This window comes from Pteronotus mesoamericanus, unplaced genomic scaffold (genome assembly GCF_021234165.1).
Source record: "Pteronotus mesoamericanus isolate MK-2021 breed Mesoamerican mustached bat unplaced genomic scaffold, CSHL_Meso_final contig_22, whole genome shotgun sequence".
Lineage (NCBI taxonomy): Eukaryota > Metazoa > Chordata > Mammalia > Chiroptera > Mormoopidae > Pteronotus > Pteronotus mesoamericanus.
In genome coordinates this window covers 9690022-9761352 of record NW_026555090.1, presented here as the reverse complement: position 1 = coordinate 9761352, position 71331 = coordinate 9690022, and the positions used below count along the sequence as shown (strand labels likewise).

At 47.0% G+C, this 71331-nt stretch overlaps 1 protein-coding gene across 2 annotated transcripts; it reads right to left on the bottom strand.

The window, feature by feature from the left end:
• Positions 1-53756: 53756 nt before the first annotated feature.
• CCDC42 (coiled-coil domain containing 42) lies at positions 53757-64662 on the bottom strand. Of its 2 annotated transcripts, XM_054571093.1 has the most exons (7): positions 64580-64662; positions 64179-64284; positions 63763-63867; positions 62069-62266; positions 57844-58065; positions 57553-57711; positions 53757-53834 (listed from the first exon to the last, which is right to left on the bottom strand). In XM_054571093.1, the coding sequence occupies exons 1-7, from the start codon at positions 64660-64662 to the stop codon at positions 53757-53759; spliced, it is 951 nt and encodes a 316-aa protein (XP_054427068.1). The 2 variants fall into 2 exon arrangements, with proteins under 2 accessions (XP_054427068.1, XP_054427069.1); XM_054571094.1 differs by lacking the exon at positions 57844-58065.
• Between the last annotated feature and the right edge of the window lie 6669 nt (positions 64663-71331).

The following is a 71331-nucleotide window of genomic DNA, read 5'->3' as shown; positions in this document are numbered from 1 at the left end:
AGACTCGTGAACAATGGGACTAGGAGTCAAACCTTGGCTGTATGATCCGAACCCCTTGGGCAGTCCCTGTTCTGCTACTCAGAAAAGAACCTGTAAAGGTTTGTCATTTTGAATTAAATTGATAAGGAAGAAAGGAATGAGGGAGAGGGTAGCTGTATAGCACATGCTAGAAGGGTTTTTTGGTTTTTAAAAAAAAGGTTTTATTTGTTTTTAGAGAGAGGGAGAAGGAGAAAGAAAAAGAGGGAGAGAATCATAGATCGGTTGCCTCTGATACGCACCCCAGCTGGGACTGAACCTGCAACCCAGGCACATGCCCTGACTGGGAATCCAAACCATGACCTTTCGCTTTGCGGGAAGATGCTCAATCCACCGAGCCATGCCAGTCAGGGATGGAAGGGTCTCGAAGCCTTTAGGAGACAAAGAATAAGATTGAAGCTCTCCTAATAAGAAACGAAATGCGACCATAGCTTCTCTGTCCCTCTTCTGCAGCTTTTTCTCCTCAGTTTCCTTCTTGCAAAGGTTTTGGTCTCTTGCATCCTTTAGGTGGAAGGGCTTTGAAATGCTCTGAGGGCCAAGAAGAGTCTTTGAGATGAAGAATGGCCCCAGTCTGGTGGCTGCACTGGCCTTGTGGCTCAAGGACAATGAGAAATGCCCCCTCCCTAAGATTCTGTGGTAGCCTCCAGTCCCAGACCCTGACTGCCAGATGGGAACCCGAAATCAGACTCTGGGAAGACCTTCTGTGTCTGCCCGATGCGAAGCAACAGTCTGGGGCCCCATGGTGTTTCATGGAAAATTGTTGGTTGGTGTCTGGGCCCAGAAAATGCTGATCCTCACACTAAAAGGAAACGGCATGGCTGTCCCAGCGCCCAAGCTGCCTCCCTCCGTGGTCTGAGCATGCGGAGCTCTTGCAGTCTGCCTTAGACAAGAACGACAATGCAGCATCCTCGGCGTCCTGCGGTAGCTGGGAAAAGATCGCCCAGCACCTTGATGCCTATGTTTCAGGGAGAGACTTTCAGAGAATGGCCCAGCAAAGCTCAGCTTTAGTTATTCCTCTTCACTAGAATGTGTCAATTAGACCCCAAGCCAGGCTTTGGGGCCCCAGTTCCAGCAACCCCTTAGTAGGGTTCTTCTCTGGTGGGTTGGTAGCTTTTGCAGAATAGCTTTTGGTCAGTTGACATAGAGGCTGTTTCTGTAAATCAGAGTCTGAGAACAATTGGTCTCCTTAGGCAAACGACCAAAAAATTCAAGAGGAAAAGGAACTATTAAAACCAGTACTTATATAACACTTACATGGCTTTATAAAGAATTACTTTACACCCTGGCTGGTGTGGCTCAGTGGATGGAGTGCTGGCCTGCGAACCGAGGGGTGGCTGGTTCAATTTCTGGTCAGGGCACAGGCCTGGGTTGCAGGTTGTGTCCTTGATTGGGGTGTTTACGAGAGGCAACCAATCGATATCCTCTCCGTCTCTTTCTCCCTCCTTTTCCCTCTCTCAAAAAAAAAATAAAAAATAAAAAAAAGAATTACTTTAAGAGCATGAGAGCATCAGTGACACTGATGAGAAGAATAAACTAAATGCCTTTATAAAAAAAGAGTTACTTTAAGCACTTCACATAGGTAGATACTGCAGTAGACTGTATTATTGTTCCCAATGTTCTCTGCCTCTCCTTATGAGAGAATTCTATCTCCCCCACTATGTTGACATTAAGGTTAGCCAAGGAAATATAAACAGAAATGACACAAATCCTTAGAAAAAATCCTCTCCCAAGGATATGTTTCTATTGATGAGAGAGAAAGAAAGAGAGAGAGAAACATCGATCAGTTCCCTCCTCTCTGCGCCTCCGCCAGGGATCTAACCCACAACCTAGGTATGTGCCCTGACTGGGTATTGAACCTGCAAACTTTTGGTGTATGGGATGAAGCTCCAACCAACTGACCAACTGAGCCACCCTGCCAGGGTCATATCATTTTTAAGAAAAAGTCTTAAGGGCCATTATATGGGTCTACCATTAACCATTCTTTCCCTGCTGCCCTATCACCAGCAATGTTCCAGATAAGGGCTGCTCCCTCAGTCGGGGCCCAGGGGCAACAGCCAAAGTTTACCTGTAATGGACATGTGATATAAGCAAGAAATAAACCTTTGTTGTTGTAAGCCACTAAGCTTTTGGAGCTGTTTGTTACTGCAGCGCAGCTGAGCTTAAGCTGGCTATTATCATCATCCCCATTCCACAAATGAGGGAACAAAGGCACCCAGCGATTGGGCAACTTGCCTGAGGTCACACAACCAGGATTCAAATCCAGACTGTACTCCCTTAATAATGTCCTTGTTGTTTTCTTTCCAAACTCCTTTAGCTGGCAAGATCCCCACGTATGCTCTGTTTTTCTTCATTTCCCATGGAGGTAATTAAGAATAATCAGCAGATTATTTGGTCCTCAGTAAATAGAATGAACTACAGAGATAGACTCTGTACAATAAAACATAACTGGTTGTTGAGTGAGCCAGCCTCATTGGTATGCACAGCAGTTAACAACTTAATTTTTTCCATACTACAATCTTTCAGGAAATAGCAAACAACTTTATCATTAGAGATTTAAAAACTGAAATTAAATCTTGTCTCAGAACTCCAATGCCTCAACCGTTTGAAAGCTTCTCTCCTGCCCCCTCCACCGCCTCCGGCGGCTGATGCTGTGAGAGACCCCGGATGGGTTTTTTGGATCACTTCCGGGAGTCTGTCTGAATAGGTAGTCGGGAGTCTCTCTTTAGAATATGTGAGCATCTAACACGCTAGGTTCTCAGCTGAAACACAGACAACAGGAAAAGCTGCATGCTAATAATCAATATAATAACTTGGAGGCTAAAGTTATTGAGCCTTGTGTAAAAATGTCCCTATAAGGGTTTTGCACCTAAAACCAACATGAGTGTGTGCATGTGGGGGTGGGAGACGGGAGGTTCCCGCACCACCAGGCAGTTCTCTGCCACCAGCTGAGTGTCGCACCATTCAACTCGATTCTGACACTACCCATCCGGAGTGTTAGGTAGCTTCGGGTTCCGCAGGCGAGGGGCTCAGGCCCACAAAACTGCCCCTCCCCCTGAACTTCAGACACCAGTCACAAGCCCAGGTTGTCCCCTCTGTGTTTCCGGCAGGCCAGCTATCGACCCCCTCCTTGGGTTTGATTAATTTGCTAGAGCAGTTCACTGAACTCAGAGAAACGCTTTATTTACTAGACTCGTAGTTATTATAAAAGCGTATACCTCAGGAATAGCCAGAGAGAAGAGATACATAGGGCACGGTATGGGGAGAGGACACGAAGCTTCCATGTCCTCTCAGAGCTCGCCACTCGCCCCAAATCTCCACACGTTCACCAACCTGGAAGCTCTCTGCATGCCTTTTGGGTTTTTATGGAGCCTTCATTACATGGTCATGGCTGATGAAGTCATTGTCATTGGCAGTTGAGTCAACCTCTGGCTCCTCTCCGCACCCGGGGAGAGGTCAGGGAGGTGGGGCTGACAGATCCAGTCCTCTGACAGCGAGGCTGGCCCTCCTGGCAAGCAGCTCCCATGCCGAGGTCAACTCAAGAGCCGCCTCGCTGACACAACGAGGGGCACATGGACGGCTCTCCTCATTCGACATATTCTAAGGGTTTCGGAGCTCTGTGCCAGAAAAGGGATTAAAGACCAAACATGTATTTCTTTTTATGAATCACAGTATCACAGTCCCTAACCCTGATGCCTCACGTTGGACTTGTAACACAAGTATCCCAGGCTTTATCCGCCTACGAGCTCACGCTGCCCTTTAATGCCCGGAACCCATCAGCCCTGGGCCCCAGAAGAAATGCTCCCACGAGCCACAAATCTGCCCTGAGCTCCACTTCCGCCCCGACCTCCACTTCACCCCAATCAGTCCTGTGATTCTGGGTCCCTCGATGACTCTCTTCTCCCTCAAGGACCCCTCCACAGTCTAGAGTGTGGCTTTTCTGGCAATGGCTACACCTCCCATCAGGATGGCTTCACCCCAAGCATGGCACAGACCCCTCCCTCAAGTGCCTCAGCAAGGCTTATTTAATAATGAGTACCAAAAACTTGGAGGTTGGATCCCTGGCCGGTGTGGCTCAGTGGATTGAGTGCTGGCCTAAGAACCACAATGTTGCTGGTTCGATTCCTGTTCAGGGCACATGCCTGGGTTGTGGGCCAGGTCCCCGATTTGGGGAGTCTGATAGGCAACCAACTGATGTATCTCTCCTTCCCTTCCCTTCTCTCTGAAAATAAATAAATAAGATATTTAAAAAGAAAAAACTTTCAGGTAACAGAGAAGATAGTGTGGATGGTCTTCCCAGAGAATCCTTTCTTATGGTTGCCAGCTCTAGTAAATAAAAATAAAGGAATCTCAGTTCAATTTGACTTTCTGGTAAACAACAAAAGTATGTTTTGTGCACTATTAGCCAAGCATTATTTGGGATATACTTATGCTAAAATATTTTTTGTTGTTTATCTGAAACTCAAATTTAACTGGGCATCAGCATTTTACTGGGCGGCCCTACCCCTTCTAGTGCTTTTCTGTGGCCCATGGGGTGTCCCCCACTGCAGAATCCAAGTCACCCTCCCACTGCGGAAGAGCCCTGGAGAACCCTGCCTTCCCCGGCCTGGGCTTCCAACCCTCAAGGCTTCCTTGGAGAGTCTAAAGCTCCTTCCAAGTCCCTGTTTCAGGCCCCAGGGTGACTGCTCTTGGGAACATGCATTCCTTTCAGGGAAGCCCCGTCCAGACCCAGAATACTGTGGTCTCACCGTTATGGTCCATGGGCATCAGAACAATATCCTCAGCACATTTCACAGGCTGCACAGTGGTTCTAGGATTTGCCAGCCTGGGGAAAGGTCGGGGGAGTCCAGGTTGCCAGTCAGGCTGCCTTTAGGGGACCTGAATCAGCCTGCAGTGGCGACGCAGCTCCGGCCTCTCCCTGGAACCTTCGGATAATGGTTCCCAGTCTTGGACAAGGCCGCATCGCACATCCCCCCAGAAGAAACTATAGTTTTAGACAGGAACGTGATGTAGCTGTGCCCATGGAGAAGACACTAGTTTACATTATCGCGCAGAGATGTGAGCAGCCCCGTTCTATGACAGGGAAACATGGTTAATCTACCTTTACACAATCGAAGGCCCCTTAAAGGACTGTCCCCAAATCAAGGCAGTAAGCTGTCCTCAGGCTGGCATCCTAGCCTCCATGGAATCGAGAGCACTGCCTGTGCATTGGGAATGTTCGCTTTTCCAGACCTTGGCTATTGTCTGGAACACGAGGGTCAGCCCAAGTGCCCATCAGTACGTGAGTGGGTAAAAATGCTGTGGTACACTTACACAGTGGCATGCTACACAACAGTAAAAAGAAGGAAATCTTATGCTCTGCGACAGCATGGAGGGACCTGGAGACTGTTACGCTAAGTGAAATAAGCCAGTCAGAGAAAGACAATAACCATATGATCTCACGTATATGGGGAATCAAAGGAACAAAATAAACTGATGAACAAAATAGAAACAGAGGCATGGATACGTGGAACAGACGGCCAGCTGTCAGAGGGGAGGGGGCCGAGGGGGTGGAGGAGAGGATGTGAAGGGATCAGCCAAAGAACATGTGTGCATAACCTGTAGCTGCAGACACCAGTGTGGTGCTGGCCAGAGGGGAGGGGGTGGGCAAAGGGGCGCCAAGGGGGCATTTGTGACTCTGCCAACCGCAAAATTAAAGAAAAAGAATAATTAATTTAAAAATGTTTGTTTTTCCTACTCAGGACCATCAAACTTTCGTAAAATCTCAGAGTTCCGTTTTAGCCGAGACCTCACCCACCCCATGCATATCCCTAGTGATCTCTCCAATTAATAGATTTTAAATCTTTGAATGCCTTGCTAGGCTTATTTATACAAAACATGGTGATGCTCCAACTCTGTCGCTCTGCTGGCCCCGGATTCTTCCAAAGCAAAGAGTTTCCCAGATAACTGAGGCTTATCTCTAAAAAACCCAACTCTTTGTTTAGTTTAGCCATTTTGGTTGGAATCCATCAAAAATGTCACAGCACATTACTAAGTCTGCTTCTTTTTAGCTTATCTGTCTCCTTGGTCCTCAGGCTACCAGATGGTTTAACATCGCTGTGAACATGTCTGTCTGCAGCCACCTCCTCCCCCTGTTATACTCACAGCTGAGAAGGATGTGTTAAAAAAAGAAAAAAGGAGTAAATGGAATTTTGGGGTCTAAAGACTTTTCTCACAAATAAAGCTCTTGTCTTTAGTGTGGGATCCCCTGAAGGTTATTCCAGAGGCTCGGAGGGTTCGGCTTTGTTTTGTGGCTTAATTTTAGATTTTTCATCATTTTGAAAGGTTAAGATAGCTTCCCCTTCTGGATCACTGAGATGTTATTATCATGAAATCTGCAAGTTCCTTTTGAACCAGCTCTGGCAAAGCCATAAAAGTTAGAGCTGTTGCTAAGGGAACCAGGCAAAGCTTGCTTAATGTATAAACCTGGTTATTACATTTAAAATTCAAGTAGCCGCCAGAGATTCCTAATGGGAGAGGAAAGCCTCTGCTTTTGAAGAGGAAAGTGGAAAATGACTTCTTTCCCCTGGGAAAGGGTAGCTTCTGGGATTCACGCTTTGTGGCCTGGAGACAAACATCAGTGACTTCTCTTTCTCTGGTGTTTCTACTTGTGGAAGAAAAGGAGGAAAAGGGAAGAGGAAGTCCAAGCGGCCCTCTCTTCTGCACTAAGCTGTTCAGCTGATGGCGGTGGGGGAGACGGAACAAGCGGAGGAGGGGCACAACCGTGACCGCAGCTCTGCGGCCGCAAAGGGCAGCTCTGAGGAACAGGGAGCGGGCCAAGAATGTTTGCACCCTGAAACCTAAGGGTGAGGAAAGGGCAAAATACTGTCTTCGCCTATAAAAGGAAATAGGTTAAAAGAGTTAAAGTGTTGAGATTGAAGGACAAAGACATTCGATTGTCCCTAGTTACAAGCCAGTATGTTCCACCGCGCCCACCCTCCCCGCCCCCCCCCCCCGCCCCCCCCCCCCCCCCCCCCCCCCCCCCCCCGCCAGCCCTCTCGCTTCACTCTTCATCTTGATGTCACGTTACATGGGGAGCGGGACCACATTAGGTCATCTAGTTGTCATACTTAATAACTGTTGCAGAAAGTAAGGCTCTCAGAGATAGGTGCTCCTCAGACAGAAATGTGAGTTCTAACGCCTAACTTAGGATGTTTTCCCACTGCATCAGTTAAGGCAGAGATATATCCGGAAAGTTCAGGAATTTTCTCACTTCCCAGTGCTCCCTCAGAGCGACTAAGAACAGCGTTTTTAAACTGTGTTCCACAGAACACTAGCCCAAGAGTTGCTCCTGCAAGTCCACCTCTGGGTACATACCTGAAATAATTGAAAGCAAGGACTCAAACTCATGGCCATGGCCTTACTCACAACGATCAAAAGGTGGAAACAATCCAGTCTCCATTGATGGATGGACTGATAAGCAAAATGTCATATGCGTACAGTGGAGTAGTTAATATTCAGCCTTAAAAAGGAATGAATTCCTGATACATGCTAAACATGGATGCGCCCTAGGACATTATGCTAAGTGAAGTCAGCCAGTGACAAAAGTACAAATACTGTATGATTCCACTTATGAGAGTTAGCCAGGATGGTCAAATTCCCAGAGACAGGAAGTAAAGTGGTAGTTGCCAGGGACTGGGAGGGGGAAAGGAAGAGTTATTTAATGAGCACAAAGTTTCAGTTCGGGAAGATGAAAAAGTCCTGGCGATGGGTGGTGGCTATGGCTGCATAAAAGTGTGAATGTACTAATGCCACTAAGCGGTCAATTTTGTGTTAGTTATATTTTCACACACACACACACACACACACACACACACACACTCCACTAATTAGTGGCAGCAGCAAACAAACCAGTCTCAGGAGGTCTGAATACGAACTCCTCTACCCCGCCTTCACACACAGCCTCAGCCCTGGCCAGTCGCAGTGCACATTCAATAAAAGACTCAGAAAAGTCCTAAATCAAAAGCTGTTTAATTCGATTTAATCAAGCATTTCCTCAGCTGAATACAGACCCTTTTTATTTGCATGGAACATTATTAATAGCCCACATCCATGGTGCACACTTCTGGAAACGCTGACAAAGAACTTCATGCTGCTCAAAGTACTTCTCTCAATACCTCACTGGATGCTGCCAGCAAGCCTAAAGGACAGTCCCCGGAAGTTAGACTTCAGTTACAGCTATTGACTATTGAACACTTAGTGAGCTTATTAATTGTTCTTATTTACTGATGAAGAACCTGGAGCCCAGAAACGTCAAGTCCTGGCTCAAGACCACACACAGCGGCTCTGCGAAGATCTGTGCGGCGATGAGACGGGATCCCTGTTTGCGGAGCCCTCGTTGGACATGTGTCCCCCTGCCCCTGTGCTCCTCTCCTGCCACCCCTTCTGGGCACCCAGATGGGCGAGCAAGTCCACTGGAGACCCTCTGGGGCCCAGGGCTGTGAACAGCAGGTCAGGGGCACAGAGGGGGCAGGACTCGGGACAGGCAGGCTCTCGTCCCTGGGGTCCGCGACAGCGCAGGCCCGTGCCCCGGGCCCCTGAGCCTCCCCTCCTTTCCCCAAAGTAGGGCGGGAGTTGGGAGAGGTCCCATCCCCTGCAGCGGGACGTAAGCTTCCTGACGTAAGGCTCCTCGGAGTGCTGATTAAAACACAGATTCCAGGGACATAAGTCAGACAGAGAAAAACAGATACTGTATGATCTCACTTATATGGGGAACCTGAAAAACAAAAAACGAACTCAGAGAAACAGAGAGCAGGGGATTGGAGAGGGTGGGGAAAATGGGTGAAGGGAGTCAAGAGGTGTAAATTTCCAGCTATAAGATCAGTAAGTCCCGAAAATGCAATGTACAGCATGATGACTATAGTTCACAATACTGTACAGTATATTTTAAAGTTGCGAGGAGACTAGGTCCTAAAAGTTCTCACCACAAGGGAAAAAAATTTTTTGTAACAATATATGAAGATGGATGTTAACTAAACTTACTGTGGTGATCATTTTGCAATACACAAGTATGTCAAGTCATTACATTGTACACTTTATACAGTGTTGCTTGTCAATTATATAGCAATGAAACTATAAAAATAAGAAAATAAATTGTGCTTCAGTAGTAGTCTCATCTATTAAAAAAAATAAAATGAAATAAAGCACAGGCTCCCAAGCCCTTCCCCTGGAGATTCTGACTGAGTAGGTCCAGGCAGAACTTAGAAACATGTCAAACAAGCGTCCCAGGTAACCTGAGTTTGGAGGAGGTTTGAGTGCCCTTGGCCTCAACACTAAAAGAGGCCTCAACAGAACATCTCTAGTCTAGTCCCCACATCCACAGCCACTGCAGCTGAGGCTCAACAGAGATGAAGTGATTGTTCAAATTTGCATGGCTACTTTTTCTCATCGCCTTTATTTAAGACAGATACAAAATCCAAACACTCCTTTCCTCGAGGAAAGATGCAGGTCTGCCGGTTTTCCAATAACGATCTGTGCGCTCCCCTCTAAGCATCGCAGCAAGCCCTACCCCGGTCTAACTCTCCGTGCCCCGTGGAGACCAGGCTCCCCCCACCCTCCTCCTGCTCTTTGGGCAGGTCCAGCCACCCCAACAAATGTCCCAGCTGTCATCTCCCTGCGCCAGCCCGAACTCTGACGGCAGTGTTGACCCAAATTGCTTTCTGAACGTTGATGGAGACCAAATGGTGTTTGGCTTTGCTTGCCCACCCCGTTTCCTTTTGAGCACGAGACGATCTCAGGCTCTAACTATGCTGCAAGTGGGAGCCGCAGCCTCTGAGTCTGCCTGCTCAAGGAGCTGCCTCCACCCACCACCGGCTGCAGAGCCGGTCGCCCCAGCCCCGCAGGGGAGATGGATGACCCGCGGAGACAGGCCGGGCGCACACACAGCATTCCGTCGTCACTTGGCAGAGCCTTGTCAAAGAGCAGATGGAAAAGTCCGAGGACACAATTCCCCAGATTCCTTCTCTGTGTGCTCTACCCCATCTCAGCCTCGGCAAGTTGGTCTTTTCAAATGAGGTAAAACTCAGCTCCTGCCCACCTACGCACCCACTGGTGATCTTGACTTCAGGTCGCAGGCGTGGGGAGCTACGAGACTGACAGATCAGTGGGAGCTGTCCGCCTGCCTTCGCTGCAGAGGTTGCTGCTCCCGATCAGGAGGGCCCAGGGCCGCAGCTTCTCTGTTCGTGGGGTCTTGCGGGCCACCGGTTCCCTCCGAGGGGGTGTCAATGCTGCAGGGGGCCCTGGTGTCCTCGCCAGCAACGGGGCACTGCTTGGCGTCACAGACCTGGCTTCAGACCTGGCTTTCTGCCTGAGAGATGACAGCGGGGAACCTCTGTGGGGCTCGTTCGCGACCTATAAAGTGGGACAACAGCACCTCCTTCACCGGGCTGTGGTGGGGGTTAATGAGATGCCGTGTGCCTGGTGCTTGGCACACAGCTAAATGCTCTGTGGATGGCGGTGGCTCTCATCTCCTGAGGTCTCAGGGCACAGTCTCGCCTTGCCATGGCTCCCCTTTGTCACAAGGAATGCCACCAAGTACAAGCAGATGGGACCCGGACTGCCACTGTCATAGAGCCTGAATACTGGCCGCCTAGAGATATTTGATTCAATTAAATAAAAATTTACTACACACACACACACATACAATTATAATGGCTGTCTTATATGGGGGGGTCTTAATCTGTGGGTTTTTGTGTAAGATAAACACGAGAGAAACTAAGAATGTATAACTTGATCTATATTGCTAAATTGCTTTCTGGAAAGGTTGTATCAGCGTACACTTGTCTGCTTCCCTAACCCCATCCTCAACTATGCCTACAGTAGCGTTTTCTAAGGCATCACTGACTTTGATGAATTATCTCAGCTGTTCCGATCGGTGAATCTGTGATTACTGGGGAAGTAAAAGGGTTCTTTTTTCCCCCTATTCATCAGATATCTGTATCTCTTCTTTTGTGAATTTCTAATTCATGTCCTTTGCTTATTTTTCTAAGCCTTCTTCATTTTTTAATTAAATTACAATATTAATTTACAATTGATTTCCAGTTTATAATTTACAACCATATATCCAAAATATAACTCCTTTATCTGTCATTTACAAGGTAAATTTTGTCTGCCTTTACCTTTTTTTTGCCTTTATCTTTTCATTTATTTTGTTGTAATATGTGTATTCTAAAGTTTAACATTTTTAGGCCGTTAAACCATCTTTTTTAAAAAATTGAATTTATTGGAGTGGCATTGGTTAATCAAATTATATAAGTTTCAGGTGTACAATCCCATAATACACATCATCTGTATATTGTATTTTCTGTTCAACACCCAAAGTCAAGTCTTCCTCCATCGCCCTCTCTCCCCGCTTTACCGTCTCCCTCCCACCCCCTTCCCCTCTGACAGCTGTCAATCTGTTCTCTGTATCTACGGGTCAGAACCATCTTTTCTTTTATAATTTCACCTTTTGATAAAATACCAAAGAAGAACTTCTTGATCCCAAGGTTATATTTTTACGTATATTTTATTTGAGTCCTTTGTTACGCCCCGTCTTTACACATTTAGTCCACCTCGAACTGTGCCGTTCAGTGTGAGGGCTACCAGCTACACAGGGCGGCTTCCGTGCACCAGGCTAATTCCAGGTGCTTGATACCCACCTGTGGCCAGTGGCTGCCCTATTGGACTCACTGGTAGAGAACATTTCCATCATCACAGAAAGTTCTGTTGGGTAGCACTGGTCTAGAATTCATTTTGTGAGTGATGGGGAGGGGTAGGGAACCCAACTTTTTTTCAAAATAGTTCAGGTAGTTGTTCCAACAACAATATCTTTTAAATAATCTACTGCTTGTATCCTGATTTGAGATGCCACATTTACATTTGTAAGTCTAATAGTATATACTTAGAAGCATTTCTGTACTTCCTATTTTATTCCTTTATCTACCTTTCTAATTTTCACCAGGACCACACCATTCTAACCTTTGTAATCTTCTAATATATTTTTGTATTTCGAAGAGAGGTATTTTTTCTTTCCTTATTATTTAAAAAAAAATTCTTGGCAAATATCATACTTATTTTCCAGACAAACTTCCTTTACTGCCCATCAAACTCCAGGCTCCCACTAGACTCAGCCGCTTGTGCTTCTGCAACGTTGCTGCGCACTGCGTCCTCCTCTCGGGCCTTGCCTCGCACTGGGCCACTGGGAACTTGGGCTCTTTCTCTCAGCTCAAGGCTCCCTCACTCAAAGCCCTTTCCAATGCTCCTGGGAAGACGCAGGTGCTTTTCTCCTGCTGTCTTCTGTGCATTCCATGCTGGAACAGTTAACTTAGGATTTTGCACTTGTTTCCAAGTCTGTCTTCTCCCTGTGAAAAACAATGTGAAGGTGAGGACTGTGACCTTTCAACTTGAATTTCCATAGCCTGCCACAGTCCTTGGTGCAAGATCGACACGCAGCAAAAATGTATTGAATCAAAGAGCATAGCCCAGGCCATGCTGGAAAAGTTGCCGAGGCATGCCGTGGAAGGCCTTGGACACAGCCATCGGTGGCTTTGAGCTGGCTCGGCCCGGGGCCGAGCCGCTCTGTGTCCATTTAAATGGGCAGCGATTCAATAACTGAATTGAAGAGGAGAAACGACAGAAAGCCAGGGCACTCGTCAAAAGGCCATTATAGGAGTTCAGGGCAGACAGAGTAAAGGCCTGAGTTAGGCTGGCGGCAGAGGCTTGGAAAGGAGGGGACATTGTCGGGGGATAAAGCAGGGTTGAAATTGTCAGGAGACTGAGGACCAAAGGAGCCAACACTATGACCAGCAGCCTAACAGGCTCTTTCTGCAATTTATTCCCATGGAATTTTCAATACCTGTAAGTGTGCTGTGTCATTCACAAACATTACAATGAGATTTTACTATAAAGTCTAAATGAGTGCTTATAATGATAGCAACGATTGTTCCAGGACTAGCTGGGTTATCTCAGTCAAGTCACTTAACCTCTTTGTATCTGTAAAACGGGTATCATCATGGTACCTCCCTTAGAAGACTTGGGTGAGTTTATATTTAGAACGTGCTTAGAAAAAATACCTTGCACATAGTAAGCTCTTTGTAATTGTTGGATATTTAAAAAATTAGTATTCATACATTTCCATCCAGAGAAGCACACATATATCCCTGCACCTAAGGTAGCTCCCAACTTGTGACAAAAAGTGACCAATCATTCATTCAATGACTCATGAAGACGTATGTGGGGCAATTTGTCAAAGGCCTTTGGAAGGCTAAAATCTATACATAGATGTATGAACGCAGTTGGGTTCTCTGTTCATTTGTGTGACTGGTAAAGATTAGTCTGTCTTCTTTGAGAGGTGATGTAAGTGTAGCTAAGAAGTTCTCGGGGTGTGTAGAGTGGGATCAGGGACATGTAGAAAGGGTCATGTAGGTGGAGGGGGAGGGGCCACCCCAACGGGACCCACTCACGTCCCCAAAGCAGGACAGGATGCTATTTTCCCACATGGCTCCCATTGTCCATGGGGAGAATGAGAGTTGAGAGGGAGGAATGGAGGTTGACGCTGTCTTTCTGCCCCCAGAGAAGGGGGCATGAGGAGCTGTGATTCCCTCTGTAGCCAGAAACTAGTGCTGCCAGCAGATTTTTAAGTCAGAAGAGTTAGGTTAAAGTTATCTCATTCTGGATATTGCTCTGTGAACTCCTTGGAGTCTATGGCCCAGGGCAGCTATTAGCCATGTTGCCTTCATTTCACCCAATTTTATCATCAGTCCCGGCATCTTGCTCATGAAGAGAGATGTGCCAGTGTGTTTATTATAGCTCTTATCATCTTTAGAGAAAAAAGTGAACTATCCCCGGGATGTCTGTTACAGACTTTATCATCTTGCTCACAATGAAAGTGAACATAGCATAGCATTCATTCTTGATTCTGTCCTCTTACCCAGATACCAATGTCTTTTTTTTTTAAGGGAGGGGAAGAGAGGGGGAAAGAGAGAGAGAGAAACATCAATGTGTGGTTACCTTTTGTGCACCCCCAACTGGGGACCTGGCCTGCAACCCAGGCATGTGCCCTGACTAGGAATCGAACCGGTGACCCTTTAGTTCACAGGCCAGCACTCAATCCACTGAGCCACACTAGCCATTAGTCCTGCTTGTGACTGGAAGTTAAATGGAAATGCCCAAAGCCGAGTCTGTTGAGCTATCCTAGAACCCTCTCCATCCATTCTGCCCTTGCCTTTGGACTTGCCTGTGTCAGCCCTCCAGGACAGGATTCTGACGCGGTAAGGTCTTTGGTTAGCATTGCCATGTTTGTGAGGGGTCACACTAACAGTTAATGCCTTTGTGCTGGAACAAGGTCTCCACTGTGCCTCTCTGGGTGAAAACAAAATCCCTGAGACACAGAGCTGACTTCCAGAAAAGGCTCCCGTGCTAAGTCAGCCAACAGGCTCCAGCGCTAATCGGAACCAGATGTGAGTTCTTTCACTGAAATATATTGCAGGTCACAGATTTATTTTTTGAGAGCACCTATAATAACAATTAAAATCATAAAATGTGTTTTCCCTAGTTATTTTCTCCTAGTCAACCAAGCAATATAGTCTGATAAGCTGGGGTGCGCCTAGGCCAAAATCAACATATTTGCTTTGTAAGAAATCTGCAGAATGTGTCTGTCTGCGGAGGTGTGCTCTGCTCAGGCCAGGGACAGCTGCCAAAGTGCAAACAGTTTCCTAAAATATCCCGTGCACGCAGGGATGATAAGCGGACGCCATGGCTGAGAGACGGAAGGAGAAAAGCCTGCGGGAGAGGCATAGAATGAATGGCATTAAGCACAACTCATGTAACGTGGCAGACACTTCCTGTGTTTAAAAAACAGAGCGTACAAAGGGCTCAGCGACTGCCGACAACTTTCTCCATGCCAGCCTCGCTGCCAAAGTTCAAGTGCTGGGCAGAGGTCCACCTCTGGGGAGTAGACGAGCAGATTCCTGGGTTGTTCTTTCATTTAAAGTCTTCTATCAAGACACATCTATGCTTTTTTGAAGATGTTGTCAGGCATCCCTAGGAGCTGATTCTCTGTCCCCGAGTGGCCCCCTCCGACTGGGATTGCCAACTGTCCCCACTTGGGTCCCAACTTCAAGGAAAGTGGCCTGGCGTCTGACACGAACTGCCAGTGAGCAGGGGCCTCGCTGCCCAGGGCCGCTCCCTGGCCCTCGGGTTTGCTCCTTTACGGGTTGGCATGCATTTCCATTCCAATGCGTTCCTTATTTCCCAACACTTAGACTCCCAACCCCTCTGGTCCTCACCTTTTTTTCTGTGCTTTGTTGTTTTCGCATCCACTCTTATCTTCAATGGCCAGAGTCCATTCTCCCTGCTTCTGGTACCAGCCACCCATTTCCACGTGGGGAAATCGACCTCTCCTCTCCTCAGTCCTGTGTTCCCCTGGCGCTGATAAGCCCCCTAACACCTCACCAGCACCCTACCCTGGCGCCAAAGGTGGTGTAAGCCCTTCACCTGGCCAAAGGATCATGAATTCCGTGAGGTCTCATGATCAGTGGAAATTTTAGATTTTGAATCCTTTCTTTAAAGACATTAGGTTTTTAAACAGTTAATCCATTCACATGGTTCCAAAAAAGTAAAGTATAAGAAGCTAAGTAGTAAAGAAATAGGAAACTATGTGTCTAAGAGTTACAAAATGAATCCATTGAAAATTTGAGCTGGCTGGGGACAGTTACATTGTCTCAAAGGAACTCCCTGTGAAACACTCCTTCCTTACAAAGGGGAAAGCAATAACTCACAGAGGAGAATCCTGGCAGACACCACCTCAATCAGGTGAGTAACATTAACGTCATCAGCAATGGGACATATCAACAGCCTGTGCCGCCTGGTAGAAGGCAATGAGGTCATATATCGTGTCTGTGACGTTCCTGCCCAAGAATCAGAACCTGGAGCTAATCACGAGGCAACAACGGGCCACCACAAGCCGGAGGCATTCGCTGAGATGATCGTGGAGGCTGCGGAAGCGCCAAGGAACGGCTCCAGACTAGAGGACACGGAAGAGATGTGACAGCCGAGGCGACGCATGATTTAGAATTGGATCCTTCTGTTTATATCAAGGGCATTATTGGGACACTTGGTGAAACTTGAACGGTGGAAAGATATCGATGTTCATTTTTCTGTGTTTAAACTTGTATTGAGGGGATGTCAGGGGAGGGCCACATGGTAGAAAATCCACACTGAAGTCCTCAGGGACGATGGGTCATTGTACCAGCCACTTACTCTCAAATAGTTCAGAAAAAAATAGGTGGTCTTTACCATACTTGCAGCTTTCATATAAATTTGAGATGATCTTAAAATAGTCATTTTAGGGTATTTGAGAAAGACCCTGCCTCTAATTGCTGACCCCCGTCTGCCTCCCTCCCTCCCCACTAATAACCATACCTCCTAGTGTACTCTTCAGAGCTTTTCTTTCTAATGCACATGTAAGATCGAATAAGCTGATGCCTGCAACTGAAGAGGCACGCTTTAATAGAAGGGTCTCTGCATCACAGTCTAGAGGATCTTGAAACCTTGCCAAGGCTCCAGACACAGCTCTGGGTACCTTGTCCCTCATTCTCACAGCCCTTGGGGATTCGCAGCCTGGGGGTGTGGAGCTTCCTGCTCGGAGCTGGAGCTGACCTCATTCAGGTCGGTGACTTGTCCTCAGTCAGGTCTCTTTCTCTCCTCTCTCCTCAGAAGTCACATGGCTTTGCAGAAATAAAAGGGCTCCCTGCTCAAAGAGCTCATCTACCCAAGGCCACCAACCCTTGGAAAACATACACAGCTGACCCTCGAACAACACTGGTTCACACCGTGTGGGTCTACTTATACATGGATTTAAATTAAAAAAAAGATTTTATTTATTTATTTTTAGAGAGGGGAAGGGAGAGAGGGAGAGAAAACATCAATGTGTGGTTGCCTCTCACATTGTCTAGGGGTCTGGCCTGCAACCCAGACAGTGTCCTGACTGGGAATTGAACTGGCGACCCTTTTGTTTACAAGCTGGCACTCAATCCACTGAGCCACACTAGCCAGGGCTATACATGGATTTTTTAAAATAAAAATGCCTGTACTGTTTTTGATCTGTGGTTGGGAGTCCTCCGAAGTGAGAGCAGATTGTTTGCATGGTTCTTCTCCATTTTATATAAGGGCCTTAAGCATCTGCGGAGGGTCCTGGAACCAGTCCCCATGGATACTGAGGAACAAGGAAGTTTTGGGGGAGTCGGACATTAACCAGGGATTTTCAACTGTGGGTCAATGCCCGTAACGCCCACGCCCTTCAAAGGTCAACCGTGAAATGTTAAGAACCTCGTTTGGAGACATTAAAATTTTGCTTTGGGAGAGTGATACTTCAAAATGCTCAATTTATCCAAACTTTGATTAACATCAGGTTACTTTAAACACACAATCACCAATGTTTCCACTGTAAGTCAACCTAGAGAGAGGTGACAGTCACGGAGACTGGGAGGAGAAGGGTGGAGAGCGAAGCCCCCCGCAGCCTGGGAGGAGGGCCTGCTGGGCCTCCTGACCTGCTGGCCGACCGAGGGCGTGGACACGGCCGTGTCTCCTCCGCCACGGAGCTGCAGCGGCCCTTCCCGCAGCCTTTCGCGGGGCCGAGCTTCTTTCTTACCTCGTCCACGGCCAGTCCTCCGTTACTCTCAGTCCCAGAGCTAAGTGATTGTTCCCCAGGACGGGATTCCAAGCGCAGAGATCCTCTCCAGCTGGAGGCCTGCCCCTAAAGCAGACCCTCAGGGCACACACCTCCTGCTTCAAAGTCCCTCGCAGAGGCAGCCGCGATTTTTCGGTCGCGGTTCCTCCTGGGGCCCCGCGCACTGCCCACCGCCGCGCGCAGCGCCAACCCCTCCGTCCGTAGGCACTGCCGTCATTCCCCGGCTCGGGGTGGACTCGGCCTTCCAGGGACTCTCTCCTTAGGGCAGCAGGCCTCTTTCATTCAGCGCTTCATCCAACAGATGTGTCCGGGTCACCCTGTGCGGCCCAGCGCTGGCTAAAGGCCGAGGATGCCCCGCGGCAACAAGATGACCTCGTGCCGGTGCCCCGTCGTGGGGCCCGTGCAAGGGCCCGGGAGACAGCGTTTTAGGCTGTACATTTAATGTCTAGCTGCGTGGTGGCAAGTGCTGTGAAGTCAATGTCCAGGGTGCCGCGACCAAGTGCAGCAAGTCCGAGGGGCCTGGCTTCGTCTGAGGAAGAGACACCTGGCCGAGGGAAGAAGGACAGGTAGGGGCTTCCCCGGAGATGGGACGGTGGATGGAGAGGGAGGTGAGGGTGGAATCACCGGTCTGCGCTCAGCCGCAGGGAAGGTAAGCCGACTGGTGCACGTTTCTAACAGGTCCTTCTTAATAAAAGAGGGATTTTAAAACGAGCAGAAAATTTGGATAGACACTCACTCTCCCAAAGAAGCTATTTGGCCGGCAAATGACCACGTGAAAGGATGCTCAACACCATTAGACAAGAGGAGAATACAAGTTAAAATAACAAAATGCCTCGCTAGAATGGGTATAATGAAAAAGACGGGCAACATTAAGTGTAGACAAGGATGTGAAGAAACAGGAACCCTAGGTCAGTGCTGTGGGAATTGAAATGATGCAGCTGCTTTAGGTAACAGTTTGGCAGCTTTTTAAATTTTTTAACATAAGCTTACCACATGACTTAGCATTTCCGCTGTTAGGCATATACACAACAGAAATCAAAACACATGTCTACACAAAAATTTGTAGCAAGTGTTCAAAGCAACGTTTTTCATAATGGCCCCAAACTGGAAACAACTAAAGCATCCATCAACTGATGAATGGATAAACAAATGTAGTATATCCATAGAGTGGATACTATTCAGTAGTAATGTGAATATGATATCAGTGTGAAGTACAGACACATTTTACAGCATGAAAGAACCTCATAAATATTATGCTAAGTGAAGGAAGCCAGACTACCCAAAACCATACATTATATGATTATACTTACATGAAATTTCTAGAGAAGACAAAACTAGAGACAAGGCAGGCCGGTGGTTGCTTGTGGATGGGAGTAGGCGCAAGGATTGACTACAAATCGGCATAAAGGAAATCTCTGGGGCAATGGGAATATTCTGAAATTGGATTCTGGTGATGGTTGCAGAACTGTATAAATTACTGAAACTTGTCTAACTGTAACTTTAAAATAGGTGAATTTTATGATATGTAAACTATGCCTTAATAAAACTACTTAAAAAGAAAAAATGTTGTCCTGGCTAGTGTGGCTCCGTGGATTGAGCGCCGGCCTGAGAACCAAAGTGTCATCGGTTCGATTCCCAGTCAGGGCACAGGCCTGGGTTGTGGCCCAAGTCCCTAGTTAGGGGAGTACAAGAGGCAACCAGTAGTTGTATCTCTCACATATCGATGTTTCTCTCCCTCTCTTTCTCCTTCCCTTCCCATCTCTCTAAAAATAAAAAAGTGAAATCTTTAAAAAATTTATTTTAAAAAAAGAAAAATCATTCTGGGAGGCAGGGCAAGGGTAAAGATAGAAGACCGCTTAGAAATCTCAGAGTGCCTTCTCTTGTGCTTTGTTTCTTGGATTCTCACCTCCAGCAATCAAATCTCCTTTAAAAAAGAAACAGTAAACCACCTCTTCATAGTGAAAACCAGAGTAGCGTCACACTCAGACACACGCTCATTCAGCAGACACCGAAACGGGCACAAGAACACCAGCACAATTAACAAATGTGTTCAGGCGGTGTTGACATCACTGTTTGTCTAAGAACAATGGATGGGAACCTGCTTTATACGTGTTCCATAAAGAGTCAATTTTAGAATGTTTTCCCAAAACAAACAGGGTAAAAAACAGTTGGTCTTAAAGATACAGTGAAAATTCCATCTCTAGTGACAGAGAAGGTTCCCAGGTTTTAGATTACAGACTCCACTCTCACCCCCTCAAAGTTTCAAAATTCACAGGAGCTCTTCTCTAGCCCTCCTTACGCTGGTGTTCCTCACCCCGCCCAGCAGAGGGAAGATGTTGGTAGGCATTTGTTAAGGACCAAGTGATCGAATTTTAGAATGTTCCCATTTCCATCTTCCTCACTGTCTTTTCTTCCTCCCCATTCATTTTCCAATGCCCTTTCCATTTTTGGTATCATGCTTTTTTCTCCTGGGTCCTATTATTGTTGGGCTGCTCCATTGTTGGGGCCTGGGCCCGAAGTACAAATGGAGGCCTGGCCAGTTATAGTTCTATATATTTAGAAATTGCAAGCCTAAACATCACACTTAAATAAAATTTTCCATCACTTGCCTTCATAAAAACTTGGGAGGCCAACTCTGAAGTTAAAACTCTCATACTCCTTGGAATAAGATAGCTTAGAGAAAGCCCACCCACCCCCAGGCCCTGCTGCCCTCTGCCTTCTTCTTGCCCCCGGCTCCTTCCCGCACCAGGGGCACCTCAGTGCACAGCTGTAAACACACCAGCCCACAAATCCAGGCTTCACCCCGCTGCACTGCTCCCCCGGCCCCTCAAACAGCTTTACCTTGGCCACGCCTCGGGCCTCGGTGGTGTACTGTGCAGGAGGCAAAGCGCACCTCTGGGGGGGCGGAACCAGGGGAGAGGCCAGGGTAGGTCCTGGAATTGGGCTTGGGGCCACGGGGCAGGCAATTTTGGAGTCCTGGTACCAAAAAAAGTGGCCTAATGAGGAGGAGGAGGAACACAGGACATGTATTCTTGGCCCAGAGGAACACTTTGCCCCTCGGGAGAAGCGGGCCAGGAGGGCGCCAGGGCGGCTGGCCCTGCTGCCCAGGTCCAGGGGCAGCGCTGATTGTCCTGATAAGTTGTCTTAATTGATTTCCTGATATTCATCCACCCCTGTGATTCTGGAATAAACCCTGCTTAGTCATGGTTTTTATAAACTACCGGATTCCATTTGCTAATGTTCTATGTAGGAATTTTCCGTCCATATTCCTAAGCGACATTAATCTCATCCTCTTTATTTGTGCTAACATTGCTAAGTTTTGATATCAGGGTTGTGTTAGTTTTGTAAATCGAGTTGGGAAGCTTTCCATCTCTTTCTAGGTCCTCTAACAATTATTTTATTCATTTATGCCTGTGAGGCATTTGTAAAAACATTTTTTAAAAAAAAATCCAAACCATACAGTAAAAAGCAAATATTCCCCTTAAACTCTCCCTTCAAATCCTAGTCTCATGCCTAGAAATGACCATGTTATCCATTTGCTGTGCATTCTTCCAGAACTTTTCATTTCCATATATACATGTGCATATGTATAATTTGCTACTTTTCTTCTTCACATAAATGGGGTTAAATTCTTCATACTGAATTGCAAGATGTTGTGTATTTTTTAATTTTGGTTTGGTTTTACTCAGCAAATTTATGTCTTGGAGAACTCACCATGTTGGTACATACAGAACTATGTCATCCTTTTCAAATGCTACATCATAATAATGTGTAGTATGGATAGATTTATTTAAAACTATTTCCCATTTGAGGGACATTTAAGTGGGTTCCAAATTTTCTTCATTATTATGCTGAATTAAATCTTTTTTCATAGTCACTTAGTGCCTTCTGATTTTATTCTGTTTAGACGTTTGTTAGAGTGTTCATTTGTTCATTGTTCTGTCTGCCAGCACTACAATTTCAACTCCTCAGAGAGAAACTTTTGCCGCCCTGTTCCTTGTGCCTAAAACTTTGCCTGGTAAATGGTAGCCACTCAATAAATATTCGCCGAATAAATGGATGAATATGGATAAATGAAAGATCATCTTTGTACATGGCTCTTTCAATGCACATGCTGTGGAGCTCTCAGTCAAAGGGTGCAGGCATTTGAAATTTAAATAGATACAGTCAAACGGACCTCCAGTCTGACCAGTTTATACGTTCACAAGTGATGTAAAAGAGAATTTACTTTTTCACACTCTTGCCAAAATTCACCATTAACCAACACCTTTCTATCTGATTTATGAGTGAAAAAAATGTATCTTAGTGCTATTCTAATGTGCATATCTTTGGATACTGCTGCAGTTGACCATGTTTTTGTTTCTTGGCCTTGTGGAGGTCCCTATTTGTGAATTTCTTGTTTCCATCTTTTGCCCCATTTCCTACTTAGTTACTTATATTTTCCTTATTGATTTGTGGGAGATTTTTATTTATTTTGGAAAAAATTGTTAAATATGTGGCCATGATTTCTCCTAACGTGTTGATTTTGACTTAACTGTATGGTGTTATTGTAGTCTGCATGAAATATATTTTGATGAATCAAATTTATTCTTTTTCTTTATGCTGTTTTTTCATTTTGAATCTTAATATCTATTGACCCATCCCTGTGAATGAGAAATTTATCATAATCATAAAGGGTACCCTTTCAAATTGATACTCTTTAGATACTTGTTAGACTTTAAGAGGGCAGAAAAAAAGCTATTCTTAAAATTGCAGTGGAGCCCTGGCCGGCATGGCTCTGTTGGCTGGAGCATCATCCTATGTACCGAAAGGTTGCAGGTTGGATTCTTGGTCAAGGCGCATGCTTGGGTTGTGGTTTTGGTCCCTGGTCAGGAGTGTACAAGAGGAAACTGAATGGCATGTGTCTCTCTCCATCTCCCTCCCTCTTTCTCTAAAACCAGTGACTGTATCCTTGGGCGAGGATTAAAAGGAATAATAAAATAAAATTGTGATGGATTAAATCTTCTTTATATGCCGAAGAAGGGGTTTATCCCATGCACCGAACGTCACAACGAATTTTAACTTACTGACGTTATCGTTTATTGGAGTCTTTTTCTCATTCACAAGTAGACCCACAGGAATGAAAATAATCTGTAGTCCTAAGAGAAATCCCACTTCAAGGAAGGGGCCCTAGAATACAGAGAAAGGTGGGTGTCCCCAGGGACCCACAGCAGGGCAGGCTCCCGTTTTGGGTGCACAGCCTGACTCTCACAGCCTCCTTCATTCCCATCCTAACCTGTTATGTCCCGGTTATGTTTGCTTTATGGGGGGGGGGGGCAGGGAGTTAAAATACGGGCTACATCTTGGGCTTGATGTCTGTTGCGTTTTTATAATTAGAGGTTTGGTTCCCTGGTCTAAACTTTTAAACTAGTACACTGAGCCTCTTCTAGTTCTCTCTCAACAACACCAAGCCAATCTAAGTGAGGGCTCAGTGCTCCGTAAGTGTTTGTTGACTCCTTTTCTCCCTTCCTTCTCCTCCCTTTCCTCCTCTTGGATAATCGGTAGCCTTTTTGAGAAAAGCCCAGCTATCAGGGCCAGTGGTTCTCAGCTTGAAAGACGCACGTCAGAATCACTTGGGCAGCTTATAAAACCGGTTCCCTGGGCGCTAACCTAGATTTGCTGAATCAGAATCACCAGGGTTCTGACATGTTTAAAATTTCCCAGATGATATTGATGTGCAGCCAGGCTTGAGAATACCCAGGTCTTGATTTTTAACATATGACATCATCCTTGAAGATCCATTAAACCAATGAAGACAAAGTCAGCCAATGTGACTAATTCTATAGGACAAATGACCCAGTTTCGACACAAATAAATGACATGAAAAACGGAGCAGGAGAGTGGAAAGTGTTATAAATAAAAAGACTTGAAACATGTCAACCAAAAGCAGTGCATAGACTTTATTTGGGTCCTGATTTGAACAGGCTAAAAAATAGGCATTCTGAGACAATTTGAGAAAACTGAGTACAGATTATTTTATACTAAGGGATTATTATTAGTTTTGTTGAATGTAACTAGAAGAGAGGAAAAAACTTTCCTTTACCTTTCTAGGTTTTTCCAGGTGGTCTAATAATCAGATCGACATGAGACAGATTAACAAGAGAGAATAACCAAATTTAATTACATAGGTTTGTATGAGAACCCCACATATGTGTGAGGTTCAGAGACAGAAAGTTAGAATGAGGTGGATACAACATTCTGAGCTAAGGATGAAGTAAAGCACATTGGGAAGGAAGGACAGGAAGGTCGTTTGCGGGACGATAAGAAGAGCAGATGCTCAGTAACTAGATGTCTGCCCTGCCATATAGAATTCATCATGAAAGTTATTTCTGGTGATAACTCTTACTATGGGCAAGGCTGCTCATTTAAATTCTTTAAGACAGAGGTAAAATTTCGCATGAGCCCTCAGGGTCTCAATTGCTTTCAGCTCAAAATAATTCACATGCCAAGGCAGCACATTTTAGGGAGGACTATTTTGAATCCTTTCATAATATTATTTATTTATTTTTAATCCTCACCTGAGGACATGCTTATTGATTTCAGAGAGAGGGGAAGGGAAGGAGGGGGAGAGACCGAGTGTGAGAGAAAGAGAGAGAAAACATCGATGTGAGAAGGAAACGTTAACCAGTTGCCTCCCTTACATGCCTCTATGGGGGCTGAACCTGCAACCTTGGCACGTGCCCTGACTGGGAATTGAACCCGCCACCTTTCAGTTTACAGAACGATGCTCAACCCACTGAGCCACACCAGCCATGGCTGAAGCCTTTCATGATATTAGTGTGATGGTTGTGTTAAAAAACAAAGTCCTTATCTTTATCTTTAGTCCTTACCAGTTAGAGATAAATACTGATGTATTTAAGGGTGCAGTGATATACCTGACATTTGTTTTTCAATATTTCTGGGAAAAAATTGTGGGAGAAAACAATGAAGCAAGAATGGCAGAATGTTGCTAACTATTGAAATTGGGTGATAGGTAGAAGGGGTTCTTTATATTATTTTCTCTATTTTTGTATAAGTTTGAAAGTTTCAGTAAGGAAAACATTTTTAGAGAATGACACTACCTGTAAGGATTTGAAGAGCCGAGTTCCACCTTAGCCTTGGCCGCCCTTTAGTGGTTTCTTACGTCTTCGGGGGTGTCCTTAATCGGCTCAAGAAGCTCTAGACGAGCTTTTCCTATAGTTCCCTTGCCAGCTTCTCCCCCCTCAGAGGGAAGTGGATAACGAAAACCAGAGGGGTGCTTTGCTGCTGCTGTTTCACATCCTCTTTAATACAGTAAAACCCGCGTCGACACTGGAGCAAGGGGCCTCGTCGTCGGAGCCGCAGTGAGTGGCGTCCTCTCTGACCTTCACACCGGGCCTGCCTTGCCCCCTCCATCAACCCCATCGATGGTGCATCAGAAAGAGCAACAGAAGGAGGGAAAAATAAAAGGATCCCTTCCCCAATCATTCAACCTCCTTTATTTGCCCTCCCAGGAGTTCCTGGCCATATTTCGCTGCTGCTGGCCAGAAACAGAACTCTGATCATTGGTTCTCCAGTAGTTCCCGAGAATTTAAAGGGTCACGAGGATGGGATCAGGCGCTGGGGATCAGACAGGAAGACTGTGCGTGGGTCCCCGATGGGGCCGGCGTGCCGACGCACCAGCCCGGCTGCACTCCTCGGGGCCTCTCCTATGCGAGAGCGAAATAAACTTGTCTTGTTTAAGACGCCGTTCCTTATTTTTTTGTACTATAATACATGTTCTATGTTATATGACACAAAATACACATTTTGTTTTTTGAAAAGGATAATAAAACAAAATAGGGAGAAAAGAGCAACAGAGACGTGAATTCCAAATGCAACTGTAGAGCTGAGCTTCTCTTAGGGGAGGGAGAGGGATGGCCATCAAATCAAGCAGGTGAAACAGAGGCAAGGTTTGCCCCCTCCCCCTCAAAAAAATCAACAGAGAGGGAGAGAAGCAGGGAGCTGGAGTGTGGCCTTCGTGAAAGCAGAACCGTGGTGCACCTGGGAACTGGCTTCTCTATATTTCGCCTTATAGAGTTAGTTTTTCAAACTTGGTTCTCTTGGTTTTTAACTTGCGTTATGTGTGTGTTTAATTGAAACGATGAGAGGACGGAGATGCTAACTCTACATGCTCGGACTGCAGTGAGGCTGTCCCCACATCATGACACGGTTCTGCGGGCGACAGCTTCCCCTAAGTTCAGGCACAGTACCTCAGCAACGTCTCTCGAAAGTCTCATATCTCAAGTCCAAGTTCCGTTAAGGACTGTCAGCAACGAACACACGAGCACAAACCCCTTCTCTGCCCTCTTTTACTAGGCCAGTTGTCTTCTTGGACTTGCCAGTTCCGGTTTCCACACCTCAGTTTTCTGATTCAGGCTTCAGTTCCTCATGATGCTAACCCTGTCTTTGACCATCTTGTAAGCTCAAATTCCCTTCCTCTTGATTTTACTCAAAAGAAGGCAGAAAGCGGAGAGGCTGGGTGGAGGGAGGCCTGAACCCGTATGCTACTGCTTTTTGGGTTGGAGACAGGTCCCTGCTCACTCAGCCATCCTCTTGTTTTTGGCTTTTTGTTTCCTTCCTGCCGGGCAGAGAAGGGTTGCTGTTCTCGCTCGACTGGCTGATGTCACCTCACCTTGGGGCCAAACGTGTTTTGTGCTCTTATTAAATGAAGCAGGGTGCTCTGAAACCCACTCCTTGGCAGCTCGCCATGAAACAACGTGCGGCTTGTGTCAAAATCAAGGAGTGCGCCAAGGGCTTTCTCTGCACCATCTGAAGCACTGTCCTCCCAGGCTTTGTCTTGCCAGGTTTAACCTTGACATCCTGGGAAAAGATGGCCCGCAGGAAGTCCCTCCCTGTCCACCTGGAATGGAAAGCCGCAGTAGTGCTGAGCCTTGCAGCTCTGGACCCGTATCCCGGCCCCTCCACGGAGCGGCTGTGGGGCTTGGCAGAGTGACGTAGCTTCTCCGAGCCTCAATTCTCTCATCGTTAAAGTAGGGGGAGCGGCACGACCGAGAGGAGCAACGGGTCTTCAGCGCCCGCGTGGAATGGGTGCAGAGCACTTGTTTAGTAGCCTTGTAATATAAACAATCTCATTCATCTTCATAAAAGTTCTTTAGCTCCTGATTTTGTGTTTAAAGAAACTGGATTTTAAGAATTTAGGAGCATTAAATAGGGCAGTCTGATGGTCCAGGGCAGAGCCAGGCGGAAATCAGGACTCCGACCGCCAGGCCAGGCTCATCCGACCAGCCAGCCGGACCCCTCTGCCTCCTGGTTGGTGGCTTTGCTTGGGGGGCCTGAGGCTGCCCCAGGTTGGGGAATCAGGGGCAAGTGGGGCAGATTCCCCAGAAAGGGCCAGCCTGCTCTGCAGCTGTGCATACTTGAGGTCACCTGGGAAGCCTGGGGGAATACATCACATCACATGTCTGAAACCTGCCTATCCCAGGTCATCACATAAGAATGCACTAGGCCCAGACACCAGAGTTTGTAAAAGCGTTCCCGTGTTTCTCATGCGTAGCGGGCTTGAGCTCCCCGTGTGTGTCAAAAGCATAATGTGTGCAAGGCTCACCCGCTGGCGTGGAGAGTGCCATGCTAGAAGGACCAGTCCCTGTTATTTGGAGCAAATTAGAAGGCAGGAACTGCCAAAGTCACATTTTATCCATTGTGTTCTTCCTGAGGATGGCTTTTAGACACCTAGTGAGAGGTTGGCTACCTTCCTTGCCCTTGACGTTGGCGGTTTAGCTACTCCTGAGAACACCCCCACTTGTGCCCCCCATTCAAGAGTTGGTCTAACATGGCCCCATCTGCCTTTGCTTTGGCTAGCGCCGCCATCGGGGGACAAACAGTGCCACCTTTGACCTGTGGGTCTGGAGTTCGGGAGGAGGTCGAAACCGGAAGTGTAAACCTCAAAAATCCTTTTTTTTAATTTGTCACACTACAATCCTTTATTAATTTACTTATAGAATGGATTTGACACATAACACATATACATTTGGTATATGTGTTAACCTGATACATTTATATATTGTAGTATGATTACTGTTGTAGTGATTCTTAACACCTCTACCACATTACATAATTTTAATTCAATATTGTTGTCTATATTCATTATGCTGTGCATTAGCTCTCTATGGCTTATTTCCTACTTATTGCAAGTTTGTACCCTTAAACAACATAGATCCTATCCCCACCTCCACCTCCTGGTAACTATCATTTTATTCTCTGTTTTTTACAAGTTTGACTTTTTTAGACTCCACATATAAGTGATATCATATAATACTTGTCTTTCTCTGTCTTATTTATTTCATTGAACCCAATGTGCTCAAGTGCCACCCATGTTGTCACAAATGGCAGTGTATCTTCCCTTCTCATGGCTGAATAATATTTCACTGTGTGTATGCGCCCCATCTTCTAACTACCAGTGACAGCTGGGTGTAAGCCTCATGCTCCAGCGCCATCCCCGTTCAGGGCTACTTGATTCGGCAGGGGAGAAGTCTTGGGAACCTTGAATGCCTTGGGCTGGAGGTAGAAGTGAGGTCCCAACAGTGGCTTTTGGGGATCCCCAGAATTCACGCAGGTCTGTTGGCATCTCCAGGATCGGCCCCTTTGCTGCCTTCAGACCCTGTGCAGGCTCGGTCAGGCCAGGTGGGAGGGCCCGCCTAGGACATTTTGCAAACACAGGTTCTGGGAGCTGGGGATCTTATCGGCTGTGACTCCACACCTCTGGAATCCTGCCCAGCCTCAGGGATCATCTGCGCCTGGCCAGCTTCACTTGGGCTAGGGGTGTGCTGGGGGAAGGGGACCCAGGCAAGGCGACAAAGGAGGAGAGTCAACAGAGGAGGTGGCCAGCATTGGAAAGCCTTCAGGGCAATAGAGAGAACAAGGGGCCAGGGGGTGGGAGGGGGAGGATCAGGAAGGGAAATGACAGCCAGCAGATCTCTCCCCCACATTCCTCCTGGAATTTTTTTCATTCTCTTGGTTATAGAAGAATAACAATTAGCAAATCCAGTAAAAAGAGCCAGATATGGAGATTGTTTGTGCGTTTGGGGGCCAACATGCATTAGTGAAGGAATGTGACCAGAACTATATATAACCCCTTTCTCGGCCCACCCACCTGTCCAGCCGAGTGAGCGATGGTCTGTTTGTTCTGGGCTGGTATGTAGCTCATTGCACTCTGGGAGCTCACCATCTGGGCCGGAGCCGCGCTGCCAGTAGCTCTCAGTGACCATATATGGCAAAATGATATATGTGATAAAAAGAAGCCAAATTCCCCAGTTGCGTCAGCCCCCAGAGTATGCAACCAGTCTAGGTCGAAACCCCTTGCAGCCCCACACTCTTCCTCCCGCCCCCCACCTTCGCTCCGAAACCAAAGGTGCTCAGCGATTGGCTGGGGGAACAGGGTGGGGGCGGGGCCTTTCCTTCCCTGTCTTCCACCGGGAGCTCAGATACAGAGTGACTAACGTTTGTTGTGGGGAAGGTGACTAGCCAGGGGGTCAGAGCTGCGAGTGTGTTTGAACGTGGCCTTAAACCAGGCAGATTATAAGAATGATAACACATTCTTTTTGGGAAGCAACCTGGTGTAGTGCCAGTGTGTATGTATGTGGATAGAGGGGTAGAGGCACAGACCACCCCAATTTCCAAGGGTAAAGTGAACCCATGTTCCCCAACATACCTACAGTTCCCTTGAGTCTTAACCTATCAGGAGAAAGATTCAGTCTAGATTGTTTAGCTGGGGGGTGGGGGTGATATATCATCAAACACATCCCCTCTGCCTTGCCCCCAGCAGCCAAACCCTACCTGTATTAAGCCCTTCAGAGAGTCCCCCGCCCCACAACCCCTGCACTGTGCTGGAAGCGGAGGGAGGTGAGGGCACAGGCAGGCTCCCGGCCTCAGGCAGCTGGCCCTGCGGGAGAGATGGGGCAGTGGCCCTTGCTGTAGGGGCTCAAGGTGGCTTCTGGGTGGTGGGGACACTAGAGCCAAGTTTCAAGGACAAGCAGCAGTTTGCCTAATAATGGGTAGGGATTAGGAACAGAAACTGCAGGCTGCGGAGAGAGTGGGTGAGTTCCCTGCGGGTGTGGTGAGATACAGGGCTGCGAGGCAGGCAGGGGCAGAGCCGGGAGACCTTTTCCAGGAGGCACTGAAGGGTCTGGACCTCTGCCTAAGTCCCCAGCCTTCTAGCACATCTGAGCCCCCTGTCCCTGGGCACATGGCAGGCCTGGTGCGTGCATTCCACATTCACACTCAGGTTCACTCTTAGGACGGTGGACAGAGATGCACGCCCACGCCTACACATTGCCATATCACATAAGCAAGGAAATTTAGCAAAAAGAAAGGAAAGAAGAACAATGAAGTATGAATGAGAAGTGGGGAGAGGAGAGAAGGTTGGTCCGGCGAAGGTGCCTTGCCGGAGTGGGGTGTGCCGCGGGAGTGGGCGGTGAGTGGGAGGGAGAGCCAGGAGTTGTTAGTAGGGGAGAGACTTTCTGGCATGTTCTAGGCTCCCCTTTTGGGGAAGGAACAGACGGGAACGCAGACAGCTTGTCAGCAGAGGTGACGTGGGGGTGGGGCCAAGCCTAGGTTTTTCTAGCTCATCCTCCCCCAGATAGCAGGTCCGCTCAGGACGCGCAGTGTGTCCGTGCCTTTGCCAGGGGTCATCACCCCCCTCTGATACCCCTTTTTTCCACCTGTGGCAACTGTGGCCCCTTTAGTTCCTCTTCTCTGAGCTGACCACAGAGGCTGGGCACTGGCCGCAGGAGGTCCCTGAGAAAATGCTCTGCTGTGGTCCAGCAGCAAAATAGGAGTCTTACCTGGCTTCGTCCCCTCCAGGGTGCATAGATAAGATCACCTGTGTCCCCTGACATCTTGGAAGCATGAGAGCCTGTGCTGAAGGGGGGTGAGCGTCACCACCGAGCGCCTCAGAGACCTGTGTCCACTGAGCATTCAGAGAGAGGGATGGGTTTCAGGACCCCCCCGGGCAAGCCAGGCACCGCCCCCCCTCACCTGGACATCAGAATGCCGCAGGGTATGTCTGGAGGGAGCTAGGAGCCAAGTATAAGGTCTCTTCTGACCCAGCCTGAAAGTCGCACTTTGTCACTTCCGCTATATCCTGTTTGTCTCACAGAACAAGGCAAGTGGGAGACTGCAATGGGCATGAATACCAGGAGGTGAAGATCTTTGAGGGCCATCTTGGAGGCCGGTTACCATAGTAACTGAGCTTGTGGTTATTTATTATGCGGCCATAGATAACTAACCCAGGGCGGATACCCTTGAAAGGGTACTTAGGCTCAGGGGGACAGGCAGGACTTAACTCTGTATTCTCTTTTTTAGGCAGGATTCTTTATGTGTCTATATTGACAGGGTTTTTTTCCATTATGAGAGAGAAAAATTTACTTCAAACTAAAGTGTCAAAAGAAATGTACTGACTCACGTAACAGAAAAGCCTAGGAATAGTGCGGGTTTCATGAGCAGCTGAAATGCAGGCTTCATGAGAAAGTATGTGAGTAATTGCCAAATGGGAGGCCTGGCAAATCAGAGGCGTGTGGAGGAGGAAGGGGCAGCAGAAGTGAGAACAGTGGGTCAAGGAGGTTCGCTGTACCCTTCACTTTTACATGTGTTTTCATATTTCTACAACAAAAAGTCAAACAAACAAACAAACAAAACAAAGAACCAGAGTGGACATGCTTCCTAGGAAGGTGTCGCTTGGCTGGCCTGTCTCTCTTCCTTCCCACATGTATAGTGTGAGCCGCAATCACGCACACATCGCAGTACCCTCAGGGCACAGGGCGATTCTCTGCGTAGAGTTGCTCCCGAGACACATCTAGACACACTTCCCACAAAGTTCCCAAGACCTTCTAGATGACAAGCCCTGCCCAACAGCCCCCTTCCTGTTATGGGAAGTCCACTTTGCTCTGACTCCCACATCTGTTGTATTTATTTGCTGCGCCTCAGTCAGTCAGTCCAAACTGAGGGGGAACCTGTTCTGCCAAAGAGGTTGGGCTCCTTGGCGTCTTTGGACGGAGGAATAGATTCTGAAGACAAGAACAGCTTCTGTCATGCCCAATACAGTGCTCAGGACCGGGCTTGGCACACAGCAGATGTTCGAAAAAAAATCAATGAAATCCTTTCAGGACAAAGGGAATTCCTGTAAGGATATGGAAAGTCCAAAACTGGAAGTGGACGTTGGAAAGGAAGCAGCCTCAGGGGCCAGCAAGACTGCTGCCGATTCCCTCCCCACCAGAGTCTCTGCCTCTCCGTGCGTGGGCTCTGACCGCCCCCCCCCCCCCCCCCCCCCCCCGCCACCTTTCTCTCTGGCTTCCTCCGCTGACTGGCCTCCACTCACACCAGCTCAGCTTTCCATGCACCCCCCACCCACATTCCTCCCTGTGGCATCTTTCCCTGCTGACTTTTGGGTCCTGCCTTCCAGGAACCTTTCAGTGCCCCTGACTCCCTTCTCCTGCTTTTAACCACTTCCTCCAAACTAGATCCTTCCCATCTACACTTAAAGATTCTCTGGGCTCTCCCCTTGAAATAACGGTCAGACGCTCTCAACACATGTTCTGTTCCCGTTACTGCTTTCCTTCCCTTCACAACCAACTTCTTAAAAGGCTGTCCGTATTTTGTTTTCCTTTCTTCATCTCACACTCAGTTCTTACTCATTCCATTCTGGCTTCAAACCCCATCACTCCACGGACAGAAGTCTTGCTCTGATACCAGCGACATCCTCATCTTACGTGACCTCTCCATGACATTAGACACAACTGGCCAATCCCTTCACGAATTCCCTGGTTCCCACCCCCGCTCTGGTTGGTCTGTCTTTGCCTCTTTCCCAGGCTCGTCCACCCCTCAGGCTGGTGAAATTTCTTCAGGCCGGGCCCCACGGGCCCTTGTTGCCCCCCGCGTCTCTCACGGGCAGGTCACTCACGTTATACCTATAGGCTCTTCTGTTGCTAACATGCATCTGTGACTCCTGAGAGCATCACTTTCCATTTTCTTCTCCTTCCAAGAACATGTTAGGTCTTACCCATCTCCTCAGGACATGGTCATGAACGTGAGCATAAGTGACACATGTCATTTCGGGGCAGAAGCTTTGAGAAGCACTGTCTCCTTTCTCTGCCTTAATTGTAAAGGGAGCACGTGTTGAGACGGAAGTTGCATCAGCTTGGTCCCTGAGCGTCTGTGCCTAGCAAAGCCTTCCTGACAGCCCCTTTTAGACATGTAGCATAATAAGAAATAGATCTTCTTGAACTGAGATACTGAGATCTGAGATCTATCAATCTGTCTGTCTACCTCCTTATAATATCTTTATTTAGTTTTGGTATCAGGGTATTTCTGGTCTCATAAAATAAATTGGGAAGTGTTTCTTCTTCTATTTTCTGAAAGTTTGTATCAGTTTGGTGTTATTTCTTTCTTAAATGTTTATGGGAAGGGTTTTGATAGTGAATTTAATTTCTTTAAAAGATAAAATGATTTGGATTTTCAGTTTCATCTTGTGTCAGTTTTAGAACGTTGTAATTTATCAAGAAATTTGTCCATTTCATCTATGTTGTCAAACTTACTGGCATAAAGTTGTTCATAATATTTCCTTATTATTCTTGTAATTGTTTTATTATTTTTTAATGTCTGTAGACTCTATCGTGATATCTTCTCTTTTATTCCTTATATACATAATTTTTTCTCTCACTCTCTTTCCTTGATCAGTTTAGCTAGGAATTTACCAATTTCTTGATATTTTCAACAAACCAACTTTTGGCTTTGTTACTTTTCTTTTTACCTGTTTTCTATGTCACAAATATTTTCTCTTATTATTTCCTTCCTTTTACTTACTTTGGGTTTACTTTGCTCTTTTTTTCATAGCTTTTTAAAATACAATCTCAGATCGTTGATTGCATATCTTTCTTTTTTCTAATAAAGCTAAATATTTTCCTTTAAGAACTCCTTTAACTGTATCCTACACATTTTGATAGATTATATTTTCATTTATCATTCAGCTCAAAATATTTAATTTCCATTTTTCCTTGTGTTAAAAACAAGGCCACAGGGCCAACATGAAATCACTTGTGCTAAGTCCCATGTTATTAAACCAAGACTTACAGTTTGGATTCTCCCAGAAATGGAATCTTAAACGAGCCAATCAACCAGTGTCTGAGACGTGCTATGAGGTGACCTGCCTGGTGGACCCCTGCCATTCCCTAGCAGGGATGCCCAACCTTTTGGCGTCTCTGGGTCACCCTGGAAGAAGAGTTGTCTCGGGCCACACATCAAATACACAAACACTAACGAAAACTGGTGAGCAAAAAAAAAATGGTTTTAAGTAAATTTATGATTTTGTGTTGGGCCACATTCATAGCCATCCTGGGCCGCATGCGGCCTGCGGGCCACCAGCTGGACACCCCTTTGGGGCCTCAAGGAAAGTGGTCTGGCGATAGCCAACTCGTTTGCCTAGTACAACGTCCTTGTTCCTGCTGCTTTCTGCCTATAGAAGTCTTTCATTTTGTACAGCTCTCAGGGCTCCTTTCTATCTGTTAGATTGGATGCTGCCTGATTTATGAATCATTGAATAAAGCCAATAAATATTTAAAATTTACTCAGTTGAATTGTGTGTGTATGTTTTTAAAAAGGTTTTATTCATTTATTTTTAGAGAGAGGGGAAGGGAGGGAGAAAGAAAGGGAGAGAAACATCAATGTATGGTTGCCTCTCATGCGCCCCCTACTGGGAAACTGGTCTGCAACCCAGGCCTGTGCCCTGACTGGGAATCAAACTGGCAACCCTTTGGTTCACAGGCTGGCACTCAGTCCACTGAGCCACACCAGCCAGGGCTGAGTTGTGTTTTTTAAGAAGCAGATGTCAAAATGATGTGGAGGATGAAGGGGAGAGAGGGAGCAGGAGTAAATGGAGAGAGCCTTCCAGTCTGACATGTGTGACAGGAGAGAGGGAAGGAAGAGCCCCCAGCTGCAATGCAGCTCTGAGAAAGTCTCTTTCTGCGCATGGGGAGCCCAAGGGGAGCCCAGAGCAACGCTGAGCCCTAGAGTCCCGCGGCAGTTGCCCTGCCGCTGTGCTGTCATTGGCCAGGAGCTACTGGAAAGGGAGTAGCCTTGGTGTGAATGCAGAGGCTGCTTTGGAGGTGCAGCAGTTAGGGGCTGTCAACCAACTACATTTCTAGAGAGTCTCTTGAAGGGACTTGTGAGTAGAGCCCCTCTGTGGCCCCACAGCACCTCCCTAAACCAGGTCACATTCCTTTGATATGTATTGCTGTATAGATGTTCCTTCCCTTTAGAGAACTTACCTTACTTGTGACTACACACTCATCAGTGTTAATTTTGTTGAAGGTCTCTTTTTCCTTGAGAAACAGAGGCAATGGACTGGCTCACCATTGCGTCTTCCATGCACAGCGGTGTGATCGTTCTGAGTTGAGTTGGGGCGGGGGTTGTTTCTGGATTTCAGTAAGTGTTTGCTAGGGAAGTGAAAGAATGAACAAGTAACTAACAACGAATTCAGTCTCTCAGATCCCGCAGTAGCCGACTGGCCACCGGCCACCTGGTGGTCTGCAGCTGCCCTGCCCTGCCGGCTGTGTTGGGGAGGGAAGCTGTGTGGTACAAAATCTGGCTACAGCAATGACTGTTTCTAGAATGGGCACATCTGAACCTCAACAGAGCTCTGTGTACCTTCCTTGTAAAGGGGGTGACACTCCCTCCCCTGACTTATCCCAGAGACCGGCCTCAGTTCTGAGGAGCGGTGTAGGTGTCTGTAGTGTCCCCCACCTCCTCATTGAGTTGTCCCCAGGAAATAGCTACAGACCCTTATACCTGAGGCTTTTGTACACATGTTGTCAGTCCTCTTACTCTCTCTTCTGCTTCCTCAGAAGGCTGCCGTTTCTTCCATTTTCCCTGAAGAGTTTCAGGTGGGACAAAGGCAGCCTCTCTGAGCCTGTAACTTCTTCCTGGAGTTTGCTATCATGGGATGGAAATACCACCTGATGTTAGGAATGTGGGTTCTAGGTTGAGATCACAACCCCTTCACTTCCAAGCTGCAGGACTCTGGGCAAGTCACTTCACCCCTCTGAGCCTCATGTTTTCATCCGTAAAAAGAAATAGCAAAATGGCAAAATCAAAGACTGTTATGAAGGGTAAGCAGGATGTCTTTAGTAATGGTTCTAAGTTCAAGGCACATCGGCCTTGAGAAATCTTGCAGTAAAGAAACCCAGCTTTCCCCCAACTTATTAGACAATAGGTTAGCAAAACCCAAGCATGCATGAGATCCTAGGGCTCTACAGAAAGCAATTCTGGAAATGCCACTCTAAGATTTAAGCTTTTTATTTTTAGAATACTGTAGGCCTTTATAATCTTTATTTTAAAGAGATTTTATTTATTTATTTTTAGAGAGAGAGGGAGGGAGGGAGAAACAGAGGGGAAGAAACATTGATATGAGACAGAAACATTGATCAGTTGCCTCTCATAAGTGTCCCACTGGGGACCAAACCCACAACCTAGGCAGGTGCCCTGACAGGGAATCGAACCGGCGACCTTTTGCTTTGTGCAATGATGCCAAACCAACTGAGCCACACAAGTCAGGAAAGAATACTGTGGACCTTTAAAATGGTCACAGATGAGATCCAGGTGGCTCTGGCCTCCTGCAAGGTCATTCTGAGTTGAGTTCGGAGGGTTGCCTCTGGCTTAATGGAGGGGTTCTGGAAATCTAATACATTTTATGACTTGCTTTTCTGGGCTGCTATGGATGACATTGTCTGGTGCTCCTCTCTTTAATGCTGAAAGGACCCTTTCTCTGGCAACAACTGGTCGTGGTCATAGAGGCATGGAATGTTTTAAGTGGGGTGCATTCTAACGTTAGGGGCTCACTCATTCCACTATTCACTTTATAGATGGGACAGTAGGCTCAGCTAGAAAGTCAGGTGACTTGCCCAGAGACTTTCAGAGGTGAGGGGTGGGACCCACGACTCAGAACCAGCTGTCTACTACACACTGGATGGTCGATGCTGGGCTCTGAGGGATGTCTGCTTGGGTAGAACTGGGTCTAAAGGGCTGCCGGGTGGGGACTGGGAGGCCCCTTGGGCTCCTCGCTCCTTCTCCCAACACGGGCTGTGTGGAAGGAGGGGAGGGGAGGATCATGGCCGAAGGTCAGGGGTTAATAGGCCTGAGTCCAGATGGCAAGCAGCTGGGCTGCAGCACAAACCAAGCACTGCTTCCTCCCCTTTCTGGTGATTCCAGGGATGAGAAGACAGGGAAGGAACTTGCAACAGATGGAAGGAAGACCAGAGGAATTTGGAATGGGCCCAAGGGGCCGGCTTTTAGAAAATGAGGGGGAAACATGTTCTCCTCTGAGAGAACATTATTTACAAGAAAAGAGCTGGGTAGACTGGTGGGCTCTGGTTTATATTTTTTGGCCGTGACCAATCATACCAATTCATGTTTCTAAGACAACTGGAGAACCAAATAGGAACAACATCCATGGTGATAAGAGGTGGCTGTTGCAGGCTGGGCCAAGCCAGACAAGTTGAGCTCAAAGATCAGAAGTTTCGAGGCCAGTTCTAAATTTAGAGTCCAATTTTTGAGGGAGCCAAAATGAGCTCTCCCTGCATGAAGTGTGTCAGAAGAATAGAAGATACAAATCCCAAAGAGCAACTAGTACAGAGGGGGCGGGGAGCCCCTTTCAGCCAGAGATGCTAAGAATGAGATCAACCAGGCTCTTCATAAAAATTAAAAAAAGAAAAAAAACCCCTCTGTCTTTTCAAACTAAGAGCTTTGAAAGGATTGCACATCATATCCCTCTCTCTTCCCTGCTGCTGCCTTTTTTTTTTTTTTTTTTTAATTTTTACTCAGAAAGGCCCTCAAAGCAGCTCAGGGTGTATGTAGAGGTGGCACAATTCAAGTCCCCACTTCCTCGTCCAAACACAGCCCCTATCTGTCCCCGAATGGACCAGGCCTCCCTCCCTGGTGAGTGAGCTTTCACGGAGGGAAGGGTGCAGGTTATCCACCAGGGCGGGCTCTGTCTGTTGGCTTGAGCCATCTGTCATTGGGCAGTTCATGGGGTTGAATCGACATTACACGCATGCCATGCTGATGCCAACGTGCCTCACGAAACAGCCATTGGAGCCCTCTCTTCCGGTCCCCCCATGAATGTTTCCGTTGTACTTGAGTGGATCAGGGGTCCAAGGACCTGGGTTCCTGGGCTCCACCCTCCACTTATACTTTTGCCCACCTACCTCTTGCCCTCTGCCGTTGCCATCTGCTTTGCTAAGAGATCTTGGGAGATTTAGCTCTGAGTCACAATTCCCTCATCTGTAAAATACCATTGTCAAGTTGTGTCAAATCCACCCCTGGAATGTCCCCTGCATTCATACCCACCCCTCTGACCCACATGTGCTCTCTGGGCCAGGTCCTCGGCACTCCTGTGTGAGTCTCCTCAGTTACCTGGCTGCTCCATTCCTCTAGCACACACGGGCTACCCCCCGGCCCCGTCTCCCTGATCAGGTTACCCCCTGCTCCAAACCTTTGCATAGCTTCCCATCGCCTACAGAATCAAATCCCAACAGTTTAGCCTGGTGTTCCACCTCATCTGCCTGTGACTAAAAGTGACCCAACCTACCTTTTTTTTTTTCTTGTATACCTATCTCCTTCAGCAAACTGGACAATTTTCTGGGCCCTCATGCACATGCGTTGTGTTATCTGAAATGTCCTTCTCTGCACATTTGCATGTCTGACCCTTACTGACTCCCCACCCAAAGCCTAATAATTAGCCGTATGACCTTGAGCAAAATTTTTTAACCTCATCTCTGAGTAAGATCGCTTCGAAAGATGACCACAATAGTTTCATTCTGCGTGTCCTTTGCGATGTGGCTTTGCCACTCCTTCCATGTCAATTTCCCTTCCACTTGAACCTGGGCCGGCGCTGTGACATTCATTGACCCCACTAACTGTGGTGGACTTGATGCGGTCACTTGCGGTTTCTGTGTTTGCACTCTGGGAAGCCAGCTGCTGTGTAAAGAAGTCCCGGCCAGCCTGCTGAAGAGAGAGAGGTCACATAAAGGACAACAAAATGCCCCGCTGATTGCTGACCCTGAGGCCCTAGCCACGTGCAAGGCCATCTTGATCCTCCAGGTCCAGCCAAAAGCCCAGCTAACACTTGGAACAGAGATGAGTTGTCCCTGCTGAGCCTGCCTGAATTCTTGACTTGCCGAATGGCAACAAATTAAAATTATTGCTGTTTAAGCCACTCATTTTGGGGTGGATCGCTATGCAACAACAAATAAATGAAACAGTCTCCTCACCTACAAAATGGCGATATCAGTGGTTTCCTGCCTCAAAGAAAGGTAGGGAGGATTAAACAAGCCAATCTACTATAGCTCTTAGAACAGCATCAGCACATTATAAGCACTCAGTAAACATTAGCTCCTCATAATCTGAAATTACTTTGTTTAATTTTTCCTTACTCATTCCCAATCCCCTTCCCCAGTAGCGCCTGGCATATGGTAGGTATCCAGTAAGTGCAGTTGAGTGTCAAATGTCCCCTCCTTCTCTGAGACTTCCGGTTACCTCCCACCAGAGGACAATGGCTCTCCCTCCCCTGACCCCCATTGCACTTGGTCAACGTGCCTGCTAACGTACATTACATTCAGCCCTGAGCTCTGGTTGGGAGTCAGTTTCCTTTGCAGAATGTGAGCTCCTTGAAGGCAATGACCTGGCCCATAATGCTTGGGCAACAAATATTTGTTGAATGAACAAATAAACGAGCTAATGAAAACGGGAACACTGCTGCCTGCCCTCTCAGCCTCTAGCCAGGCTTACAGCACAGTTGTCCGCCCTTGTCCCAGGTTTCACTTTCTGTGGTTTCGCGTACTTGCGGTCAACTGCAGTCTGAAAACATTAAATGGAAAATTCCAGGTATAAACAATTCATAAGTTTTAAATTGTGCACTGTTATGAGTAGAGTGAGGAAACTTCTCACCACCCAGCTACATCCCGACGCCCCGTGCTGGATACACTGCCCACAGACCGTCACTCAGTGGCTGTCTTGGTTATCGGGGTGAGGGGGGCAGAACCACATTCACATAGCTTTTATTACAATATATTGTTATAATTGTTCTATTTTATTATTAATTATTGTTGGTAATCTCTTATTGTGCCTAATTTATAAGTCAGACTTTATCATAGGGGTGTATGTATTTAAAAACAACAACAACAAAAAAACCCAGTATATACAAGGTTTCAGGCCTCTGTCAGGTATCCACTGGGGGTCTTGGGATGCATCTGCTGCTAATTTTCTTCATCTCCTAATTGAAAAGGAGATGCAAAAAGAAGTACTCAGGCCCCTCTGTGCCTCCTCTGGAGGAGCACGCTTAGCTGCAATTCTGCTGCGTCTGTGTCTTCTGGTCCCTTCTGTGTGACCTTTGTCCTTTAGGGCTGAAGAGAATCCCACATGAGACTTCTGGAGGAAGCCTCCCTGTTTCCTGACCTGTGAGCTGGCTGACCACACAGGCCCCGGGAGTACAGGGTGTGATGTCACAGGTTGGGAAGGACCGATGACATGCCCAGGCCCATTTCCATTGTTGAAGTGCCATTAGCAGATGAAAAGAACTGATTCCTAAGCCATAATTCACGAAGATATCATTTTAATCTCTTTAAGACTTGCGTGGTCCAAAGGGGCAATAAAATATGAAAGAATGCAGGATTCCATCTGGTTCAAAGATCTTTAGCTTTAGATAGAAATGACTAATCTTAAAAACCAAAGACATGCAAAATCAAATCTGGCAGTAGAGTTTCCTGCGTAGGGGGTAGGGGTGTGATGCATACGTGGGAGCCCTGGCTGTGTGGCACCTCCTTTGAAACACGGGGTCCTGGGCAGCAGTGACAAACAGGACCAAGTAGCTGTTCTGTGTTCTCAAGGGAGCCAAGAAGGCAACTCTCAAAACAGAGTGAGATGAATATGATAGTTGTCTTGGTGATGGAGCATCTTTAAATATTTAAAATTAAGTGTAGAAAGTTTAAAATTCCAATGTAAGATTAGGAAGAATGTAATTGATTCAGATTCATTATTTTAAACTGAAAACTTCTCAACTGTGTATGTAGTTTTGGAACATTTAGGAGAACTCGAAGTTCTCTATAAGTTTACTTTATTGGATGAATAATTTAAATTCAAATAGTTGGAAAGCTTTTGTTAACAAGTCAGACCATTAAAGTACACAAGGAAACTGAACACAATAAATGCTTAAATGCAATTTAAAATGTTTAAGGGAATTTATCTTTGGAACTGAAACCAGACATTCAAAATCCTTTTAAAAGTGGTTGTTAAAATACATTGAACACAAATAGAATAAGATTTGTAAGCTGAAGCTTAAGAAAGAACTAGGTTTTTTTATGAATAGTAATTTCAATAAATAAAATATTAATTTTAAAAGTCAAATAAACCTCTGAATCATCCTTGTCTAGAAAATGAGATTTGTGGTAATACCTGCCTTGTAGCGGAGTTGAGAGGATTAAATGAAACACTGGGTGCAAACTGTTCGGCACCGTAACTGTTACATGCTGAGCATTCAATATGACAGGCCAACAATTCTTCGTATCATTAACTGTTTCTTAAAGGAGAGTGTAAAGGTGTTCTGGGCTGACAGGGCTGTTCTAAGACAGGCTGTGACACAGAACAGAGGTAATCCTGGTGGCAGAGTTAAGGTAGCCACCACGCACCTTTACCCCTCTGTCCCTCCCTGGCCAGCAAGGCCCACCCTCATCTTGTCTGGGCCTCCCCCAGACGTGGCCGGCTTCTTCAGAGGGTTATTATCATTACACCCCGCCATGTCTTCTTTGCCAGTGCCCTTGGGAGGCGTTTCTCTCAGGTCACTCACCCACCCACCCTACAAACGCCCCTCGATGCTTTACCAGGCTCTGTTCCTGGTCGTGGGGATCCTACAGGGAACACAGGGACCAGCCTGTCCTCTACTCTAATAGGAGAGACAGGCATTGCACAAAATCAACAAATAAATGACGCAGCATCTTAGAAAATAATACATCTAGGAAGAAAAATCTTCAGGGCAAGGGATGGGAGTGCTGGGGTGGGGTGGGGTTCAGAACAGGTGACCATGGCAGGCCCCACGGAGGAGAAGACACCTGAGCCAAGACCTTAAGGACATGAGAGTGAGTTGTACACACAGGGAACAGCAAGTGCAAAGGCCATGAGGCAGGAGTGTGCCTGGAGTGTCAGAACCTGGAGGGACGCAAGCCAGGGGCAGGTAGGAGATGAGCTCAGAGAGGGGCCGGGGGCAGGGGAGGGAGCTGACCTGGAGGGCCTGGGGCCCTGGTGAGAACTTCGGCTCTCACTCCGAATGAGGCGGGATATTTGGGGGAACTACTGGAGAAATGTATAAACTATGTATTAGATATTATTTAATCAATATTCAAATTCATGAGTGATAATTCCTACTAAATTGAAATATAAACGTTGGATGTCCTTGTTTTTAGAAGAAACATGCTAAAGTATTTAGAGCTGAAGGACCATGATGCCTGTATCTTATTTTCAAATAATTAGGCAAAAAAAGAAAAAAAAAAACCCCTAGTTATTCATAATGCCTATCTATCACTGAGTAATAAATTACCTCAAACTTAGGGGCATAAAAAGATCAGTTCACATATTATATGAGGGATTCTGATATTACCACTGTTCATTTTTTACTTTAAATTATGTATTTGCTCATTTTTAAATTCTACTTTCATTGTTGACACTATTACAGGTGTTCCCCCCGCCCCCCTTTTCGCCCCTCCCCACCCAGCCCTTGTGCCCCGCCCCGGCCACCGCCGCACCTGTCTGTGTCTGTGGGTTAGGCACACATGTCCTTTGGCTCACCCCTCCGCCTTCTTTCACCGAGTTCCCCCTCCCCCGCCCCTCTGACAGTTGCCCGTCTGTTCCATGTATCCATGCCTCTGTTTCTATTTTGTTGGTCAGCTTATTTTCTTCATTAGATTCCACATATAAGGGAAATATTTGCCTCTCCATTTTCACTTCTTGACTGTCTTTTAAAATACATGAATGCAGCCTGTGATGTTAATTGAGCTCCAGTCATGTTCGAGTTTCAGCATCCAGAACTGTAGTGATCCAAAGAAGATCCCGTAGGTCCTTCCATTAAAGAATAAGAATATGTACTTCATTTTATTCAACAAACATTTAATGAGCACCTTCTATGTCCCAGGCACTGCTCTGAACAACAAGGACACATCTCTGAATAATAAGAAACTATTTCTACTTTCATGGGGCTTAAATCATAGTGGAGCTAGTTAACAATGAACAAATAGAAAAATTAAGTAGTAATAGGTGCTATAAAAATACAAGGGGCTTACATACTAGAGAGTGATTGGGTGGCTACTTGAGATTAGGTTGTCAGCCAAGAAAGGGCTCTCTGAGAAAGTGAGGTGACAAAAACCCAATACCATTATCTCGTGATTTCTAAGGATCAGAAATCTGTGAGCAGCTTAACTGGGTTATGCTCCAGGTTTATCATGAAATACAGTCAAAAGGTTGACCAGGGCTACAGGCAGTGATGGCTTATCTGAGGGAGGAGGGTCCACTTCCAAGATGCGCTCACGTGGCTGTTGGTGGGAGGCCTCAGTTCTTGCCCTTGTCGACTTGTCCGTAGGGGCTGCTTGAGTGTCCTCAAGGCATGGCTGTTGGTTTCCCCCAGACTGAATGAACCAACCCAGAGAGAGAGAGAGAAGGAAGCTACCACCAGGCTTTTTAAGACCTAGTCTTAGATATCAGATACCTTCCCTTTGGCAGTATTCTATCCTTCAGGAGTGAGCGCAAAGTCCAACCCACACTCAAAGGGAGTAGAATTAGCTCTAGTTTGAAGAGCAAAGCATCAAAGGATGCTCTTTGTTAGTGCCTGCCAAGATCTGTTATTGTAATAATTATTATTATCAATGTTAACTCTTCTGGGGCCTCCTGTGGAGGAGAAGTACTGCAGGGACCTCCTCTAAGCAGCCCTCAACTCCCTGTATGGGATTAGGGGACTGAGAGGTCATATGCAGGAAAAATCTGTGGGGAAAGGGAGAGCGCTGGGCAAAAACTCAGCATAAGAACAGCACTTAACCTCTCCCTTCTTCACATATGCTGTGCCCCAGGGAGGAAGGGGCCACCAGGAGTCACTTCCAAATTTTCTCTGATTCCTTCTCCAAGGATGGCTTGGGCAGCGTGGTTAGGTGGGCATCCATTGCCTTCAACGTCCGCCCTCCGCTGCCTCACACATCACAGCTGCGGGTGCTGTAGGAGCTCAGTAAATGTGTGATGATGATGATGATGTTGCAGGTTGTCACATGTTTGTTGTCTGTTTACATGGATGACTCTTCATACCTGTCTTCACTCCTGATGCTTGGAAATTAGTTAAGGGTCACAGTTTTGATGAGAGGCTGGCATCATGATCCTAGCCACCAGGCCTCTCAGGAGCAGAGTGACGCAGAATGATGGCTTACGAATACATTCAATCGCTAGGGTCACAATGATAGAAAATGCTTCCCGGGTCCCAGGTTCTGCTCTCAGTGATGTACACATGGGGTGGGCAAAAGTAGGCACGTGTTCGTATGAAAAAATGCAAATTAATAAATAATACTATAAGGATAAACTCTGTGTTTTGTGTACTCACAACAGTGAACCTACCTTTGCACACCCCTGTGTATTAATTGATTTAATCCTGAAAGCGACCCAAGGAGGTGCCATTATCTCTGCTTTACGGGGGAGGGAGCAGAGGCACAGAGAGAGGAAGGCGCATGCCCACGGTCAGTGTCCAGCGTCCAATTCCAAGAGTCTGTATTCAAAACTGCTCTGTTAGATCACTTCTTAAAATTTACATGATTCATCTTTAGCGTTTTAAGATCTAAATACAAGCAGGAGTTAAATAGTATATAAATAATGGAGATTAAGACGGGGAACGAGAAAACCCAGGTCTCCTAGAACGCTAAGCAGGCAGGAGCCTAGGAGACAACCAACGCAAAAACTTTCACGCTGGATTCTTGAGTCCCAAGCTTTCTAGTTGTCCCAGGATCTGCTTGCCAGGAACGAGGGAGCTCTGTGGAGCCTCACCGCATGATTCAACTGCAGCATTTAGATCTGTTTCACACGTCATTCCTCTGCGCAAGCCCAGGTTTGCATGGACCACTGCAGTGGCTCCAGGTTGTTAGCAAAATTTGTGAACGACTGTGGAATAGGCAAAAACATTAGCGTTTCCTTTCAGTGGCGGTGTCTCCAGAGAACACTTGTAGGGTTATCCGATTCCGCAGGGGCGCGCACCTTTCTTTTCTTTTTCTTTTTTTCTCTGCCATTTTGCAACTCTGTAGAGACAAAAGTTAACTTACAGAGGTGATGCAAATGATTTCTGTTCTTAGGAATGCAAATGAATCCTGTGCAGGGAAGATCACCTTTGCGTCTGTTAACAAATTAACTCGAGCACTCCTGACTGTCCTATGTGTGTCTGCCCTTTGGATTCTTGTTTGAACAGGGTTTTGTGCCATACCGGTTCTCTCGATTGATGAGTTCAATAAAATCTTTAAGATGTGACCGTTCTGTATTTATATGGCAGTCATAATTTTACTTTAAAAAAACTATCCTTTAGCAAGATGGTTTCCGTGCATCCACTCTGGCCTCCCTTCTTTTTTCGCACGCCATCCCGTCTCCTCACGCAGGAACCAGACATCTTTTCCAAGGGCAAATCTGACCGCGCTCCTCCCTGGCTTGCAACTGACCTGCTGTGGAGACCGTTGATAGCAGTGCAGGCCTGGCTTCCGCTGGGACAACTGTGTGCCGTCAGCCTGGGTCTTTTTTTGTAGCAAACGGTGGGACAGGCGCCAGGGACGGTGCTCCATGTGGGCGCAAAAGCCCTGCGCCCGTCTGATTGAGCCCAGATTTTACTTGCGGCACTCAGAGACTTGCCTTTTAGCACAGGACAGAGAAAGTTTGCAAGTTTTGCTTTGTTTTATTTTTTCCTTTTCTTCTTCCCCAAACCTCATTCCTGAAATCTTAGATTCTGTGCCATATTGGGTTTCTAACCCTGTCACTATAAAACACATAAACTCCTACTCAGAGTTTAACCTTTGGTCGTATATATTTTTAGAAATAAAATCATCTAGTGCTCTTCAGTCCCCTTAGAATAAAACACAAGACCCCTGGAAAGGCCTACACGAAAGGGCCTGCCCGATCTAGCCCTGCCCACCTCTGCCGAGTGACACCGGCCTTCCGAGCCACCCCGTCCAGACCCAGCATCTTTCCATTTGGTGTTAGGACAGCCTTGCTCTCCCTCGTTCTCCCCTCCTCATTCTCCTTCCATCTCTGTCTGGCTGAAATAACACCTCTTCATCCTATGAGTCTGTTCCTAAATGTTACACAGCATCCTCAGAAGGGCCTGGTTGGTTCCCCACCTCCATCCCCTTCTTTGATCTCAGCACCCAGCACTTCTTGCCAGCCTTGCTGTGATAATTACTTAGTTATTTAACTAAGTTGTTTGTAACTGTTGGTCTAATCTCTCTCTTTCCCAAGACACTACAAGCTCCAAGCGTCAGAAACCATATCAATTGTTTACTAATCTGTCCTCTTTGCTTCTATCCGTGCTTGCGCGTAGAAGGCTCTCAGTGCCACCATTGTTTGCTGGTTGACAGAAGGGTTTTGCAGCCCAGGTGTGAGGGTGCAGGATCGGGGGCTGTGGAGGATGGTGCATATGGGGACTGTGGAGTGAATTATGGGAAGGACCGGGATGCTGTCTAGCCTCTAATTCATGGTGCAGCCTCCTTCCCTTGAGTCTGGGCAGCCTATGATTGAGTACTGTATTTATCACTCTCGAACTATCTTAGGTGATTGCTTCATCAAATCCTAGTTTTCCTTCTGACTATTCCTTGCCAGCTGGTCTTCCTTTTTGCTAATTTGCCATTAATCTCTGAAATAAGAGCATTCCAAAAGGCAGTTCTTCCAAATAGTTTATCAGTCCTCAAAAGGTTAAATAGAGTTACCATATGACCAGCAGTTTCACATATATATATGAAAGGAAAACCTATGTCCACAGAAAAACTTGTATAAGAATGTTCATAGCAGCATTATTCATAAGAGCCAAAAAATAGAAACAATTCAAATGTCCATCAACTGATGAATGGTTATAAATGTAGCATAGCTATACAATGGAATATTATTCAGACATAAATCAGCATGAAGTCCTGACACATGCTGCAACATGGATGAACCTTGAAAACATTATGCTAAGTAAAATAAAACCAAACACAAAAGACAACATATTGTATGATTCCATTTATATGCAATGTCTAGAATAGGCGAATCCAGAAAAACAGAAAGTAGATTATTGGTTGCTTAGGAATGTGGGTTTGGGAGGAAATGGTTATGAATTTTTTGAGGAGATGACGAATATTTTCTCAAGTTGATGGTATTGACGGTATTGATGGTTGCTCAACTCTGTCAATCTACTAAAAACCATGGGACTAAACACTTTAAATGAGTGAATTATATGGTATAAGAATTTTATCTCAATAAAGCTGTTAATTTATTTAAAAAGACTGCCTCCTAACCTTTCTGGGTAAAGATTCTTGGGAGAATCTATTGAAGAGCTTTCTCCCACCCTATCTCCTCCCACTCCCCTCACGCATGGAAAATCCATAACGCAGGGACAGAAAGGGTTCATAAACCACCAGGAGATTCCCACTCGTTGACTCCCTGGAGGGCTAGAAGCGCCAGGAAAATCCTGTCTTGATGAAGCTATCACTAGTACATGTTAGGTCACGTGCGCACTTGAAAGATTTGTTTATACCCACATCTCACCTTGGCCTTCAACCACCCTTGTCACAGCACGTCTTGCCCTCTCTTCCCTTCTTCTTCCTTCTCAAGCTATTTTGATGTCCTTTCTTGATTAGCGTGGTAGGGCTCTCATAACCTTCATCCCCTGGCATTACTCCCAGGTTACGTGATAAAAGGGAGATTATCTGGATGGACCTAACCTAATATCACGAGTCCATTAACAGCAGGGAGTTTACTCTGTTGGGTATCGGAAGAGAAAGTCGGAGGGATTCAAATGGGAGGTTGACTCTATTACTGGCATTGAAGATGGGGGACTTAGCACGTGACAAGGAATGCAGGTGGCCTCTAATAGGGGCAGACAGGGATCCCTGGCTGGCAGCCAATAAAGAAATGGGACCTCTACCCACAACTGCAAGGAACTGGATTCTGCCAATATGTGAACAGACTTGGAAATGGATTCTTCCCTAGAATTCCCATTTAAGAGCCAGGCTTGACCAACATCTTGATTTCAACCATGCCTGGAGAACCCATACTTCCAACCTCCTACTTTGAGATAATAAGTGGGGGTTGATTTAAGCCAACAAGTTTGTGGTTATTTGTTATGCAGACTGGGAAATTAATACAATCGGTTTCATATCACTATGCAGCTGGCTTTCATTCTGTTGGATATTTCTGGATCTAGCTCCTTTCCTCAAAAAGTTCCTAAAATGGTTATTCGCCACGTAGAGGGTGGTACCGCCATGCTCTGGACGCCTCCGAGCCTGGCTCTTACCACTCCCTTCTCAATGGCCTACCCCGGGAGCCTTCTCAAGTTCAGAGTTAAAGCTTCGGGGAGCATCGGGCCACTGCAGGGGAGGAGAGCTGAGTGAGGTTTAGACTCAGCTGCTGTCACAACCCTCAGTGGGTCCTTAGCCCCCCGGAGAAGCGCAGTGGCCTGCGGCGGGGGCCCCCTGGGACTCTGAGTGCCTTTGGCACCCTGCTGTGCACACAGGACACTTCTGGTAGATTGTTCTGGACTGTAAGCCCCAGAGCGAAGCAGCATGCTCAGGTGCCTGAGTGAGCAACCCTAAGATGGCTTGAAATGAGAGGAGGAAGTTTCCAGAGCCCCTGCAGCTGGCTGGAAACCTTGTCTGGGAGATGTGGGCCTGCAGCCTGGGAGAGCGGCTGTGGGGGTAAAACCGTGTGAGCGAGGGGTCTGATCCCAAAGGCCAATAGCTTATCCTGCAGAAGCATGGGCCCTTTAGCTACTCCAGACAGACAGAGATCACTCCACAAAGCTTTCAGCATTGTGTGCTAATCCTGTCCTCACCAGCAGCTTTTGGACATCCATTGCTCTTTGGGGGCTGTGTTTATGGCGTGGCCTGGGTGACAAACATGGAAATTCACACCTTGAGGCTGTACCCCTCCTCTCTTTTCCTTCCTCCCTTCCTCTCCTCCTTTCTGTCAGGAAGAGCTAACAGGTTTGTGAGGGAATGGAGTGTTTTTGCATTGACAGTATGTGTCTGCAGGTCTTGCCTCTCTTTACTCATAAAACACCCGGAGCCCTACTTCCTATCTGTGCTGATGAGAACCATTCATTTCTAGAACCAATCCGTTATTTTCTGCTTTAATGAGTTGGTGCCTCTTCTTGCTGGGAAAACTCCAACCGGCTCTTGATTCTATCTTCTTTTTCTTGGGACGTGACTGCATGCACCTGGGGCCAAAGTCTCCCTTGACTGGGCAGCCTCAGGCTTCCCTTTCCACGGGTCCAGGGCCCGGGTGGTTGTGCTGAGGGACCGGGGAGCAGGAGAGGGTCTGCCTGTGACCGCCACCGCCCCGACTCCCCATGGGAAGCCCGCTCGCTCAGGCTTATGAGAACCCTTGGCCTTCTGCGTTGGCTCTGCCCTGTTCTGTGGGCTTGGGAAGGAGTCTGTGGATTTGTGGCTTTGCTTGTCATCAAAGAAATTTGCCTAGACCCACAGAATTTCTTCTGCCCCAGGCCTGGGCTCCTTTTGGAACTTGAAAAATGCAGCAGTATCCAAGGGAGTTATACACATTTGTAAACACATGTGGGATAAGATAAACTTGTGTGTGATCATAAGAACTCTATGTGTGAGTCTTCACAACTCCCATTTCCATCCAGCAGGAAACTTGACACTCAAGCAGGGGGGCTGGCAGGAGAGCAGGGGAGCGGAGGGAGAGGGTCTCTCAGTGCAGGGCTGAGGAGGGGGTGGAGGAGGGGGCCCCGGGCCTCCCAGGAGGCGCGTTCAGCCTTTCCAGGTTGGACTTCCCAAACACCACTTCACAGATATAGCAGGAGAGTGGGGGTGTGCACGCTGGGGGCTGGGGCGGCGTCTGCCCTGCACCCTCTCCTGCATGTCAGGACGCAGCCCAGGGCTCAGAGGCAAGGGGGAGCTATTTTAGAGGCATGTCCTTCACCCACAAACATATTTCTGAAAGGCCCTGCCCTCTCTCTCCTTCCAGTGAGGGACTCTACCCATTCCCCTGAGCACCACCCCTAGAACTCTCCTGTCCTCACACCCCCTTGAGAGAGACATCCCTTTGGCCCCAACCAGCCAGCTCCAAGCCCCTCCTCTTCCTCACCTGTGAAACAGAGATAATGGTGGTATGGAAGCTAGGGAGGGGCAACTTGACTAAGCTGAACTCTATTTCCCAGAAGTCGTTTCCCTGGGTGTTTCCATGGAGAGGGTGGAGGCGGCTCACAGAAACTCAGGTTTGGAAGGTGGGAGTGAGGTGGCGGCCACTCTGTGGCTTGTACATTCTGTTGCTGCTCTGCCTCATCGCCTCCCCCCTGCAATCTTCCCTGATCTTCCTCCAGCCACTCCAGTTCCTGGGCCTGAGGCGTGTGCTCAGCTTCAGGACGAAGGGTCCTGCCCTGGCCAGGTGGCTCAGTTGAAGCGTTGTGCTGTATCCCAAACGCATGGGTTCGATCCCTGGTCAGGTCACATACCTAGGTTGCAGGTTTGATCCTCAGTCGGGGCGCATACAGGAGGTAACCAATCAACGTTTCTCTCTCATATCCACATTTCTCTTTCTCTTTCTCTCTCCCCCTATCTCTCTAAAATCACTAAAAATATAGCCTCAGATGAGGGTTAAAAAAAAAATAAAGATGAAGGTTCCTGGCTTTTGTAGGACACGTATACCACCAAGAACTGCCATGGGTTTCTCTCTGTCCCCAGCTGTGTGTCTGGATTCTGACTCACCCTTGATCTCCCCTACTTTATGCCCATATTTCTTTCCCTACTACCTCCCCGTGTGGGCTTCAAGGTCTAGCACCAGATGTGAAGACGACAGCTTTGTGGAGCGTGCTTAACCAGCGCCCACCACTGTCCAGCTCAGCCCCGGTAAGAGCGCCCTTTGCCCCCTGTCTTTCTCCCTCCCTTCCCCTCTCTCTAAAAATAAGTAAATAAAATCAAAAAAAAAGGAAGGGAGGAAAGAAAGAAAGAAATGCAAATTCTCAGGCCCCACCCCAGACCTGAAAATCAGAAACTCTGGGTGGGCCCCAGGCATGTGGGCTTTAAGTGGCCCTCCAGGTTTGGCCAAACAGACAATCCTAAAGGAAGACAGGGGGCAAAGGTCTTCTGTGGTCCTGCCTCTCTGCCTGAGACAGGTCATTACTGACAGGTATTACTTCACATGGTGGAGATGGAAGGAGCTCAGGTTTGGTTCACTCCACAGCAGTGGTTCTCAAAAAGGAGCAAGCGTCTGAGTGACCTGGAAGGCCACTTAGAGCCCACGTGGCCTGTTTTTAAAAAAGCAATGATGGAAAAGTTCCCTAATTGGAGGAGAGAAAAAGTCTCACAAGTCCAGAAAGCACAGAGGGTCCCATTCAAGAGGAACCCAATGAGGCCCACTTCAAGACACATCATCATTAAAATGACAAATATCAAAGACAAACAGACAATCCTAAAGGAAGCAAGGGAGAAAGAGTTAGTAACATATAAGGGAGCCCCAATACGGCTAGCATCTGACTTCTCAACAGAAACACTGCAAGCCAGAAGGGAGTGGCAAGAAATATTCCAAGGAATGAAAAGCAAAGGCCTGCAACCAAAACTGCTCTACCTAGCAAGGCTCACAATTAAAATGGAAGGCAAAATAAGGAGTTTCCCAGACAAAAGAAGGCTAAAAGAATACACCTCCACCAAACCAGCATTGCAAAATATGTCAACGGGAGTGCTTTAAGAAGAAAAAGAATCTATGAATACCGAGTTCCTTTCCCAGGCACCAATACTTGATATTACCAATATTTTTAATACTTATTAATCTGATTGTGACAATGATGTGTTATTTTAATTGTTACTTTAGTATTTGTTGAAACTAAACCTGTTTTTGTATGTTTCTTGCCTATTTTTATTATTTATTAAAAAAAACTTTAAATGACTTTTTGGTATTCTTTATCCATTTTTTGATTAAATGTTTGTAGAATTTTTTCCCTAAAAAAAAAAAAACAACAACTATTAACCCTTTTATAGATGTGCTGCAAATACTTTCTTATTCTATTACTTGTCCTTTAACTTTTTTTTACATTACTATTACTGTATAGTCTTAAATGTTTAATATAGTCATATTGTCAATATTTTACTTTATAGCTTCTATGTTTGAATATGTTACTTCAGGGTAAGAAAAAGATTATTTTGTATTTTCTTCTAAAATTCCTTAGATTTTACATATTGATTTTTAAATCACCTGAATATTTGTTGTATAATATGTGAAATAGGGCTCTATATTTGTTTTATTTCAAGTAATAGTGATCCATGCATCATATATGTTGAATAAGCCTTATTTTCCCCATTGATTTGAAATATAAATGTAATCATACATTACATTGTTAGACAGATATATACATTTGTTTCTAGAATGCTCATTTTATTTCATTTATCTATTTGATTATTTCTGTGCAGGTGTCATATTTTAATTGCTGAGACTTTATAATGGCTTTAAACTTTTTAATATTTTATAATTAATCTTGACATTTAAAAAAATAAATAAAAGCAATCTGCATTAAAAAAAAAAGGAAAGAAAGAAAGAAAGAAGGAACTCCTGCCTTTTGCGACAACATTGATAGAACTGGAGAATAGTGTGCTGAGTGAAAATAGGCCAGTCAGTGAAAGACAAATATCATATGATCTCACCTATAAGTGGAATCTATTCACCAAAATAAACTAACGAACAAAATAAACCACAGGCATGGGAACATGGAGCGGCCTGAAAGTGACCAGAAAGGATGGGGAAGGACGACAATGGTGGAAAAAAGGAGAAGGAACTACACAAAGGACATGTATGAATGACCTGTGGACATGGACAGCAGAGTGGGAATTGACTGTGGGAGTGGGGGGTGGGGTGGGATGGGTGGAGGGGGGTAAAGGGGGAGAAATGGAGACAGCTGTAATAGAATAAACATGATTTTAAAAAAGTTAAAAAAAAAGTATGCTCAATAAATGCTGCTTCCTTTGTCCATCTCCAGCCTGACTTTTGCCATTGAGGTTTCGACCCTAAGAGTAAGACTCCACATTTACCTGTTCTCAGTTTAGTTTTGCGGCTTTGAAGCCATCGTCCCAGCCTGTGAAGACGCTGTCATGGCGGCCTGCCTGCTATTCCTGCGGTAGCGTTGCTGGTACCATGTTGGAACTTCAGGGTTCACAGAGGGTGGGGGGCAGGGCTTGCCCCTGAGGTCAGGGAAGAGGCGGAACTCTGATTTGGGAAGCCGCCTTCATAGTTTCTAGTGAGCGTCTGCACCCCAATCAGAAATACCAACTTAAAAAAATTTTTTGAAGTGATAGAGGGAAAAAAAAATGGTCCCATGTACTTATCCTGCTGGTCTGTTGCCCGTACGGATACTTACTGTGTGCAAGTCCAAAGCCTAGAAGACACTCGAGCTGAGATTTGATTTCTAGACCGTGGGCAGCCTAAGTGACCAGCTTCAAGAGGGGGCGCTCTGGGGGGTTCTTTCCTCAATGGATCCTCTTCCCGTTAAATAAATAACCAAAAAACAAACAAACAAACAAACAAACAAACAAACCTAGGAACAAACTTCTTATAGAATTTAATGTTTTCAGGGACGGGATGGACTGAAGCCCAAGGGGAAGTATGGCAGGGTGTCCGCCAGCAAAAAGGCACAGGGACGCAGAGGGCTGGCCGGGACAACTGGGCTGCAAGCTCGCCAGGAGCTTATTCTCTCTCCGTCTCTGTTCATGGCTGCTCCTTAAACCCGGATCTGCTGTTGCTCCTTCTTCTTTACCTCTGCCCAGATGTCTGACAGGTCCTGGATAAACTGCTGGATCTAACAAGGCAGGGAGATGAGAGTAAACCCTACCCAGTGACGGGCCATCCCGTCCAAAAGCAGAGCACGCCCAGGCGTCACCTGTAAGGAATCACCATTTTCCTGAGATTAACGTCTTGAAGCCACTTCCCCTCATTTGACAATTATTCTAGTTGAAATGGAGGATTGGGCTTAGTAGATGAAAAGCTGTAAATAGCAATGGCGTTAGAAGTCCTGGAAGCAGATGCCGTGTTGGGAAGAAGTACAGGCTGGCAGGCTAACCGAAGGGAAGAGAGAGGGAGGGCCTTGGGCAGACCGGGCCCAGCCAGGGCCGGGGCAGGCGGCTCCCCACAGTTTAACAGCCTTTAAAGTGGTTCTTTCCCTGAGAGCCAGAACTGATGCTCATTGGGCTACTCTTGAGGCATCGAGGAAGTTTAAATTCTACTCACTAGCTTCCCTTTTAAAGAACATGAAATCAGTATGACCGCGGAAAGGGTGATGCCTTACAAGTCAGAAAACCTGGGGTTCTGAAGCAGCTCTGGGGAAATCGTTCATCTTTCTGGGACTCAGTTTCTTTGTCTTTAAAAAGGGAAGAGGGAGGGAAGGTTGGCCTAGATAACCTCAAAAATCGCAATCCTAAAATTTCTCCTTTTCAAGAACGCTCCCGGAGACAGGACTACACCGACTGTCCAAAACTCTGAACAACTGTTAGTAGCAAATACTGGTGCCATTATTGATATGATTCCTATTTTGCAAAAGAGGAAACAGAGTCAATAAATTGAAGTAACTTTCCCAAGGTTACAGAGAAGACAAGTCCAGCATTTCCCAAACTACGTTCTTATAATGAGTAATCACATACCTCCAAAAAAGGATTCAGTGGTCAAGCTTCAGAAATGTTAAAAAGATACATTATATTAAATCTTAGAGAATGCTTAGAGAGTCTCAGGATAAAACCATAGCAAAGACTCTGTGAAGTCCCAGATTTAAAAACCATCTGAACTTGTTGAACTTTAGCGTTTTTTAAACTTGCTAGTCCATAGAGTCCTTTTATTTCCCCACAGGAAACTTACTAGCACCTTGGGACTCCAGGATTTTGCAAGCCCAGGTTGAGAAGTGCTGCTCCAGTTTGGGCTTTCCTCAGGGACAATGCTGGACCTTTCACGACACAGCACATGGAATTCAAACTGTCTTGGCCTTTCGCAGAATGGCTTTCCTAAGCTGTACTCTGATGCCATGCTCCTGTTTCTCGGTGAGTCGCTTCCGTAGCCCAGCCTTGGATCTGTTGTAAGGATTTGTTGACAGCATTGTTCCCTGAGGACCTCTGAAGCCTCCTTGAGAAATTTCAGTTAGAGTGCTGGAAAAGGTTTGCTTTCTCTGAGGAAAAACTTACGTTTTCTTATTTTGGTACCTGAACTGTGTGTTGCTTTTCCATCTGCTTACCAGGAAGCTCAGAGCCAACCTCTGTCCTTTATAAGACAAGAATCTACAGTCTTTATTTCTCTCTCTTGCCTTGACCTCTGATTTTAACTTATACTTTTCCTGGTCCTTATTTTTAATGTTTCAGGATACTTGACCATGTGTATTTCTCTCAGTAGGCTCATATCCTGTGGGAATATGTTTATAGGTTTTAGAGAGAGAGAAACATCGACTGGTTGCCTCCTGCATGAGTCCCAACTGGGAATCGAACCTGCAACCTTTTCAGTGTAACGGGTCAATGCTCCAACCAGTGGAGCATTGGATAAGGCTGAAGTGGGTTATTTAAAAATAACACTGGGGTATATTAAGTATTCCTATAGAGGCAAATCAAAGTTGAAAAGGAGTCAGAAAGCCCTGCAATTGGAGTGGATGAACTGGAAGCTATGATCACGCAGGGAACGCTCAGGCAGGGGCAGGGAGCTCTAGAGAGCACCCACTCCTGCCCCGTCTTTCTTTACAACTGCCAAAGGAAAGGGGCCCGAGGACCGCCGGGGGTCCCTGAGACCCCGCTGCTGGGGGGAGGGGCTGCAAGGCCAGAACTCTGCTTATTATTTGTCTATTTGTCTATTTGTTAATTATTAGTCTATTACCCGTCTCTTTTTCTCTCACGAATGTACAGCAGCTTTTACCGGCGTAGAATATTTTGATGACATGGGCTGTCACAACAGGACGGATGCAAAAGCCACTATGAGGACCCACCTGTCCTCTGTGAAGCCAGACATTAAGGGAATTTATAAAAGTGTCAACTAACGCCACTCATTCCCACAAAATATATCTTTTGAAAATGTATTTTTCATTAAAAATGCTATTTATGTTCATTTGCTTCTTGTCATTTTAAAGTGATTAAATTAAGCATTTAAAAATTTTTAAAAATATTTATGGATTTTAGAGAAAGAGGAAGGGAGAGAGAAAAACATCGATTGGTTGCCTCTTTCCTATTCATGCCCCAACCGGGGATCGAACCAGCAACCTAGGCATGTGCCCTGACCGGGAAATGAACCTCCAGCTTCTTGATGTATGGCACAATGCTCCAAACAATTGAACCACACTAGCTAGGACATGAATTAAGTATTTTTAATTTTTCTGTTTGAGTTTCTAATATGGTAAATATCAATATCCAATATAAACAGAAGCTCTTAGAAGGTTTTCAATAAATTTAAAGAGTATAAATGTATCCTGATATCAAAAAGTTTGAGAACTCCTGCTTCAGAACAAATTTCCTTACAGATTCCCTTTACAGTCTTTAGACAGTCAATAATTCTACTCTAAATGCCGTAGGAAGCAGGCAGACTTTTTGGTTTAGGGAAATCCTTCTTCCTGGCTGGTCAGCGGGTGAAATCCTTTATATTTCATGAGTTTCACTTTTGTTGTTGTTGTTAAATGGGGAAATGCCTCTCAGTCAATTGCTTCTTTTTGGCTTGTGTTTGATCTTCACTCACAAAACACTGAGTGCCTACTATGTGGCAGGCATTGTTTTAGACACTGGGGATACGGCAAGGAACAACACAAACATCACAGTTTTCAGGAGCTTACTTTTACTATTTCACAGCAGAGCTAAAGACTTTTGCTAAAGGAATAAATAAATAGTCACATTTCTCTGTGTGTCGCAAGGAGCATGGCTAATGCATCTGCTGGTGCAGAGGCTCCCAAATTATGGGATGTGTTTGCCTTTGGTCAGAAAAGAGATGATTTTAGGTGGCACATGGACACAGCATCGGAGAGCTTTGGGTCATACAGTGAAAAAGCTTTTTCCTTTCAATTAGTTCAAAGACAAAATCTCAGATTGGTACTGATGTGACTCTAACAGTTCCCTAAACTTGCTGATTTACCTCCCGCCTCCCTCACGAATGTTCTCTTTCCCCAAAGAGTGGGAAAGGCATAAGCCTTTGGGAACTCACTAGATCTAAAAAGACTGTTCCTCACAATGAATTCAATATTGGTCCCTGCTGCTGTCCGTGTCGACTGGGCCCAGCAGGGCCTTTGCTCTGATGCAGTGGTTCTCAAAATGTGGAACCCTGACCAGAGCCATCGCCTGGGACTTGTGGAAAACGGAAACTCATGGGTTCTCACTTCATTCAGAGCTCAGAGTTCACTCAGAGACTCCAGGGGTGGGGGCCCAGCAGTGCTTCCCAGACCCCACGTGATTCTGATCCCGGGAACATTTGAGAACCATGTTTGCCTCTGGTTCAGTCCTTCACTCAACCAACCGAGAACCTCATGGTTCAGTAAACACAGCCCACCAGGCGCCTGCCCCTCCTCTTACCATGTCCAGCTGTTTGTGTGTGTCCTCCAGGGACACATAGCTGGCCTCCTTCAGCTGCTTGCTCACTGTCTGGAAGAGGTTCAGCGTTGCCATCTTAATGGTGCCAAGCAAGAGGGTCTTCTTGGCTGCCGTGTTCTGGATGTGTGCCCAGCGAGACTCCTGGGGAGAGGATGAGGGAGGGACATGAGCACAGCAAGTGTGTGTGTGTGTGTGTGTGTGTGTGTGTGTGTGTCCATCCCTCCCTCACTCACCCAGCACACGCAGACACCCCCTGCCCAGACGGCTGCTCACCCAGATGATGACATCACTGCGGGCGCGGTCAAAGCGCATCTGTAGGCGCGCCAGCTCATTGTTGTGCTGCAGGATCTCGTCGTCCTTCTCCTCCATGTAGCGCGCCAGCCGCGCCTTGGCACGCTCGATCTTCTCCTGGCCCTCCTGTGCCGACAGCATGAGGTCGTCGTGCATGCTCACCAGCGTCTTGTAGCGCGCCATCACCTCGTGGATCTCTTCAAACTGTGGTGGGGGGGTTGGTTCACTGCACTGAGGCCCCAGGGGCCCAACGCAGCTGCCCCTGCTACCGACCAGCTTCTGGCCTAGGTTCCTTGGCCTAGCAGAGACGCCCTAAGCCAAGGTCAAGGGACAGAGGCTCTGGTGACATTACAGTCCTGCTGCTTGCTCCTCTTGGGTTGATATGGGCCATGGGCCATGTGTTGGGGACACATGCAACTGGACCATGGGTTCTCCATTTTGACTGCATGTTGGAATCAGGGGAGGATCTTTAAGAAGGGCACCTGGCAGGCTCAACCCCCAGAGAGGCAGGTTAATAAACAGGTCTAACGTGGTCCCTGGCACCTGCATTTTGCAACCACCCCCTCACCCCCGCCCAGGTGATTCTAGGGTTGAGAACTGCTGGAGGGCACAGGCTGGGTAGCAATCATTGGGCTGTGTGTGGCATGTGCAAGAAGCTCAAGAGAGGTTAGTGTGACTGACCTGAGCTCAAGATGGGGAGCGAGAGAGCGACCTGGAGGGGTAAAAAAGTGCCCAGTAACCCCTGAGAAGGAGTGTGGACTTCATCCACTGAAGGATTTTAAAAAACAGAATGAGAACTTCATGTCTGTACATTTGAAAGCTCAACTCAGCACACAGTGTAACAGCAGGCCGGTGGAAATATACCGTGCCAGAGCTGCCACGAGCGCTTCTCCACAACTTAATGCTGCTGGCAAAGGAAGTTAGGTGCCAGCCCGAAGGGGCTCCCACCAGAGATGGGACACTTTGAACATCAGCAAGAGTAAGTGCAGAAGATTAAAACATATCAAACGTGTTAAAATCCATGAGTTCATAATGAATAGAACAACATTACAGGTCACTTTTGGAAGACACAGGAGAACCAACTCATTCTCAAAATGGTAATAAAGAATCGAACATTTATCTAGCTGCTTCTTTAAGACCCCCGTAGTGACCGAATAGTGGATGAGGGGAAGAATCCCTTTATGAAGGTATTTTCTCTGTGGTAGTGTCCTAAATATGTGTGAAGAAAGGATGGAAGTGGACGTTTCCAGCGCACTAGATGGGTCTTCCGCCCCCTATTAACAAGGAAATCAGAGTGATGATTTCTGTCACCAAAGATTCATTTTACCTGTTTATAAACACATCAGTGGAATCAAACCGTATGTCCTCTTTTATGTTTGGCTTATTTTGATCAGCATAATAATGTCTGTGCTTTGAGAAACAGAACCAAATGCAGTGTGGGGCCTTGTTTGAACCCGGATTAGAATAAACCAATTGGCCAAAAAGCATTTGTGCAAAAATGGGGGAATTTTTAACATCAACTGGATATTTAATATAAAGGAATTACTATCAAATTTTTACTAGGTGTGACCATGTATTGCAACTATATTAAAAAAGAGTTCTTCTCTTTAAAAGTTACATACTGAAATACTTACAGATGCAAAAATATCATTTGCTGCAAAATGGCAGAGGTGGGAGGTTCGGGGGATTTGACTATGAGTCGATAATTGTTGGAATTAGGTGATGAGTAATGGGCATTCAACAGACTGTTCTCTCTATTTTTGTATCTGTTTAAAATTTCCCATATTAAAAAGGTTTTTAAAAAACACTGATCAGAAAAAACTGGCACAAAAGGACATGTACAACACTATTCATAGTTTGTGGACAGGTAATATGTTGCCAAAGCATGTGAATGAGAACTTAGAAAATGAGAGATCCGATTACCTCTGAGGGGAGGGGAAGAAGCACAGGCTTGGAAGGGGGTACAAGAGGGGTTTTCATTACCTGTAGTGTTTTATTAAAGAAAAAAGAATTGAGGGCAATATAGGGGCAAATATTAAGATTTGACAAAGCTGTGGTGAGTACTTGGGCGCTATCATCTATTTCTCTATACTTTTTGGTATGCTCAAAATATTTTGAAAGACATAAAGGAAGAAGGGGAAAGAGAAAGGGACAGAGGTGGGGGTCACATGGGCTGTGTAGAATGCCGGACAGGCTGGTGGCCAGGAATAAGGCAAAGCTGAACTCCAGATGGGGAAGGGGCAGGGACTGGATTCCAGAAACACTCAGGAGACAGAATAGACCAGGTCTGCTGACTGATGGCTTCGGAGGATGAGGAAGGAGGAAGACTCAAGGGTGAAGCTCAAGTTCTGCTGAGGCCGTGGGTGGGCGGCCAGGCCACGCGCCAGCACCGGACGCGCCGCGGCAGGCTGGCCCGGGGTGTGCAGGGGGCAGATGAGGGGACTTGTGGACTCAGTAAATTAGACGCAGGGGCCTGAAGCTCAGGAGGGACATACAGGACCACGAGATACAGGCCAGGCCCCTCAGTTCTGAGACATACATTTTACCAGCTCTGAATTTGTGTCGTTTTCTTACCATTTATCTGCTGCTTTAATAGAGTAGTCTTTCCTCACTCACCCCACAAAAGCAAACAAACAAACCAACAAACAAACACCTCCCAAAGCCAATTATTAAGTGAATAATTTATCAGATTTCTTACAGCGGAGGAAATAGCATGGATTTGGGACTCAGGCAGACGTCAGTTAGGTTAGTGGTTCGCTGTGGAAACTGCTGGGACTTTAAAAAGCTGTGCACCCTTTGTCGCTCCACAGCCCGGCAGGATATTGCTCCACAGCCCAGAGGACACGCCCCGCGCCTCGCTCTGCCCTGGTAAGGGGTCCTACCTGCCACTGTCACATGGGGGCTCGGGGGAAGCCGCGTGGATTGCCACTGACATGGTGGCATCCACAGGAGGCCCAGGGACTAGATCAGGGAGAGAAGTAGAGGGTCTGGACCAAATGCCTGGGGAACATTTAAGGAAGGAGCTGGGAAGAGGGGCTCCAGGGGAGCCTGAGGAAGAAAGTAGGAGAGGAAGGGAGGGGTCCCAGAGGAAAGATGTATGTAAAGGAGTGGCGACAGTGTCAAATACACTTGACCCTTGAACAATGCAAGGGTTGGGGCGCTGACGTCCCGGGCAGCGGGAAATCCGCATAGGACTTCTGACTCCCACCCTCCAAAAAAAAAACAAATTAGCTACTGATAGTCTATTGTTGACTGGAAGCCTTACTGATAACACAAATAGTTGATTAACACATATTTTGTATGTTAAAGGTATCCCAGACCATACTTTTATAATAAAGTAAGCTAGAGAGAAGGAAATGTTATTATAAAAATCATGAGGAAAAGAAAATACATTTATAGTACTGTACCGTATCTATCAACACTGCAAGTTTATGTCATCGGTTTTAGGCTACATGGTTTGTCTGCCAGTTTTCTCGAATGGTCTACTGAAAAAAAATGATGTGTGAGTGGACTGCACAGTTCAGACCTGTGTTGTTCTAGGGTCAGCTGGGCTGCAGGGTGCATGGGCAGGAGGAGGGTGAAGTTCCCGAAGCTCTGGCAACGAGGCAGCTTTAGGAAGAGCGGTTGTCCGTGGCATCGTGGGGCTCACAGAGGAGTGGTCAGAAGCAAGCGCTCAGGCTGGGAGACCCTGGGCAGTTTGCCTAACTTCTCTGAGCCCCCATTTCCTCCTCCGCGGTGGCCCGACGGATGGCTGTCCTCTGGGGCCAATGGGTGGACGAATGAGTCGCACTTGTACAGCCCTTCGCCCCGGGCCCAACACATACTAAGCTCTCAAGCTCTGCATTAGGTTGGGTGTTTTCCAGTTTCTCTCTCTTCCTCTCCCTATTTACTCTCACGTGAACAGAAACACCAGGGAGGGGGAAGCAGGGTCAGAAGTAGGCCGCATCCTAAGGCAGGCAGAGCTCACCGTTCGTGCTGCAAAAAGAAACCTCGTTCCCCAGCACACACCACACACTGTCCACACAGAGACGTTTGCACAGCTGTCGCTCACAGGCACCAAGATACACCACCCAGCCTCCAACCCTTACCATGGGCCTTTCCCAGCTGCCCTCCAGGGCTGGATGCGTGTCCTCAGAGTAGGGTGACCATCCCTGCAGAGGGGTCCTGGAACCGGGGAGACGGGGCCCCCCGCCCAGCCCCCACTCACCTCGGAGTTCTCCACCACCTTCTCCAGGTACTTGTTGAAGATGGAGTAGTCCTGCAGCTTGCTGCTCAGCTGCTGGTGCTGTAGTCGCAGGGATGCCATCTCCTGCTTGGCCTTGGCCAGCTCGCGCAAGCGCTGCCTCTTGAGTTCTCGCTCCTTGTTAGCTTTCTTCAGGGCGCGGATCCGTTTCTGGTCATTCTCCTGGGGCAAGAGGTGGTGTCTGTCAGGCCCTCGCTCCACCCTCCCTGGGCCCGGCTACTGGTGTCCCCACACAGAGCCTCTGTCTGAGAGCTCAGGTCACACTGAGGATGGGCAGGGATCATCCATGTGGGCCAGAAGGCCTGAGGCCTGAATTTGCTCCCGATTTGGCCGTTGGTGCCTCAGTTTCTCCAACTGTGGAAATGAAAGGCAGTAGCCTCTCTCTTCCTTCCAAAAGCTGGGGCAACAGCGCTCAAGCCACAGGGAGATGGGGTGGGAGATGGGCCTTCTCCCGAGGGTGTGGAGGCAAAGCCATTCCAGGGGGCACGCAGCAAGCATCTTGGACTGGCTGCAGGCTCAGGCAGGAGGAGAGGGCGCTGGCAACCCAGTGCCCAGAAAAGACACGAGGCTCGGCTACCGCAATTAGGCCGACCCCCCCACTTCCTTCTGCAAAGCCGTCCCCCCAAGTTTAGAGGGCGAACCCACCCCTCACGACGCACTTGCGTGGCTCCTTTCCCCTCCAGGGGCCCCTGTGCCTCCCCACGGATGGCCACGTGTGGTGGGGGCACTGGGAGGTGTGTGGGGAAGGCACGCAGAGCGTTTGCACTGTGCCCCATGAGCCCAGGAGAGAACTGAAGGGCCCTAAATCAGTGGCTGTCAAGTCCAGCCGAGCATCACAATCCCCTGAGGAACTTTAAAAATGCGGTTGCCTGGGCCCAACCTCAGTCCTGCTGAAAGCAAGGAGAGAGGAGTCCCGGGGTTTTTATCTGTAACAAGTTCTCCAAGATCCTGATGCTGCTGGTCTCTAGGGGCCATTTAGAGAACCTCTTACCCCCAAATTTCCTGCTGCCCCAACCACTCCACTATCATTTTCTCTGGTCAATAAGAGCTGGACCTCTGGGCAATACGCCTGGTGCATCAGCTTCTTTTCCCCCTTGGGTTAGGCACAGAGCAAGACGGAAGATGCTTGAGAGCAGGGCTTCCTGCAGTAGAAGCCAGTGATCCCTCCCTGGAGCTGGGCCAGGCCCTTCCTTCTTGGAGAAATCTGGGTCTGAACACGGTTATATGGCTCCTCAAAGGACCAGTAGAGAGGAGCTGCCTCAGAATGGTCGCTGGTACCGGGTCCTTCATCCACCCCCTCCGCAGACCCTCAGTGCTAGGAGGGAGGGGTGGAATGAACTGGGGGGACCAAACCCCTGTGTGATTCATCTTTGTGTCTCCAAGTGCCTAGCCCTGACCGTACCTCATTCATTCATTCAGTCACTCACTCATTCATTCATTCATTGGATAAATTGTATGTCTCAGGTATGGGCAGGGAAGTTATAAATGGAAATCTAGAAGGAGCAGAGACTGACAGGTAAACAAGAAATTACAAACAGCAACAAGTGGGGGCAAAAAGGGAGAAGCTCCAGGCATTGATGAGCACTGAAGAGCCATCTCATCCAGGGTGAGGAGTCAGCAAAAGCAAGGAGAAAGAGGAGAAGGAGGGGGAGGCTAACCTGGATGAATTGCTCGAACTTCTGCATGTGGGCCTTCAGCCGGGCCTCCTTGATGCCCAGTTCCTCCCAGCGCAGGTTCAGAGTCTCCATTCTATGCTGAAATGCCTTGGGGTGGGGGGAGCAGACAGGTCGGGGGTCCTCTGACATGGGCACCAAGGAAGGCCCCAGCATCCCCTGCCCAAGCGTCTGGATCCCCAGGCCTCCTGCGCTCCCCCGCGCCCCCTCTCACCCACCGCCCGCCCGGCCTGGGTCAGAGCAGAGCGTCCCAGGACACTGGCTCCCCCAAGACTCGGATCATTTCTGTCTCTGCGGAGGGAACACAGAGCCACCACCCAGGACTGGTGCTAGCCACCGCCACCCACAAAACGAAGAGCTGTCCCTGTGGCCCGCTCTGCACCCCACCGCCAGTCCCCCACCTCCTTCTTCTGAAGCATGGCGTGGTGCATGACCTTGGCCTCCTTCTTCTTCTCCAGCAGCTGGATAGATGGGGACTCTGACTGCTCCTCAATGTGGGGAAACTTCCTGTCCAAGACATGGGCAAAGGTGCCTGGGATTAACCCATAGAGACAGAAGGCCGTGGGGAGGGAAGGGAGTCCTGCCCCCACCTGAGTAAGAGGCATGGTCTGTTGAGAGGGAGAGAGAGCTGGGTTGATGTCTGTGGAGCAAGGTGAAGCAGATGGTAAGGGCTGGGGACCCACGTGACCGGGCAGATGATGTGGGACACTGGGTTACAGGAGTAGGAGGGGTCGGAAGCGGGGCATGGGCAGGTGTGAGAGGTCTCGGACTCAGAGGGGCCCGCAGACCCTGAGCCACTCACTGGAGCAGTTGCAGCAGCCGCTCCCCATACTGCAGGCGGAAGTACTCGGCCAGATCTTCCTCCTCCATGATGCCTAGACTCATGGTGGCGGGGAGGGGAGGCCGGGCCGCCGGCCGTCACAGTGAAGCAGTGGGCGGGGAGCCACAGGTGGCTCAGGAGTGCTAGGGCTCCTGCTTCTCCCTTCTGCCCGCTTTTCGGGGTCCACAGACGGTGGGTGACTGAGAGAGTCCTGGGAAGGCGGCTGGAGGCTGAGATCAGCAGCCACCAGAGAGCTGGTTACCTAGCAACAGGTCGCCTGGTTCTCTGGCCCACAGAGGAACTCGGGCTTTGCCCTCTGACCCCTATCTGCTCCTGCATTGACCGCTCAGGACTTTGGGGGAGAAGTTAGGCCTGATTAGATGCCGGCGTCCAGGCTGGGAGGCAGGGTCTGGGTGTCTATAGCTGAGATGTGGGGTGTCTGGAGGGGGTGTTCTTGTGAGGAAGCCGTGCCCCTGGCCCTCCCTCCCAGGGTCCTGATGCGTGGGGTGCATGAGGGTGAGGGAGGCGACTGCACCTGCGACAGATGGCTGAGAGGACAAGCAGGGAAGGAAGGGAGGTGGTTAGCGGAGGCAGGGCTGGGGGTGCACCGAGAAGCTTGGGGCCTGTGGGGGATGGGATGAGAACCACGTGGTGAGCAAAGAGGGTGCACGGGTGTGTTTGTGAGGAGGGGTCGGGGTGGGCAAAAGGCCTGGGGACAGAAGAGGCATTCCGGGGGCTGAGGAGCAGAGCCAGGCCCCTCGGAGGGTAACACTCCATCTTTCGAGGTTGGCAGAATTTCAAAATGCTAAGGAATGCAAAACCATGCTACCATAAATGTCCCATGTTTTACGTGTTCACTTCAGGGTGGCTGGGTGCCTGCCTCGATCTCGACTGGGCGCTGTGCACACGCTTATTCGGCCTGAGGTTCAGCACCCTAATTTGAGACCCTGTGTGCGAGGCGGGCGCCCCCGGCGGCAACGCCCGGCTCCCGGGCTCCGCCGTGCGCCCAGCCCACCGACCCTAGCCCGCCGCGTCTCGCTCCGCCTCGGTCTGGGAGCCGGCCCCGCGGGGGGTGGGGGCTGGGGTGGGGTCTCCCGCAGGGGCGGTGTCCGGAATCCTGAGCCCACCTCCGCGACACGGCCCGTCCTCCGGTGCCCCCTGCTGGCCGCCCGGCCCCCGCTACATCCTCGCTGGGGAGGAGTGGGAGAGGGTGGTCAGGGCTCTGCCAGCCCCCGCCCGCCTCCATTCACACTCCCGTCCTTTCCTCCCGAGCTGGCCGCTTCCAGCCCGCCCCACGGGCTCAGCAGAAGCAGCACTACGGCTCCCACCCCACCCAACGTGCACCCACCCACGCACCCACTCGCCTTGCCCGTCCCACCCTAAGCCCCTCCACCAGAGATGGTTCTCCACCCGCAAGGTGACGAGAACGCCAGTAAAGATGGTAAGCTCCTCAAAGAGGAATGTTGCCCTCCTTGTTGATCCCTGGAGCCTGGCACAATCAACCTGGGGTTTCCCTTTTTATTCCTTTGGGACACCTGTGTAATGCCAGCCCTTGAGGAAGGAGGAGGCAATCTGTTTCCGAACCACCAGTTCACCCTGGTGTTACATTCCGTTGTCATATCCTTGGTTGCATCTGAGGATCAGGGGGTCCAGGGCCAGGTTGGCACATGCAAGTGAGACATCCTCTTTCTCCTGTGTGCCCCTGCCCTCCGGGAGCTCCTTCTGCACGGCGCACGAGAGTCGAGAGAATTTTCATCCCCACACCCCCCCACACCCCTCCCTGGGGTCTCCCTGCCTTCCCAGGGGCCACCCAGTAAGAGCAGGGCTATGGGAGATTCACAGAAGTCTTGCTCTCCCCAGCTCTCCTTCTCCTCACTCCCTGAGTGAACCCTGCTTCCTCCCCTCCTCCTTTTCTTAATACATTTAAAAAAGTATTCTCACCTGAGGGTATGTTTACTGATTTTAGAGAGGAATAGAGAGAGAGACATCTGTGTGGAAAACATCCACCGGTGGCTCCCAGTACTCCCCTGACCAGGGACGGAACTGGCAATCTTTTCACACCAGGGCGATGCTCCAACCACCTGGACCACCCCGTCGGGGCTCTGCGCCTCCTTTTCTGTCTTGATATTTGCCCGTGAGGCATCTAGCAAAATCTCCTAATGGATTTAGGTTGTTGGAAACCAATAGGAATAATATTTTCTGTTTTCTGTCCTGTCTCATCCTCCCTCTGAGACAATTATCAGCTTAAAAAGGTGGAGGAGAAAATATCAGGAAAAAATTGGTTGATTTCTCGAAAAATATTATCCTGGCGTAGAGACCAGCAAAGCACTAGGTCCACAACAGAGTATTGGGTACAAGGAAACCATTTTTTTATCTATGTTACGTTCCATTCCCTATATGCCTTACATTTCACGTAAGTGGAATCATGCAGGCAAATTACATGAGATGCAGTCCTGTGTCACTTAATGATGGGGGTATGTTATGAGAAATGCATCGTTAGGCAATTCTGTCATTGTGCCAACATCATAGTGTGTGAATGCAAACCTAGATAGTATAGCCTACTACACACCTACATAATACCTACATAGTATAGCCTGTTGTCCCAGGCTACAAACCTGCACAGTATGTTTCTGAAAAGAATATTTTAGGCACTTGCAACACAATGATATTAGTGTATCTAGACATATCTAAACATAGCAAAGGCATAGTAAAAATATGATAGAAAAGATGACAAACAGTACACCTGTCAGGGTACCTGCCACGAATGGAGCTTGCAGAATGGATGTTGCTCAGGGCGAGTCAGCGAGGGAGCAGTGAGTCCCAGCACCGCGTACGCGGCTGTAGCCTTTATAAGCACTGCACACTTAGACTGCACTTAACCTCTAAAAATATTTTTTCTTTCTTCAATGATAAATTAACCTTAGCTTACTGTAAAATTTTTACTTTATAACCTTTACTTTTTTTAACTTTTCAACTCTTGTAATTATGCGTAGCTTAAAACACAAACACGTTGTGCAGCTATGCAAAAGTGTTTTCCTTCTTTATATTCATTTTCTATAGGCTTTTCTTCTACTTAAACTTTTTTTTTACTTTTAAAATATTAAAAAACAAACCCACACATTAGCTTGGATCTCCCATGATCATCAACGCGAGTGCCTTCCACCTCCACACCCGGACCCTCCAGGAAGCTCTGCAGGGGCTGAGCGCCGCTGGCGTCTCCTGCAACAGCGGAGCTTCCCCTGCAACAGCCCCTGAAGGACCTGCCTGAGGCTCTTTTTGAGGGGGTATCCTTCTTTTCAGCAATATGTCCATGGTGCTTTGCTTGGTTTGTTTCTTTGTTTTCCATCATAGATTTGCTTACAAGCAGATAATGCATGAACAGTCCTCTCTGTTAATGAAAACCTTTCAATGTTGGGGTCTATGTTTTCAAACCTTTTAAGGAGCTGGGGAAGTCTGACAAAGCTCCTGCTGAACCATTCACTGTATAATCTTAAGGGACCACTGTTACATAGATGGTCTATCCTTAACCAAAATGTAGTTATGTGGCATATAACTATGCTTCAAGATGGTATTGTATTGTATTAGTTGCTGTAACAAACAATCTGAAGCCTCAATACCTTAACAAGTGCCAATGTGGATTTTCCTCTTGGGGTGGTTCTCCTGGGAGATTTTTTTCCCAAGCAATGAAGGGTCTAAGCCTTTCCCATCTTATAGCTCCATGAGCTCCGTGGTCGCTGTGGAAGGGAAAGAGAGAAAGAGGGAAAAAAAAAAAAGCCCTTCTTCTCTGAACAAACTCATCACCACTCTTGTGCCCTGGCCTTTGGTGGGAACCAGCCACATGCAAGGGGCTGGCAATGCAGTTCCGCTGTGTTCCCAGGAAGAGGAAACTGATGCGATGCACATCGAACCAGTTTGTTCTGTACTCTTGAGAATTAAAAGGATGTTTGGAAATAAGCTGAAAGCAGAGCCTCACAAATCAACTAATTGACAAGGAATAAAAAGAAAAAAATCAGGTCAATCACGATCTCATGTATGAAAATCTTAATGAAAATATTACCAGATTTTATTTAGTACACTATTAAAACAAATCATCTTCCAGAACCATAAATACAAAAATGGCTTTATATTAGAAATCTATTAATAAAATTAATTCTATCAATATGTCTCAAGAGAAAAGTCTTGTTATCATTGCAGTAGATGCCAACATGGCATTGAAAAATTCCATATTCATTCTGATTAAAAATAGCTAGTGTGCAAATCACTTTCTTAACATAATAAATAAAATCTGAACCCTACAGATAACATTAAAATTTACAGTAAAGAGCCCCGGCTGGTGTGGCTCAGTGGATTGAGTACCAGCCTGCCAACAAAAGTGTTGCTGGTTTGATTCCCAGTCAGGGCACATGCTTGGGTTGCAGGCTGGATCCCCAGTAGTGGGCGTGTGAGAGGCAACCACACGTTGATGTTTCTCTTCCTCTCTTTCTCCTTCCCTTCCCCTCTTTCTAAAAATAAATAAATAAATCTTTTAAAAAATTTACATTAAAGACATTATTGTTAAAGTTAGGGACATAGGTTTTCTTCTGTCACCTTAATCATTTAATATTGTTCGGGATACTCTAACTGTTGCAAAAATATAATAAAATTAAGTTTTGTTTTTTCTACATAATGGCAGATACTGTGATCATGTACTGTGAAAATTCAAGAATGATTAATTAATTAAAAGCTATTAGAATTTAATGTAATACTGTGCGATTTGTAAACTGCTTTGTGACAAAAGCAAGATGCAGAACAGTATATATAGTGTGACCTAGTCAGCTTGTGTGTGTGTGTGTGATTAAGTACAGACAAAGCTCTAGAAGGATATTGCCATACCTCTGGGGAAGGAAATGTCATTGGTGGGGGTGATGGTTCTTTTACCTTTTAGTCTTTATATTTCTGTATTGTTTAATTTTTTAAAAAAATAATGACTATATGTGGCTAGACCAGACATCTTTGTCTTGTACTGGATCTTAGAAAAAATGCTTTAAGTTTTTCCCCATGGATTATGATGTTAGCTATGGACTTTTATATACTGCCTTTATTGTGTTGAGGAAATTTTTTATACCTATTTTACTGAGCATGTTTATCATGAATGCATATTGCATTTTGTCAAAAGCTTTTTCTGCGTGTATTGAGCTAATCATGTGGTTTTTATCTTTCATTCTGTTAATACAGTGTATCACATTGATTAATTTTTGTCTGTTAAAGTTGGTCAAAAGTGTACAAATTTTTTGAAGAGTTGTTGTATTCCATTTGCTAGTATTTTCTTGAGGATTTTGCATCTATGTTCATCAAAGATATTGGCCTATAGTTTTCTTGTGGTACCTCATCTGACTTTGGTATCAGGGTGATATTTTGCCTCAAAAAATTAGTTTGGAAGTGTTCCTTCTTATTCTATTTTTTAGAAGAGTTTGAGAAAGACTGTTATTAATTCTTTGAATGTTTCTAGAATTCAGCCATGAAGCCATCTGGTCCTGGGCTTTCCTTTGTGGGTAGGTTTTAGATGACTACTTTAATCTCCCTATCTGTTACTGATCTGCTCAGCCTTTCTATTTCTTCTTGGTTCAGACTTGGTAGGTTGTATGTTTCTAGGCATTTACCCATTTCTTCTAGGTTATCCCATTTGTTCACATATAATCCTTCCTAACAGCTTCTTATAATTCTTTTCATCTGAGGCAGCTGTTATAATGTCCCGTTTCATTTCTGATTATATTTGAGTCGTCTCTCTTTATGCTTTATCAGTCTAACCAAGGGTTTGTTGATTTTATTTTTTTCAAAAACCATATTATTAGTGTTATTACTTTCTCTGTTGTTTTTCTATTCTCTATTTGATTTACTTCTGCTCCGATTACGATTTCCCTCCTTCCTCTAACTTTGGGTTTAATTCGTTTTTCTTTTTTTTTAGTTTCTTGAGGTATAAAGTTAGGTTGTTTATTTGAGATCTTTTTTTCTTTTTTGAACGTGGGCATTTCTTGCTATAAACTTCCCTCTCAGCACTCCTTTTGCTGCATCCCATAAATTGTGTTTTTGTTTTTATTTGTCTTGACTTTCTTTTTTTTTGTTTGTTTTCTTTCGATTTTCTTCGTTAACCAGTGATGGTTCGACTATATGAGTTTAAATTACAGGTCGACTAGAGTTAAATATAAAGACACACCATGTAGCAGGGTATGCGATGGAAGTGACCCTGCTCTGTCCGGCAGGAGACCTGCCAGGACGGCCTTGGCGCAGCGAGGAGCGGGGCCCTCTGGGCCTCTGAAGCCGGTGCTTGGCAGGTCTGCATTCTGACCGAAAGCGTTCGGGAACTTCCCTGCATCCTCACCAACACCACATATGACTACTCTTTAAATTTTTGCTGGTCTGATAGGTGAAAATGTTGTTTCATCATTGTTCTAATTATTAATTATTCTAATTATTAGTGAAATGATGCATCTTTTCCTACACACACACACACTTTCTTCCTGTGTGTTTTTTGTTCATATTTGATACACATTAAAAATTGAGTTGTTTCTATTTTTTGTTGATTTATAGAAGGTCTTTATGTGTTCTGGGTAGTAACCCTACAGTTCTGATGCTCTCTTACACCCATCCTACTACTTTTGAGTGGGTTGGATTAGATGCAACAAGAGGCGGGGAAGGCAGCCGGCGCAAGCTGACCAACAGTAAGTAACGCAAGCCAACTTGCCACTGGGAGAATG

What these genes read in the sequence shown, in the direction of transcription:
- CCDC42 (XM_054571093.1), bottom strand. Translation starts at nt 64,662, where the DNA reads ATGAGTCTAGGCATCATGGAGGAGGAAGATCTGGCCGAGTACTTCCGC. An exon ending in AGGTGGTGGAGAACTCCGAG is followed by an intron (nt 58,066 to 62,068) that starts GTGAGTGGGGGC and finishes CCCCCACCACAG; the next exon opens with TTTGAAGAGATCCACGAGGT. An exon ending in CACACAAACAGCTGGACATG is followed by an intron (nt 53,835 to 57,552) that starts GTAAGAGGAGGG and finishes CTGCCTTGTTAG; the next exon opens with ATCCAGCAGTTTATCCAGGA.